This window comes from Bos javanicus, chromosome 28, assembly GCF_032452875.1.
Source record: "Bos javanicus breed banteng chromosome 28, ARS-OSU_banteng_1.0, whole genome shotgun sequence".
Lineage (NCBI taxonomy): Eukaryota > Metazoa > Chordata > Mammalia > Artiodactyla > Bovidae > Bos > Bos javanicus.
Genome location: NC_083895.1, coordinates 27,304,415 through 27,375,927, shown reverse-complemented (window position 1 = coordinate 27,375,927; position 71,513 = coordinate 27,304,415). Strand labels below are relative to the sequence as shown.

Here is a 71,513-nt window from a genome sequence, read left to right as displayed (position 1 = left end):
TGCCCCTGCTCTCAGAGGCTGCAGGGAAAAGGCTGGAAACCACCCTCCAAGGTCAATGCCCCCCTCTGCCCATTTCACCAGCCCCAGCCACTCCCAAACCACCCTCACCACATCTTCCAGATCTTTATGCAGCCGTACTATGCATGTCTTTACGTGGACACACTTTTACTTAAATTTCTTTATTGAAAATGCCACCACAATACGTAGAATACCAGTACCACGTGTCATAAATAAAAGGTAGCCAATAAAAATATACCATTAAAATGGAACAGAGCTATAAAAGTCTGGAAACTTTTCCCACTAAGCCCAGGCCTGCTCCCTAGTAACGGGGAAGCCAGCCCGTGTTCTGGGCATGAGAACACATTGGCACCTAGAGGAGACTTTCTTCTTGGCATAAAAGGATTGGAAGAGAATTGGAAAGAGAATCCCTCTCTTACTGTGACTTTGTGCTTAATGTCTGACACTAGCTAAACGCGTCTCAAGGGAATGAAGTGGGGATCACCCGATCCTTTGGGAATGTTGGACTAGAGGCTCCCTCTGCCTCTTGCGTAACACGATGTGCACACAAGGCTCTCTGAGCGCACCCTCAAGGCACCGGTGTGGAGCTCCTCCCCACGTGCCTGCTCTCACACCGAGGCCCCGCAGCTCCCTCTCCCACACACCTGCCCCCCAGCAGCCCCTGGAGGTCACCGCTGACTCAGGTGGGACACCAGGTAGACGAGGCCCACCAGCAGGAGCCCGCGCACGCCGAGCATCATGAGCAGGAACAGCAGCAGGATGGAGGTCACCGGCTCCACGGCGTGGTTGCCCAGATGCCACTGTGGGAAGCCCATATTCACCAGCTGCCGGTTGAGGTCATTGAAGGGGGACTGAGCGGCACCCAGCCTGGCGCCTGCCTGCTGCTGGCGGGGGCCGGGACCCCCCAGGGAGGCACCGTGGCCCCTATTGAGAAAGCTCTGTGAGGTGAAGACAGAGAGAGACGAATGAATCCAGAGAAAGCTTCCCTGGAGTTGAGGCACTGGAGGCAGGAGGATGCCTGCCCTCCCCTAAGACCACCTGGGGCCACACCCTCCTTTCTCAGCAATTCCCAAATGCTACTCATACGAAGCCCAACCACTGAGTCACAAGCTCTCAGAGCATAGAAAATGCCAATCCATGTTCCCTACATCACGTGAGAGAGAGTAGAGGAAGGAGGCAACAGGGTAAGACTACAGGGTGTGGCTTCTGGGAGGACATTTTCAACCTCCTCCTTCCTTCTTTTCAACTCCTCATCATGCGGCCATGGGCTCATCTTCTCCACTTATTCTCCAGCTTCTCTCTCATCCAACAGACTCTAAAAGATGCTGGCTCCAGTAGGGGTTGCTGACCAGATTAAGGGAGAGAGCTCTTGGGTTTGAAGTCTGGGAAGGCTGCCTGGAGGAAGGAGAGCTGGGGAGGCAGGAGGCTGAGAAATAAATCTACTGGGGTTTTCCCCAAGCCTTAAACCCCCAGGCTGCCCATCCCTGCTCTCTATAAACAGGGCTTCAGTAGAAAAGGTTAATCACCAGCAAGGGAGCCTCTGGGAGCGAAGAAGTAACTGGTACATTGGACAGGAGACCAGCTGCTCTCACCCACAGGGCTGGGTGCCTACCTGTCGAGGAGTACTACTGCGTGGCTGGGTAGTATTCCTCACGCGGGGGTCATCATCCTGCACAATTTCCCCATTGGCCAAGATCCGAACCATCCTTCCAGGCTGCACCTTTCCCCAGGCCTCAAAACACCTGAAGGAAAACATTCACCAAAGAGATGCTTGCTTTCAGTGGGAAAAACTGCAATTCTGGGTGCTCACATTGGTGCCCCAGGCTGAGCAGATGGTGTGTCTAGCTAATAAAAAGAAGAGAAACAAACACTAGCTGTTTGAAAGAGCCCACTAGGAAAACTATCAAAAGGACCCTTGGAGGGACTTCCCTGGCAGCCCAGTGGTTAAGACTCCTCACCCCAGTGTAGGGGCACGTGTAAGTTCCCAGTTGCTGCAGGGCCAAAAAAAAAAAAAAAAAGATCCTTGGAGAAGGAAGTTTTATTATTAATCACCACCGCCAGCAACAAAGGAGATGACAACTCTTGCTCATCAAGTCCACCAAGGCTCATCTCACTCACACCTCCCAACAATCTTCTAGGGCTGCTACAGCTAGCGACCCAGAGGGGCTTACCTCGCTCACCTAGGACCACCCATACATGGGCAGCAGAGAAAGAGCATGAAACCAAGAACTCTGGCCCAAGGTCCCTCTCTGTTACTAAGTGTGGAGTTCAGTGTCTCCATTTCCCTTCCGTTAAGCAATGGTCCAGTGTGCTGTTCTTCGGGGAGATGCTAGGGACTCAGGCCTTCTGCCCGCAGGAGACAGGGCCCACTTCAGAGCTGCTTTCCTGCAAAGGGCTTACCCTCAGCTGCCCCTCACCTCTCAGGTAACACCAGGAGGGCGGGGCCAGCCTTCCCGAAATACAGGACGGGGGTGCTGCTGCGGATCTGGGAGGGGAAGGGAGAAAAGGAGGGGGAAGGGCCCCAAGGGAGTCCATGGCTGGAGGTGGGGGTCCTTCCACGCTTCTCCCCGAATCTGGGTCAAGGCCATTATTTTTCAGAATATGAGCCACAGTTTTCGTCTAAATTTTCAAAAGCACTCGTGACACACACGCCAAAAGGGGTTAAGAGCCCTTTTCCCTTGCCCAAGGCATGGACAGGCGGATCCCCTTTTCGAAGCCTGCTGGCCCCAAATAACCAAGAGGGTCCAAGGTCCTCCGCAGCCCCTTTGTGCCTTGCCATCCCGCCCCGCTGGGTGGGCTGAGGGTGCGGTGGGCCCTTCCAGCACTAAGGGAGGTGGGGGTGGGGAACGGGGGTGGCAGGGCGCGCTGCCGGGGTGGGAGGGGCCGCTGCCCGGGCCGCCGAGCCCGACTCCGAGACCAGGCCCAGGGGAAGGGAGGAGTGCACCCTCGCTCCCCCGCGCCCAGGGTCTCGGACACTCACCTGCGGGCGCGGCTCCCGGGCCTCGGTGGCGTCCACTCCCCGCGGCTCCCAGGCCGCTTCCTCCCACCTGACCTCACAGGAAGCGCGCGCCGCAGCCGCACTGCCCCGCAGGTGGCGCGGCAGCTCCCTCTGTAGGCCTCTGGGGGAACTGCAGCTGCCGGGACCCAGGCGGCGCAAGAAGCGGGAGGAGGGAGGCACACCCGGCAGAAGTGGAACTGAGAGAGGACCCGGTGCACCTCAGGGCTGGGAGAGAGGGAGTGCAGAGGAAGAAGGAAAGCAAAGGGAAGGGAGAAGAGGAGGAGGAAAAACTAGGATGTGGGGGAGCCTCTGACCTGGCTGGCACAGGCTCAGCCCGCCGCTATGAGTTGCTGAGCCTTTAAGTAGGACCCACCCCTTTAAGTAGGACCCACCCCTGCCCTCAAGGAAGTCCAACCCCACTTCCAGTGCGGAACTTCTGGAAGTGAAACGCAAAGGAAAAAGTGAAGTGAAAGTCGCTTAGTCGTGTCCGACTCTTTGCGATCCCATGGACTATACGCTCCATGGAATTCTCCAGACCAGAATACTGGAGGGGGTAGCCTTTCCCTTTTCCAGGGGATCTTCCCAACCCAGGGATCGAACCCAGGTCTTCCGTATTACGGGGGATTCTTTACCAGTTGAGGCACAAAGGAAGCCTAAGAATATTGGAGTGGGTAGCCTATCCCGTCTACAGCAGATCTTCCCAATCCAGGAATCAAACCGGGGTCTCGAATTGCAGGCGGATTCTTTACCAACTGAGTTATCAGGGAAGCCCTGACAAAGGAGAAAAGAGAAAATATATCTATCTGAATGCAGAGCTCCAAAGAACAGCAAGGAGAGATAAGAAAGCCTTCCTCGGTAATCAATGCAAAAAAATAGAGGAAAACAATAGAATAGGAAAGATTAGAGATCTCTTCAAGAAAATTAGAGATACCAAGGGAACATTTCATATAAAGATGGGCACCATAAAGGACCGAAATGGTATGGACCTAACAGAAGCAGAAGATATTAAGAAGAGGTGGCAAGAATACACAGATCAGATCAGATCAGATCAGTCGCTCAGTCGTGTCTGACTCTTTGCGACCCCATGAATCGCAGCACGCCAGGCCTCCCTGTCCATCACCAACTCCCAGAGTTCACTCATACTCACGTCCATCGAGTCAGTGATGCCATCGAACCATCTCATCCTCTGTGGTCCTCTTCCCCTTCTGCCCCCAATCCCTCCCAGCGTCAGAGTCTTTTCCAATGAGTCAGCTCTTCGCATAAGGTGGCTAAAGTACTGGAGTTTCAGCTTTAGCATCATTCCCTCCAAAGAAATCCCAGGGCTGATCTCCTTCAGAATGGACTGGTTGGATCTCCTTGCAGTCCAAGGGACTCTCAAGAGTCTTCTCCAACACCACAGTTCAAAAGCATCAATTCTTTGGTGCTCAGCCTTCTTCACAGTCCAACTCTCACATCCATACATGACCACAGGAAAAACCATAGCCTTGACTAGCCGGACCTTTGTTGGCAAATTAATGTCTCTGCTTTTGAATATGCTATCTAAGTTGGTCATAACTTTCCTTCCAAGGAGTAAGTGTCTTTTAATTTCATGGCTGCAGTCACCATTTGTAGTGATTTTGGAGCCCAGAAAAATAAAGTCTGACACTGTTTCCACTGTTGCCCCAACTTAAGTGGTGGGACCGGATGCCATGATCTTCGTTTTCTGAATGTTGAGCTTTAAGCCAACTTCTTCACTCTCCACCTTCACTTTCATCAAGAGGCTTTTTAGTTCCTCTTCACTTTCTGCCATAAGGGTGGTGTCATCTGCATATCTGAGATTATAAGAACTGTACAAAAAAGATCATCATGACCCAGATAACCACGATGGTGTGATCACTCACCTAGAGCCAGACAACCTGGAGTGTGAAGTCAAGTGGGCCTTAGGAAGCATCACTACAGACAAATCTAGTGGAGGTGATGAAATTCCAGCTGAGCTATTTAAAATCCTAAAAGATGGTGCAGTTAAAGTGCTGTACCCAATATGCCAGCAAATTTGGAAAACTCAGCAGTGGCCACACAACTGGAAAAGATCAGTTTTCATTCCAATCCCAAAGAAGGGCAATGCCAATGAATGTTCAAACTACCACACAATTGCACTCATCTCACATGCTAGCAAAGTAATGCTCAGAATTCTTCAACAGTACATGAACGGAGAACTTCCAGATGTTGAAGCTGGATTTAGAAAAGGCAGAGGAATCAGAGATCAAATTGCCAACGTCTGATGGATCATAGCGAGTTCCAGAAAAAGCAAAAGAGTTCCAGAAAAACATCATTTCTGCTTCATTGACTGTGCTAAACCTTTTGACTGTGGATCATAACAAACTGTGGAAAATTCATAAAGAGTGGGAATACCAGACCACCTTACCTGCCTCCTGAGACATCTGTATGCAGGTCAAGAAGCAACAGTTAGAACCGGACATGGAACAACAGACTGGTTCAAAATTGGGAAAGGAGTATGACAAGGCTGTATATTGTCACTTTGCTTATATAATTTATATGCAGATGGACTGGATGAAGCACAAGCTGGAATCAAGATTGCTGGGAGAATTATCAATAACTTCAGATATGCTGATGACACCACCCTTATGGCAGAAAGCAAAGAGGAAGTAAAGAGCCTCTTGATGAAGGTGAAAGAGGAGAGTGAAAAGGCTGCTTAAAACTCAACATTTAAAAAAACTGAGATCATGGCATCTGGTCCCATCAGTTCATGGCAAGTAGCTGGGTAAACAGTGACAGACTTTATTTTCTTGGGCTCCAAAATCACTACAGATGGTGACTACAGCCATGAAATTAAAAGATGCTTGCTTCTTGGAAGAAAAACCGACAAACCTGGACGGTATATTAAAAAGCAGAGACATCACTTTGCTGACAAAGATTCATCTAGTCAAAGCTATGGTTTTTCCCCATAGTCATGTATATCCATGGTCCAAGAGTTGGACCATAAGGAAAGCTGAGCACTGAAAAATTGATGCTTTTGAACTCTGGTGTTGGAGAAGACTCTTGAGAGTCATTTGGACAACAAGAAGGTCAAACCAGTGAATCATAAAAGAAATCAACCCTGAATATTCATTGGAAGGACTGATGCTGAAGCTGAAGCTCCAATACTGGCCACCTGATGTGAAGAACTGACTCATTAGAAAAGACCCTGATGCTGAGAAAGATCGAAGGCAGGAGGAGAAGGGGACAACAGAGGATGAGATAGTTGGATGACATCACTGACTCAATGGACAAGAGTTTGAGCAAGCTCTGTAAGTTGGTGATGAACAGGGAAGCCTGGTGTGCTGCAATCCCAGGGGTCACAAAGAGTCGGACATGACTGAGCAACTGAACTGAATGGCCCTGCCCTCAAGGAACTCCAACCCCACTTCCAGTGTGGAACTCCCCAGTGGGGAAGACAAGGCATGAAACGCAGGACAAGTGCAACTAACTGTAATGTGAAGGAAGAAGGCAGGCTTCCTAGAGGAGGTGGTCTTTGAACTGGAACCAGAACGGTAGATAGGATCTTACCTGCCGGGCAAATAGGGAAGGGAACCTGGCAACCTCTGCCTCTTTCCCAATGTTTTCAATCCCTGCCCAGCCTAAGCTTCTCCCAGTGGACCTGTTCACCAGTGGGAGGCAGTGAACTCTGCAGTCCACAAGGTGAGTCAGACTCTGGCAAGCTACTGAACTGCTCAGTTGCCTTATCTGCAAAATGGGGCTAATCAGAGCAGTTGCCTTCAGTATTGCTGTGAAGATTAAGAAGGGTTTAATTAAGGTTAGTTAAGAAGATTAAGAATTGAGAGTCTCTGGCACATGGCAAGTGTTATAACCATTTGTTGTGATTATCAATCAGTAGACGTTTCTGGGAGCAGATGTATATAGTGTTAGTCATTCAGTCTTCTCTGACTCTTTATGAACCCCATGAACTGTAGCCCTCCAGGTTCCTCTGTCCATGGAGTTCTCCAGGCAAGAATACTGGAGTGGGTTGCCATTTCTGGGAGCAGATATATATAAGGACATATATAAGGACCTAGATGCTCATTGGCCCCTAGGTGGAGTAAGAGAAAGATTGAGACTTAGACCTTGCTTCAAGGGCTCATCGTCTGTCAATATGGTTTAATTATTTGATTATGAAAACTTATCACGGGACTTCCTGATAGTCCAGTGCTTAAGATTTCACCTTCCAATGCAGGAGGTGAGGGTTCGACCCCTGGTCAGGTAGCTAGGACCCTACATGCCTCATGGCTAAAAAACCAAACAAAACAGAAGCAATATTGTAACAAATTCAATAAAGACTTTAAAAATCTTTAAGAAAAAAGAAAACTTAGTAAAAAATGTTGAGCAGGCCCCCCAATATCTGTATATTATTTGTGTATTATTTATTTGTTTATAAGTTATACATGTGTGCTGTGAGAGCAGATTGGTATTATTGATAAAATGTGGATGCTAGAGCCAACCTGGATTGGAATCTTGGCACAGCTGCTTTCTGATGGTGTGATGGGCCAGTTACTCAACCTTTCTGGCCTCAGTTCCTTCGTCTGTAAAATGCATATAGTAACAGTACTCATTTTATCAAGCTTTTGTGAAGCATTCAGTGCTTGGTGTAAAGTGCTTAGATGAGAGCCTGGCCACAGTAAGTTCTCAGTAGTCACTGTCATCGCTACTGCTCCACTACATTAAGTCAATTGTAAAGCATGTACATTAGAAAAGAATGATATTTCTTTTTTTTTTTCTTTAAATTTTATTTAAAATAAAACAAGATTTTCCCCCCCTCTTCCCACTGCAATTATGAAATTATTTTGTTGAGTGTACTTTATTAAATGTCCATTTTAACTGTATACCCAGACTCCTTAGTAGACCCTTCCACACACACAGAGGGCATGCCTGTTAGGAGCTATTCTCTGGGAGCCTGTTGTGTTTCTGCCCTTTCTATGAGCACGGCAATGCCACCTTTTGTCTTGGACTTTTCCAGTCTATACTGTATCATGCACAGCCTTGAAAGACAAAGGTAGTGTGGTATTTGCCTAAGCAGAATGTATGTATGTTTGTTGTCCACTCTAACTAAGATGATGTCCTCTTGGGGGCAGATGCTGGGCAGGTTTCATATGTGGCCTTTCATAAAAGATTGGGGTTTCCTGAGCTTGGGACTCCTTTACTTTTTTTTTTTTTTGTAGCTGCAACCATAGATGGTGTTTTTATTCCAGCAAATTTTAGAAACTATCACAGTATATCTGTATCTATAATATAAAATGATGAGATTATTAAATAGAATAATAATCAATCTATGATATTAACATATTTGAATACAGCTCTTCTAGCTCTGAAACCAGCCTCTTCTGTCTCCCTTGTTTCCTAGCTCTTTGTTTTTTTTTTTTTTAATTTTTTCTTTATTTCTCATGTGTTCCCCATCCTGAACCCTCATTCAATATTTGAAATATTGAATGATATTTCAAATAAATATAAACTGAAATCCTAATACTTTCTTCCTACACTTTTAATGCAGGTGGATATAGCACATACATGGAAGGGGTGATCCCAAGGCAAGGTGCCCGATTGTCAGAGGTGGTCTGTGGATCTCAAAACTGTCTGCACATTGGAATTATCTGGGGTGTTTAAAAACAATCCTGATGCCTGAGTGCCACCTCAGAGATGACAATGCCATTGATATGGGATAGAACCTGAACATGAAGAGGTTTTTTTTGGGGGGGTGGGGGGGATGCTGCACTGCATGGCATGTGGGATTTTAGTTCCCTGAACACGGATCAAGCCTGTGCCCCCTGCAGTGGAAGTACCGTCTTAAGCACTGGGCCACCAGGGAAGTCCTGAAGAGGTTTTAAGAAACAAATTTCAGCTGATTCTAGAGAACAACCAGGGCAGAGAACCACTACCTTTCATAAGTAGAGCTGCATAAGTGAGGTGACTGAGGTCACTGAGGTGACTCAGTGGTGAAGAATCTGCCTACCAAAGCAGGAGCCTCAGGAGATGTGGGTTCGATCCTTGGGTCAGGAAAATCCCCTGGAAGAGGAAATGGTAACCCACTCCAATATTCTTGCCTGGACAATCCCATCGATAGAGGAGCCTGGTGGGCTACAGTCCTTGGGAGTCACAAAAGAGTCAGACATGACTGACTGACCACGCAGGCACACTTAACCCAGAAGCCCCAGGAAGGGAGAAACCTCTGTGGGCTGGGGGGAAACAGGAAATAAGAGATGGTTCTAGGAAGGCTTGAGCTGGTACAACAGCTGCCAAGGAGATAGAGTCCAGCTGGAGATAATGGTGAGAGCCCAGAGGAGGAAGTCCCTTTAGTGAGGGGAGCTCTAGAGCAGCTTTAGAAGGCAGTCGTGTTTGACTGCACTTGGAAAAGCCCTGTCGTTACCAATGAAAGTAGCTTCAGGACTGTGAGTCACCTTTCCTACCTCTCCACTTCCTTCGGGTGTCTCCTGTGCTCGGGAACCTGCAGTGGTTCCGTATTATCTGCTCCAGTGAGAACCAACTCATTGACAGGCTCCAATAACACTCCAAATCTGGCCCCAGTACACTATTACCAAACCCCTCCCTCAGCTCCGCCTGCCCAGTCTCTTCACTCTCCCTGATATACATCACCCCAAGTCATGCTTTGCTTGGGCCTATCTGTCCAAATGCCCTCCCCGCCTAATCTAAATCCCACCCCCATCCCCCAATTTTAATGCCAGCGATACAAACATCAGTTCCAATTGTTCCATGGGATAATAATAATCTCTAAGTGTGCAGAGTCCCTACCCCTTTCAAATACTTTTCCAGAGACCACATCATCTTTTTTGATTATGAAATAGGAAAAGTGTATGTTATCATTCCCCTTTTGCTGATTAAAAAAAAAATAAAAACAATTGAGACTCAGATTCTAGATGACCAACCCAAGGTCAGTGGCAGAGCCAGGGTTCAAATGAACAGATTCTCCCAGCTCTGGACCCACCAACCATCAAACAGCCTCCCCCTGCTCTGTCCCATCTCTGCTTCCCTTTTACTTTGTGCTCCCCCATCGGATGCTGTTAGCACAAGACTGGCCCCAGGTCGTGGCTTACTCCCAGCAGGTGCCTGGTAAAAATGTGCTCTTGGCTTGTCTGGTCTTTGCAAAGTTACTATTACACACTGAAGTTTGACAAGCACTACTTTAGACCAGTGGCTTTTCAAACTCTTTATACATTTTATATCACAACCTAGTAGCCACACACACACACATACACACATGCGTGAGAAACAGAAGTTTCAAAAATAGTAGTGTATTGCTCATCCTGTTTGTGACACCTGTTGTCTTACTGTTTACACTGTTTGCTGAACCCAGGGTAGGCAAGGTGCAAGCTAAGAGGTTGGAAGAAGATACCAGGAACCACAGGGACTGCGTACATGTTTATTCTCTCCTGGCTGGCATGGCGGCCATAACACAGCCTCTCTCCTGGCTGACGCAGCAGCCATAGCAGCAGCCATAACATAACCTCATACAACATAAGCATGAGGCCGATCAGCTGTAGCACTGATGCAGCCGCAGCCAGGGCCTTCATGGTAAGTTCATACAGTCATACCGCACAAAGTAGCCAGTGACCAACCAAGTGAGTACCTGGTGAAGTGCACTTGCAGTGCTATGACTGATCTCAGCTGTTACACAATCATGCAAAATCATTGTTTACAAAACAGAGGACAAGAGGGCGTGAGAGTGTGGGGCAAGAGAGCCTGACTGGTGCCATCTTGTTAATTTCCCCACAAGCAATATCCTTGCTATATGAGCTGCTGCTCCTCCTGCTGCTGCTAAGTCGCTTCAGTCGGGTCTGACTCTGTGCTACCCCGTAGACAGCAGCCCACTAGGCTCCTCTGTCCCTGGGATTCTCCAGGCAAGAACACTGGAGTGGGTTGCCATTTCCTTCTCCAACGCGTGAAAGTGAAAAGTGAAAGTGAAGTCGCTCAGCCGGGTCCGACTCTTAGCGACCCCATGGACTGCAGCCTACCAGGCTCCTCCGTCCATGGGATTTTCCAGGCAAGAGTACTGGAGTGGGTTGCCGTTGCCTTCTCTGATATGAGCTACACAGCCACATGTTCTATTCTGTAGGAAAGAAAATACTAATCAAGACCTCACTTGATTTCTCTATCCACTAATACAATGGTTCTCAAACCTCCTTGCATATTAGAATCACCAAAGGGAACTTTCATAATCTGTGGGTGCCCAAACCAATTGAATCAGAACCTCTAGGAGGTAAAGCCTAGGCATCTCCATTCTAGGTGACTGAACAGGCACTCAAGGTTGTGGACGCCGGTGTGTGGTTTTTAAAACACTGTGGTAGATGCTCCTTTGCCAGATGGCTACCCCTAAACTTAAAGCTTCTTCAGATACAAAGCAGCAAATTCCACTTCGCTATGGCTCAGCAGATAAAGAATCCGCCTGCAATGCACAGGAGATGTGAGTTCAATCCCTGGGTCAAGAAGATCCCCTGGAGAAGGAAATGCAACCCACTTCAGTATTCTTGCCTGTAAAACCCCATGGACAGAGGAGCCTGGTGGGCTACCATCCAAAGGATCACAAAGAGTCGGACACGACTAAGCATGCAGGCACAGCAACAAAGATAAACTTGTATAACAGCTCAAGCTCCAGATAGAAACATTGGCCAGGGTACATCATCATAATTACAGTCACTTGCCTCCTTTGAATATCCAAATGCTGACAATAAAGACCAACACTGAGTCCCCAGTACAGTACCAGTCCTCAAGGAGACCCTCTGGCTACTTGGTGACAAGTTGATCTCATTGGGCCCCTTCCAGCCTGGAAGTGCTGAAGATCCCTTCTGGCAGGGATGAAAACACACTCCAGGAGTGTGTATGCCTTTCTGGCCTAAAGGGCCTCAGTTAACACCATATGTCTTGTATGTGTGTTCAATCACTCGGTCATGTTCAACTCTTTGCAACCCCACAGACTGTAGACCACCAAGCTCCTCTGTCCATGGAATTTTCCAGGGAATAATACTGGAGCAGGTTGCCATTTCCTAGTCTAGAGGATCTTCCTGACCCAGGGATCAAACCCATATCTCCTGCGTCTCCTGCATTGGCAGGCAGATTCTTCACCACTGGGCCACCTGGGAAGCCCCATACATCTTACAGAGTGTTTAATCTACAAGTATGGAATCCCATATTACACTGCATTAGACCAAGAGGTTCTATTTTTTACAGCAAAACAGGTGCAGATCATGCTCATGACCATGGAACCCACTGGTTATATTACTTGCGTCACCAGAAGGAAACTACTGGCCGGATTGAAAATTACAATAGCCCACTGAACGCACAGTCAAGTGCCAGCTCAGAGGCGGTTCTCTGCAAAGAGGTGCCATTCTCAAAGATACATTCTGTACCTTTAATCAAAGACCTTTACAAGCTGTTGTTCCTCCAGTTAGAAATGCATTAAGAAGCCAAGGAACAGAAGCAGCAGTAACTGATGCCAGAAAACACAGCAAGAGTCCTGTTAAACCGAGAGTGCAACCTGAGTACTTCGGGTTCTTGTGTCTGGAGACTCGCAGGCATGAGTCACTGTCTTGGCAGGAGTAACTGGTCCTGGTCACCAGGGGGAGGTAGGACTGCTCTTACAAAATGGGGACAGAGGACCATGTATGACACCTAGGTGACCCACTTGGATGCCTCTGGGTTCTCCTTTTTCCCAGTGTAATGGTTAAGGGCCCTGGAGAAGGAAATGGCAACCCACTCCAGTACTCTTGCCTGGGAAATCCCATGGACAGAGGATCCTGGTGGTCTATAGTTCATGGAGTCGCAAAAAAGTCAAACACGACTGAGCGACTAAACAACAATAATGGTTAAGGACAGGTGCAGCAAGTCTGTCCTGAAAAGAGCATATGGCCAGAAGCCCAGAGCCCTCAGGAATGAGGGTCTGGGTCATAACACCAGGTGAATCACTGAAATTACCAGAGGTGCTAGCTGAGGGGTAGAGGAGTGACCATTTGCAGCTACAACAGCAGTGACTATAGTTTGTCCCACTAGTATTTCTCAGGAAGACCCACCAGAATACTGAGAAAGGAGATCTGAGTGGTACAAGGATTAGACTGTGGGAGACATGAGGATTGCTGGCCAGACCCTCTCCAAGGAAGGACTTTGCCAATTCCTGGGGGAAGCATCAGGGCAGGCTTCAGTTGCTTCATAGATTGCTTCACTACAGAGACACATCACCTAAGGTCAAGTCCTTCCAGAGGCTGCCCACATTCAATGACTGATGGAGATAGGAGATATCCACGAGCCATTTCAGCTCCATAGTTCCTCTTGAGGTTGACTGAGGCTTTCAGGTTCTTTTGGAGAAATAGATCCATTTTGTCAAAGTTGTCAAATTTGTTTATAGAGTTGTTTGTGGTGTTTCCTTATTATCTTTTTAGTGTCTGCAGGCTCAGCAGACACTAAAAAACTAATTTTTCCTTCCTGATACTGGTAATTGTGTCATCCCTCTTTTTTCCATTTCATTCTTGCTTGGAGATCTGACAATTTTATTGTTCTATTCAAATAATAAATTTGAAATTTATTGATTTTCTCTATTGTCTTTCTGTTTCCAATCTCACTGATTTCTGCTCTTTATTGTTTCCTTCCTTCTGCTTGCTTTGGGTTTGTTTTGCTCTTCTCTTTCTAAGCTCTTGAGGTAGAAGCTTAGATTATTTGTTTTAGATTTAACCAATTTTCTACAGTAAACATTTACTGCTATCAATTTTCCTGTAAGCACTTTTTAGCTGTGTACCCCAAATTTTGATATGTTGTGTTTTGACCCATGGATTATTTGAAAGAGTGTTATTTAGTATTTAGGTATTTGGAAATATCCCTGTTATTGCTCTGTTGTTCATTTCATGTTTAATTCCACTGTGGTCAGAGATCATACTCTGATGAGTTCAATTTTTTAGATTTTTTTGAGGTTTGTCTTGTGGTCCAAAGAAACTCTTTTTTTTTTTTTCCCACCACCGTGGTTAGAAGTTGGCAGCAAGGGAAAGCGGAGGGAAGGATGAGAAACAAGTGGGGAGTTGTGTCATTATAAAATATAGTCCCCCCAACACTGGGGTGTCTCGGGGGAACTTGGTCTGCTTCAAGCCAAGAAGAATCAGATCAAAAGTGCTTTGAGCTAAACAGGAAGAGAATTTGCAGAAGAACGGATCCATGTATATGCACAACTGAATTACTTTGCTGTAGATCTGAAACTAACACATTGTTAATCAACTATAATATAAATGAAAAGTTTTTTTTTTTTCTTAAGTGGTTTGGGAAGGCCAGAACTGTGAGGGATAGAGAAGGAAGGAAGGTCCAGGGGGTGGGGTTGTTGTTGTTGTTGTTGTTCAGTCGCTAAGTCATGTCGAACTCTTTGTGACCGCAAGGACTGAAGAACGCCAGGCTTCCCTGTCCTTCTCTGTCTCCATGAGTTGGCTCAAACTCATGTCCATTGAGTTGGTGATGAATGAAAACCATCTCATTCAACCATCTCATCCTCTCTTGCCCGCTTCTCCTCCAGAGGGTGGGCTGGGAAGAGCTATTTGGCAACTGGGGTGAAGGGATTGTACTCCCCCTGCTGGGAACCCTCCGGCCCTTCTGGTCTGGCAGGAAGGGGCAGACTGCAACTCCCTGGGGCTGCCAAATGATCTAGGCACAGAGCTGGAGGGGGCTGACAAAGGCTCACCCTCCAGAGAGATGATGGTGCTGCCCGCGCCCCTGCCCTGCAACCTCTCAGAGAAGCTATCTTGGTGAATGTTCCACAGGTGATTGAACAGAATGTGTACTCTGCTGCTCCTAGGTGAAACATTCCACAAATCTCAATCATACTAGATATGTTGACTGATGGTGTTTTTGAACCCTTGTATTTGCTTGCTAATTTCCTGTCTAGCTGCTCTATCAATGATTGAGAGGGGTACTGAAGTTTCTAAATGTAATTGTGGATTTGTCTACTTCTCTCAGTTCTCGGTTTTGTCTCATATATTTAGGAGCTCTGTTATTTGGTGCATAAGTGTCTAGGTTTGTTTTATCTTATTAGCAGATTGACTATTTTAACATATATAATGTCCTTGTCTGTCTCTGGTAATTTTTCTTTCCCTGAAGTCTATTTAACCCTGCTTTCTTTTCTTTAATATTTACATGGTATCTCCTTTCCCATAATTTTACTTTCAGCTTGCCTATATTTCTATATTTTATTATTGATGGCATGTTTTTTAATCCACTTTGCCAATATGCCTTATATTTGGGGTATTTAGACCATTTACATTTAATGTAATTATTGATATGTCAGATCTTAAGTCTGTTTTCATTTTCTTTCTGTTCTGTTTTCATATATCTGTTTTTGTTTTCCTGGCTTCCTGTGGGCTACTTAGCATTTTTTAGAATTCCATTTTCATTTTTCTATAGTATTTTTAGCATATCTGTTTACATAGCTTATTTGGTGGTTACTCTAAGAAATATGGGCATCCCTTGTGACTCAGAGGTAAAGAATCCCCCTGCAATGCAGGAGACGCAGACTTGCAGGAGATGTAGGTTCAATCCTTGGGTCAGGAAGATACCGTAGAGAAGGAAATGGCAACCCACTCCAGTATTCTTGCCTGGGAAATCCATATACATAACGTATCACAGTCTTCTAGTGACATCATTTTACTAGTTTGAGTGATGTCTGTAAGAACTTACTTTCTTTTACATCCATTTACCCTCTCAATTATAATGTAATTGTCTTAAATATTTACTGAACATATATATATAGAACCACATCAGACAGTGTTATTTTAGTTTCAAATGGTCAAACATAATTTAGAAAAATTAAGAGGAGAAGGAAAGCTTGATTTATTTACCCATCTTTTTGCTTACCATGTTATACGCATTCCGTGCTGGGGAGTCAGAGAAACAGCGATCAAGAGTGAAATGAAGGGCTGACATCAAGACCCACAGTGGCACAAGTGTGAGGAGATCTTCAGGTTTCACCTGCATAAAACTGATCAAAGCCTGCATGAAATAGTACTGAAGCAATAGCTTGAGAAAGAAGCTGAATGAAAAGAATTTGCAGAGGTACAGAAAAGATACTTATCACACACCCAGAAGGAAAATAAAGGAGGGCTGTGCAACCCAGAAGAAAGCTGCTCACTCAGGGTAAGTGATCATTAATACTTCTCCAGCTTCTCTAACTTGACAGACTACCCTGACTCACAACTCCTCAGGCTGCCTGAGTTGGCTCCTGCAGTGCTGCCAAGCCTTTCCAGGTCATGAACTACAGCACTGTAGACCTTCCTTTAAAACAAAATAAACCATGCTAGAAGAAAAAAAAGACAATATTGGATAAAATAAGCCAGAAACAAAATGAATCTTACTGTATGGTTTCAATTATATAAAGATCAAAAGAAGGTAAAAGTGAATTCTATTGTTTAGGGATGCATACTTGGGTGATAAAAGTACCAAAAAAAAAAAAAAAGCAAAGAAATCATTATGAAAACTTAGTGGTAGGCTCTAGAGGAGAGGGAGGCATTGCACCTGGCAGGGGCAGGATATAAGGAGCTGGCAATGTTCAATTTCTTGACCTGATTGATGGTTTCATGAAGGTTCACTTTATAATAATTTGTTAAACTGCAAAGAGAAGAGGAAGGAGCAGAAGTAAGGAAGGAGTCAGTTTATCCAGGTCATGGTCAAATGGATCTATTCTTTCATCAGAGGCAGCTTAGGTATGGATTAATGTATGGCCTCCGGTGTCAGTGGACTTAGATTTGAATTATCTGGTTTTGCTACCTACTTGGTGTGTGACCTTGTGCAATTTGCCTACCTTCTCTGTGCCTCAACTATACCATCTGTAAAAATAAGGATAATAATATTACCTAATATGAAGATTAATAGCTCTCAAGCATGCAGTAAACTGGGCATGAACATTGTTAAATAAGCAAAAAGTTGTACAGTCATTCAACATCAAAATTCTTCATGGACCTCTGCTGTGTTGGGCCCTTGAATAAGCCTTCACAGGCTCATGATCTTGGTTGGGTCCAAGAACTGGAGCTCTACCTTAGAGTCCCTGAGGCCACCTCCCACTAGAATCCAGATCAGATTGCTGGTCTGGGCCAGGCTGAGCCCGAGAGTTAGCCAGGGAGTCCCAGGTTGGGACAGCCCTTCAGGGACAAGAAGCCAGGCAGGCTCTCACTGGCCTCCAGCTTCCACAGCTGGGCTGGGCATGGGGGCTTCTGGTGCCAGAACCAGCAACCTCTTCTACTCCAGGGCTCAGAAGAGTGTAGAGAGCTCAGACTGTGAGAAGAGACAAGCAGGGTGAGTAGAGGAGCCAGGAGGGTCATGGATGCCTTTCATCCCTTCCACAGACGGAGCAGCAGAAACAGAAGTGTGGGGGTGGGGTGAGCAAAAAAGAACCAAAAGCAGAGAATGAGGCCAGCCCAGCCAAGCGCTTTTTGTGGGGTCTTAATTAAGCCCCATTGTTCCTTTCAGGGTGGAACATATGTTCAGGGCCTGCCTGAGGTTTGGGATTGAAATTTCAATGGTACTGGGCCCTATGGCCTTCTGGGGAGGGGAGCCAGGATAGGATGGGTGGGGGGAATTGAGGGGGACCATCTCCAAGCTCTGCAAGAACTGAGAGTATCTCCCAGAGTCATCTTCCACCATTTCCAGAGCAGGAAATAAAACAACCAGAAGGGGTGGCAGAGCCCCCACCCCAGTGTGGGGAAATGCCCATGGGGTAAGAAAGCTTTGTCACTCGAGTGGGCTGTGACCCTCTGTGGGACTGTTTCCCAATATGTGCCATCCAGGTGAGGCTGTCTAGGACAGGAAAAGGTCACCAGTATCTGCCACTGCCACAAGCAGGACCTGCCACCCCCCCATCCTCCCTGACTTCCCATCCCCCAACCCACCCCATCCCAGCAGCCAGACAGCCAAGGGTGAAGGACTGAGCTCAAGGTCAGACTCCCATCTGACCACTCATTCTGCTGCTCGCCAACTAGTCACCTTGCACAAGTGCCTTCAACTCTCTGGATCTGCTTTTTCATCTGTAAAATGGGGATAACTCCCATCCTCTATGTTTGCAATGGGAATTCATGAGGATGAACCTTGTCAGGCCCTTAGCATGTAGTGCCTCATGCACACTTACTCTTATCTGCAAACCCTCATCACTACATGTGACCTTCCTCTCCTGTAGCCCTGACACAAGCCTGGGCGCACACTCAGAGGAGAGTGATGAAATAATAAAAAAGACAAAGACATTGCTGAAGGTGTAGAAGAGGTCTGTGAAGAATTTTTAAGAGACTTTTAAGCATTTCATCTACATTCTGGCATGTCAAGCCAAGTTAAGAGACCTCAGGAAAACCATGTTGAGTTTGACATCTGTTCCTTGGAGTTTGAAGGATGCAGGAACTGTTGTCCAACTCATATATGAAAAGTCTAAAGAAATAAGTCGGGCTGCAACTGCCCTGGGATAGCTGAGGGGAGGAAAGCAGAAAGTGGATAGGCAAAGCCTCCATTATTTCCTCCGGGTCATATGTGGAACCTGAAGAAGGAAGCCAGGCTGAGTCACCTTGAGAATGTGAAGGACTAGGTGACTCCCCAGAAACCAAGGAGCAGAGCAGGGGTCTTATACAGAAATAGCAAATGGAGACAATGCTTGTGCCAAGGGACTGGAGGTGAGAAACTCTGAGTGAGAGAGACGGTCTCCAGGAACCCTGGAAGCTACTTCTAAAGTGTGATGATTATGCATTTGGAAAGAGCCACAGCCACAGAGCAGTGACAGTTATAGCAGTCAAGCAAGAACTTTCCTGATTCTTCTCACTCTGGGGTTAAAAACCAGCAGCTAGGGAGGTGGCAGGAGAAGAAAGAGAAGACAGAAGTTGATCCCATCTCCCAAAAGCACACTTGTCCCCCTGCAGGGCTCCCAATATGCTATAGGTCCAAGATGAGGGAGGAGACAAGCCTTAAATAAAGTTGGAGTTTTTATAATACACTGGACTAGACACTGTAAGATTTGGGAAAAGATGCTGTTCATTACCTGTTAGTGACAGGAGAAGCCCTGAGAACAGCCACAGATTTCACCCAAGAGCAATGAAGAATAAGATGGGAAAGCCAGTTTTAAAGGGCTGGGGTGAAACAACATATACAGCGGCTTTCTTTTCGAATCCTAACAAGTCGGAAAGTAAAAGGGAAAGTCACTCAGTCGTGTCTGATTCTTTGTGACCCCAAGGATTATACAGTCCATGGAATTCTTCAGGCCAGAATACTGGAGTGGGTAGCTGTTGCCTTCTCCAGGGGATCTTCCCAACCCAAGGATCAAACCCAGGTCTCCTGCACTGCAGGTGGACCTTAACCATCTGAGCCACCTGGGAAGCCCCCTAACAAGTCTAGCCCATTCAAAATCCAGTTGCAGATACACACGTATGGAATGATAATTGCCAAGCAAGGTACAGAACAATGTAGAATGGTGTCTTCTACCTAAGAAAAGAGAAAATATAAATACAAACATGTAAGTAAATGAAATAAATTTCCTTATATATTTAACAGTGGAAGGATAAAATAAAACTAATAAAAATGGTTTCCAATAAGAGGAAGGAGACAAGATTGAAAATTAGATTTTGCTGAAAGTAAAACCCAACTGTGTTGGCACCCTGATCTCAGACTTCCAGTCTGCAGAACTCTGAGAAATCAATGCTTGTTCATCAAGCCATCTCATCTCTGGTGTGTTAGTTATAAAAGACAAAACCGACTAAGACAGTTGCGTAACTTAAAATTACTAAATCATCATTGATGAAGCTCAGTATCTTATGCAATAATGAGTTTTCACTTTCAGGTTAGTATATGATGATGATTTAATGTTCTGTCTCTATGAGCCCTTTTTTGTCTTTTAGGCAATCGATCACACAGGGAGAGTTACTATTTGTCACACGTCATAATCACGTTGATGTAACTTAAGGCTTAAGGTCACCAAGTATGGGACCTCCCTGGTGGTCCAGTGGTTAAGAATCCACCTTCCAATGCAGAGGACATGGTTCGATCCCTGATCAGGAAACTAAGACCCCACATGCAGTGGTAACTAAGCCCTCACACCACAACTAGAGAGCCCTCGTGCTGCAACTAGAGAAGCCTGTGTGTCCCACAAACAGCCTGCACACCACAGTGAGGATCCAGTGCAGCAAAAAAAAAAAAAATTGTTTTAATAAAAAAAAATTTTAATCACCAGGTTAAAGTTACTACACACATATTCTTTGCTTCTAACTCTTTATACCATGAGTCCATATTCCTGTCCTTCTCCAGAGTCTGACATAAATTGTCTTCAGGACTTTCTTAGAGTCCTGGATTGTGACTTTCAACTGTATCCTGGACATTTTGGCTATTTTGCCTGTAAAAGATCTTTGAGAGTTCACCTGTTGCTTTACCTGCCCGGCATGTGTTCTCCCATCTTTTGATATCAGCAGCCCAGTTCCTTCTGAAGGAATGGGCCCTTCTTCACTGTTGGTACATTTAATTCAGATAGAGCTAATCCCACTCCCAGCTCCAAAGGTGATCGTACGGACCAGACCTGGCCCGACCATGTATTCTATCCTGCCAGCTATGAGTCCACACTGATATAAATAAATGATTGAAAAACAAATAGCAAGAGAAGACAAATTTCCCATACAGAAGAACTCCAAGTCATGTGTAAATATTCACTCCTCCAGAAATGGGAGGTTCTTTCTCCCTGTCGTAAGTGTGGACTGCACTTAGTGACTTGCGTCCAGAAAACATGGTGTGCAAAGAAAAAAAAGTAACTACAATGGAGAAATCTAACAAACACTATCTCACCCAAATAATCATGATTAATACTTTTAATGATAAACCATGCTGCTAATAAGCATGCACTCTTGCTGTGATGTAATAAAAATGGAGATAGGAGCAGAAAAAGTCAGGGCAATTAGTCAATCTAAAACACAGAGGGAAAACATATTGAAAAAAATTAAACAAAATCTCAGAGACCTGCAAGATAATAACAAGTCACCTAACATGCATATGAGTCAAGTCCCAGAAGAGAGTAAACTTGAGACAGAAAAAATCATTTGAGGAAATAGCAACCCAAAATTTCCCAAATCTGATGAAGAATATTGACTTTCAGATTGAAGAAGCTCAGCAAACTGCAGGTAGGGTAAATATGAAGAAAAACACATGTAGGCACATCATAGTCAAACAAAGTGAAAACCAAAGATAAAGTGAAAAATCCTAAAAGCAATTAGAGAAGACACATTATGTATAGAAAGTCAATGCTATGAATGTCATGTAACTTTCCACCAGAGAAAAAGACACCAAAAAACAATAAAATGACATCTTAGAATGATGAACCAGAAAGATAAAATGTCAGTTGTGGAATTCCCCAGAGGTCCAGTGGTTAGCACTCCATGCTTCCACTTCAAGGGGCATAGTTTCATCCCTGGTTGGTGAACGAAGATCCTGCAAGCCAAGCGTCAAGGAAAAAAGCAGTCAACCAAAAATTCTATAGCCACCAAAAACATCCTTCTAGCTAAGAGTGAAATAAAGACATTATCAGTTCAGTTCAGTTCAGTAGGTCAGTTGTGTCCGACTCTTTACGACTCCATGAACCGCAGCACACCAGGCCTCCCTGTCCATCACCAACTCCCGGAGTCCACCCAAATCCATGTCCATTGAGTCGGTGATGCCATCCAACCATCTCATCCTCTGTCATCCCCTTCTCCTCCTGCCCTCAGTCTTTCCCAGCATCAGGGTCTTTTCCAATGAGTCAGCTCTTTGCATCAGCTTCAACATCAGTTTCAGCTTCAACATCAGTCCTACCAATGAACACCCAGGACTGATCTCCTTTAGGATGGACTGGTTGGATCTCTTTGCAGTCCAAGGGACTCTCAAGAGTCTTCTCCAACACCACAGTTCAAAACATCAATTCTTTGGTGCTCAGCTTTCTTTATAGTCCAACTCTCACATCCATACATGACCACTGGAAAAACCATAGCCTTGACTAGACGGACCTTTGTTGACAAAGTAATGTCTCTGCTTTTCAATATGCTGTCTAGGTTGGTCATAACTTTCCTTCCAAGAGGTAAGTGTCTTTTAATTTCATGGCTGCAATCACCATCTGCAGTGATTTTGGAGCCCAGAAAAATAAAGTCTGACTCTGTTTCCACTATTTCCCCATCTATTTCCCATGAAGTGATGGGACCAGATGCCATGATCTTAGTTTTCTGAATGTTGAGCTTTAAGCCAACTTTTTCACTCTCCTTTTTACTTTCATCAAGAGGCTCTTTAGTTCTTCATTTTCTGCTATAAGGGTGGTGTCATCTGCATATCTGAGGTTATTGATATTTCTTCCGGCAATCTTGATTCCAGCTTGTGCTTCCTCCAGCACAGCATTTCTCATGATGTACTCTGCATATAAGTTAAATAAGCAGAGTGACAATATACAGCCTTGACGTTATCAGATAAATCAAATCAGAGATAATATGTCTCCAGTGACCTGGGCTGTAAGAAATGCTAAAAGGAGTTTCTTCAAACTGAAGGGAAATGTTACCTAATGATAACTCAGGCCTATAGGAAGAAGTGAAGAGAAACAAAAATGATGAACAATAAAAAGCTATGCTAGTACTTCCTTGGTGGCACAGTGAATAAGAATCCACCTGCTGATGCAGGGGATATGGCTTTGATTCTTGGTCCAGGAAGGTTCCACATGCTGTGGAGCAACTGAGCCCATGTGCCACAACTACTGAGGCTGCTCTCTAGAGCCCATGAGCTACAATTACTGAAATAGAAAAAATAGTCTGTTCTTTGAAGAGAGTAATAAAGTTCATAAATCCCTAGCTAGACTCATCAAGAAGAAAGAGAAAGAACAAAGTACCAGTATCAGGAATGAAGTGGGTGGAATTATTAGACATCCTACAGACTTCAAAAGAATAATGAGGAAATATTGTGAATACATTTTAAGAATAAAATATCAATCTTAAACTCTTTTGTAAAATAGAAAAGGAAGGAGAACTTCTGTATCGTTCAGGGTCAAATCAGGAGACAGAAACCACATGGTAATTCAAACGGTAAATTGAAGTTTAATATAAAACGCGGTAACAAGAAGCAGAGGGATAAGGAGAAATTGTCTAGTAAGACTGACAGAGGACCCTAGAGAATACAGGAATAGTGAACATAATGAGTAGCCACTATTCCTTAGGGGCTGAGCTCTGGCTATCATAAAGATCCCCCTCCCTGGGCTGAGGTCCAGACTTCATTGAAGAGGCTATGGCATGGCTTACTGGATGGTGGAGGGGTTGCTAAGGGGCCTGAGGTGCCATCGACTTGATGGGAACCTACCTTCTGGGATGCAGAAGCATGTCATCCACAGCAAGGCGCTGTGCTTTGGAACTTGCTACAGAGTTGCTGGGAGGGGCCTCACCAGTAGCACTCCACCGCCAAGCCACCTGGAGAGGTACCCAAGAAGGCTGCTGGCTGCCATGTGCGGCAGGAACAGGGAGGTGGAGGAGCCACCATGCTGATGCACCTAAGTACTGGGGGCTCAAGCTGCAGGAAGAAGAGAACATGATTTACTCCTCTGGCATCATTCTAGCATTCTCTACTGACAACATGCTGACTGAGGAGAAATATTCACATGACCATCTCCTTGATCACAGAGCAGGCAAAGAAGAATGGATTTGGAATTGAAAAGCCATAGTTTGATAACTGGCACAGCCTGCCAATTCATTTTTGTGTGGCCAGGAAAACTCTGATAACAATACTGAAAAAATCTACACAAGAAAATTATAGACCGATGTCCTTCCTGAACACACGGGTTAAAATCCTTAACAAAACATTAGCAAATCAATTACAGTGTATAAAAAGGATAACATATCATGACCAAATAAATTTTGTCTCAGTATTGCAAGGCTGGTTTCACATTTTTAAAAATCAATAATATAATTCACCACATTAAAGAATAAAAGAAAGTATACAATCATCTTGATGGATGCACAAAAAGCATTTGACAAAGTCCAACAGTCATTCATGATTTAAACTTTAAGTGAACTAGAAATAAAAGAGACCTTCCTCAACCTGATAGAGGCCATTGACAAAAACCTACCAAATAGCATCATGCATAGTGGTGAATTGATGCTTTTGAACTGTGGTGTTGGAGAAGACTCTTGAGAGTCCCTTGGACTGCAAAGAGATCCAACCAGTCCATTCTGAAGGAGATCAGCCCTGGGATTTCTTTGGAAGGAATGATGCTAAAGCTGAAACTCCAGTACTTTGGCCACCTCATGCGAAGAGCTGACTCATTGGAAAAGACTCTGATGCTGGGAGGGATTGGGGGCAGGAGGAAAAGGGGACAACAGAGGATGAGATGGCTGGATGGCATCACCGACTGGATGGACGTGAGTTTGAGTAAACTCCGGGAGTTGGTGATGGACAGGGAGGCCTGGTGTGCTGCAATTCATGGGCTCGCAAAGAGTTGGACACAACTGAGTGACTGATCTGATCTGATCTGATAGTGGTGAAAGACTAGAGCCATGGAAGAGAAGTTAAAAAAATTTTAATTGGTATATTTGCCACTGGAGATACTGCCTTAGATAGATAGGAAAGGTGAGAAACAGTCTAGTTTCTCTTCTTCCCACTCTTTAATCTCCCACTAGTGTCTCCAATTGGCTGATCCCAGACAGAAATCAGTTCTGCTGAGAGTCCAGGAAACATAACCCATAGGAGCCAGGGAATGACAAAGGGGATTACAGGGAAAGCAGGGACAATTTCAGAGATGTTGCCACCTGCTGGGAAATCACCATATCTCGTGGCAGAAGAGGGTGAGCTCGGCCCTGTATGGCTAGGGCCACCCGTGTTAGTTGTATCCTTCTGTCTTGGCTCACCTCCTGCTGCTAGTCTGGAGCTCTTCCTCCTCACACAGCCACCTGTTGAGTCGCTAAGTGTACCCAAGTCTGATATACTTGGCAACCCAGCCCCACCTCACCCCATACCCTCTCCATCCTGCCTGACACTGAGGTCACCCAGTCAGTCACTGTACCATGTGAGTCTGTCTGAGCTCTGGGTCAGCCAGGCTCACCTGAATTTTCTGGCCAAGTCCTGTAATAACCCCTGTGTTGCCAGTAGAACTTATGATTTGAGCTGTCTTCCCAGCCTGGAGACAAATCATCTCTGGCCTCTCAGCAGTCTCGCCACACTCTGTTCACACTCTATTAGGGCCCTGACCATTCCCTCTGATAAAGGACTTTTGCACTGGTAACACTATGGTGACTTGCCTTTGGAGGAACTCCTCCTTCCCATTCTGAATCCATTTGATTCAGATGAACTGGACCCCTCATTTCCCCTCCCCACCCTCATACCCAGTATTCCAGGGATAAAGCGGGGCCCTGGGCTAAACCAGTCAGAGCATTTCATTCCTCTTGTCCCAGTCAGAGCTAATGAGACTTATAATACTAATTTGAGTTGTGAAGGAAGCAGATATATTTGGCAAGACGTATCCTGGGGCACGATTGTGGCTTAGCTGGTAAAGAATCCACCTGCATGCGGAAGACCTGAGTTTGATCCCTGGGTTAGGAAGATCCCCAGGAGAAGGGAAAGGCTACTCGGTACCCAGTATTCTACCCAAGAATACTCCAGTATTCTTGCCTGGAGGATTCCATGAACTGTATAGTCCATGGGGTCGCAAAGAGTCGGACACGACTGAGCAACTTTCACTTCACTTCACTTCACTTTTATCCTGGGCCGGTTAAGAATGCTTCTTTATAGGCTTATTCTGACAGTCCCTAAAGCATATCTTTGACTCACCCATTAATCTGACCATTTTCTCTATGACTTGCCCACAAATAGGAGAGGACCTCCAGAGCCCAAGCAGGGCAAGTCTGTGGGGTGTAGGACTATTTCTCCTGACACCCTACTCCTTCTCCAGTAATGCCAGGCCTGGGGAGAGCTTGAGATGACAGCTAACTGGCAGCTTTCAAATCATCCTTGCCTACCGGGCAGGTCAATTGTGTTTCTATTTCCCAGCTTCCTCTATTTTCTGCTCTGCTGTGCTAGAATTGACTATGCAAGCCACATACCTGCTTTACCTGCCAGCTTCTTGAAGGTTTGACCACAGGGAACACTAGAGGGAGATGGGGAGACAAAAAGAGGTGAGAATTCCCTATTTGCTGGAGTTTCCTATCAGCATTGCCCCAGGAATGGCCCTGACAATAGAAACTGATTCTAGGCAAGAAATTTCCAGCTTCCTCTGGCAATCTCAGCATCCCTGTGGTGTGATAAACCCCATGTCGCCAGCAGAGCTTATGATTTGAGTTGCCTTTCCAGCCTGGAGACGAATCAGCTCTGGCTTCTCTGTGTTACTCTTGTCACACTCTCACCACTCTCCCTTAGCTTATCAGTATCAGCACCAGCCAACACCTTCCTCAGAGCCCTGGCTTCATGGAACCTCCGCTCTAAACTTGTATATTCTAACCCACAGTCCTAGAGGCAGTACCTGCTTCCTGTAGTTATTACTCTGCGTTCTTGGTGCAACTTTTTTGCTTTTTTCCCTTCAGGTAATTTTTGCTTCCAACATGCACTTGATCAATTTCCTATATTAAATTCCCTCAGTTGAGGTACCTAGTGTACAGTTTCTCTAACAGGACTTTGAGAGATTCATCTGGTAGAAGAGTAGTCAACAAACTTTTTTGTAAAGGGCCAGTTAGTAAATATTTTAGGTGCTGTGGGCCATAAAATCTCTGTTGTGACTACTGAACTCTGCTGTTGTATAACCTAAAATCAATGAGCATAGCTATGCTTCAACAAAACTTTATTTAGAAAAGCAGGTGGCTAACTGTAGTTTGCTAGCCCTTGTGTCAAACCAAGAGTTCAATCAGGAAGCAAATTCTTAAACAATCTACATCATGCAGATGGTTCCGGATGATGGGATTCAGTCTCTAACTTTGGGCAAGTCATAGTCTGCTCTTGAACTTTGGGGTCATTTATAAGATGAGGTGGTTGAGCTATTAAAAGATTACCCTTATGATCCCTTCTAACTCTAGAAGTTCAGTGGTTCTGTTACTATCTCCAAAACACTAAATCTGCAAAGCAATGTCTCTAGTCAGCTTCCCCAGGAAGCAGGCTCTGAGATGGAGATTACTATGCGGGGAGTCTGCATGAGAGTTCCCTTAGAACCAATGCCTGTGGAGGGGAAAGGAAGAAAACAAAGTTGGCAAGAGGGTGACATTGGGCTGTGATATGTTCTTAACAAAGGTCTCATTCCAGCCAACAAAGCTCTGAATCTGGGATGGTCCTTAAGGTTTTCCCAAGTTGGGGCAGGTAATGGGGATGGCTGTCTATACCCTACTCTGACCAGTCATCAGATGCAGGCTGCTGCAAGACACGAACATGACGTTAGCTACGGCAACTCTATTAACCTGGGGCAGTCTTTGAAGACGGCTGCCTGACAAAGGCAGTCCTAGTATCTAGAAGAGTAAGCTCGTTGTTGAAGAGCAATCTGGATGAAGCACCAGTGTAGCATTCACTACAGTCCACCCCCTCATGCTGCTCAGATCTCAGATTAATTTCTTTGTATAAATTCTGAGTGCAACTTCTCTAGAATTACATAAAGTTTTTATTTACTAGGGGAAAACTCAGAAAATGAAGGCTATGTATCTGATCTGGGGTTGCTATGTATCTGATTCCAGGCAACAACTGATATAACTTGTAACAACAATGCTGTCAAAACAATAACTGTGATGTATCTGACCCCAGGCTACAGCTGATAGCACAACTATCCATTTCTATCCATTCTAGATTTCCTTCTGCCATAGACAGCATCTCTGCTGGGCTCAGTAGCTTACCTGATGGCACGATTTGCCCCTCATCCCTGAGAGGTCTGAGCCCTTATTACCATGCCCCACTTGGGCTATGGCTGCTACACTTGTCCATCTACCACCAAGATTCGTCCAAGTGTATCATCCAGATAGACTCCCTGCCTCCACTTTCAATAACAGTCTACATCATTCTGGGGGTTGAAATAAATTACTTCTGCCAAAATGATGACTCATCTTCCTGCTTCAAGGAACTTGATATGCCGAGGCTGCAAACTAAATTTGCAGTTCCATGCACTCATGCTCTATCTCCTATTGGAGCACTGTCCCTTTGTGTTCATAGGGTCTGCATACTCAAAATGGTGGGGCCAGAAAGCTAAATTCCCCAAGAGTCATGAGTGTGACAGAAAGCAGGACTACTCCTGCTTCTCCTTTCTCAACCCCTGGACTCATGTTTCCACCCTACTGAGTACACAGCACCATATAGTGTCGATTTAGAATGTAGACTATGTCTGCCAGAGAAGACATACAGATGGCCAACCGACACATGAAAAGATGCGCAGCATCACTCAGTTCAGTTCAGTTGCTCAGTCACGTCCAACTCTTTGTGATCCCGTGGACTGCAGCACACCAGTCTTTCCCGTCCATCACCAACTCCTGGAGCTTGCTAAAACTCGACATCACTAATAATCAGGGAAATGCAAATCAAAACCACAGAGAGATATCACCCCACTTCTGTCAGAATGGCTATCATCAAAAAGACAACAAACAGCAAGTGTTGGTGAGAATATGAAGGAAAGGGAACCCTCATGCCCTGTTGGTACAGATGGTAAGTTGGTGCAACCATTATGGAAAACAGTAGAGAGGTTCTTCAAAAAATAAAAAATCAAACTGACACATGATCCAGCAATTTCACTTTTGGGTATTTATCCAAAGAAAACAAAACCACTAATTCAATAAGACAAATGCACACCAGTATTCACTGTAGCATTATTTACAATAGCCAAGATATGGAAGCAACCTAAATGTCTGCTAATAGATGAATGGATCAAGAAGATATAAATACAGATGTAGATATATATATATACACATACACAATGGAATATTATTCAGCCATAAAAAATAAAAATTTTCAGTTTGTTACAGTGTGGATGGATAGAGGTTACTATGCTAAGTGAAATAAGTCAGACAGAAAGATAGAAATAAGTGAAACCTAAAAAAATTAAGGTTCATAGACACAGACAATAAATGGGTGGTTTCCAGAGGCAAGCAGGATAGAAAGGGTTGAAATAGGTGGAGGGGATTAAGAGGTTAAAACCTCCAGTTATAAAATAAATAAGCCACAGGAATGTCATATACAACATAAGGAATATGGTCAGTAATACTGTAATAATTTTGTATAGAGACAGATGGTTACTAGACTTACTGTGGTGATCACTTCATAATATATGCAAATGTCAAATCACTGTGTAGTATACCTGAAACTAACATAATGTACATCAACTATATTTCAACAAGCAAACAAAACTGTATAATATGTTCTGGAGGATGGTATTCTATCGTTGATGACTCAGGGGTGCCTTCAGGAGCCCATTCCAATACTCTGTTAAGCCAGCAGCTTCTCAGAGGTGCCACACGTGAAATAACCAGTGGATGCCATGATCCTGTGTCCAACCCCTCACCTTCTTTTCTATGACATAAGCCCCTCGATCATACACAAAGAAACGTGGGTATCCTAAGACAGGAGATTTATGTTGGAGCTGGAATGCCAGGAAAGACCTCTAGAAAAGTAGAAAGAACCTTTTCTCCTAAGATATGGCTCTGAAAATACTGCATATTTTAATATTTCAGAACATCACCCTTTGCCTTCTCTTAGTCTTTTTCGCTTGTCCTTTGTCTCCAGACTTTCTCTCATGTCCTCATGGCATTTCCCAGGGTGTGAAATATGGACCATCAAAGACTGGTTCAGGACCCGGGAGCTAGCACCCAGTAACCTTCAATAAAGCATTGCCCTTGCTATGAGCTGGACACTACTCTAAGTGCTAGACATTTATTATCTCATTTAAAACAGCCTTGGATGTGAGCACTATGATTGCATCCAGTTTTAGATAAAATAATCAAAGTCAGAGAAATTAAGTAACTAGTCCAACATTACAAAGAGATTCAGACCCATCCATAGCATGGATTCAAAACTACCTAGCTTCAGAGTCTACTTCAGAGTCTATTCTTGATCGCTCTCGATACCTCCTCTTCATAGATAAGTGAGCAGTCTACAGAGAGCTGTCTACAGTTCCACAGAGCTGGAGTTAGAACCTGGAGCCCAGGACTCCTCCCCAGCCTTGGTTCCCGTACCTTTGCCTGCAGTGACCTCATCAAATGCTTATAAGTTAGTCATCTGTGGCCTCACCCCAACTCTGGCTTTGTATCAATATCACCTGGAGGACTTGCTAAATGTTCAGACTTCTGGGCTACCAGAGGGCCTGATTTGGTGTAGTAGGCACAGAAAGGTTCTGTAATTCCTAATCTGGGTGCCTGCTATCTCCCCACTGGACCCTGAGCTCTGGAGACAAGACTGGATTTATTCCCAGTGCTGTATATGCTAAATGCCTTAAAGACCGTCATTTTGTTTCACCAGAACTTTATTCAAGCTCTTTATTCACACAAAGAGGTTTTGTGACTTGCCCCAAATCTCTCAGCAACTTTCAGACAGCTAATTTTTAATGTTTGGGGAATTGGGCCAAGTCTCCTTGGTGACCCGATGAAACTCTGAATCTGCCCAGAAGGATGCGTGCATACACAGAACATTGCCTACCAACTTCTAGGTTTCACAATCCTTGGGAACCCCTAGTCTGGGGGAATGGACACCACATTAAGGCTCTCTGCTGCTGCTACTGCTGCTAAGTTGCCTCAGTCGTGTCCAACTCTGTGCAACCCCATAGACGGCAGCCCACCAGGCTCCCCCGTCCCTGGGATTCTCCAGGCAAGAACACTGGAGTGGGTTGCCATTTCCTTCTCCAATGCATGAAAGTGAAAAGTGAAAGTGAAGTCGCTCAGTCGTGTCCGACTCTTAGCGACCCCATGGACTGCAGCCCACCAGGCTCCTCCGTCCATGGGATTTTCCAGGCGAGAGTACTGAAGTGGGTTGCCTATTGCAGCCCGAAGAGGAAAAGTTTGTCCTTTCCAATAACTAAGTGTGATAAAGATTGTTGTTAATAGATTTCCAACTTACAACTAGGCATACAGTCAAACAGATTTCAGACAACATTTCCCAACCTCCCTTGCAGCTACACAGAGGCTTGGGATTAAGCACTAGCTGATCGAAACTGAAACAGAAGTAATATACACAACTTCTAGGTTGGGTCCTTAAACGGAACATGTGTCTCCCCTTCTCTACTTCCATCACCTCCACAGCCTTGGCTCCACCACCTGTATCAGAGTTTACAACAGCACCGTGAGTCTGATCAGCCTCTTCCACTCCTTCCATAGTCTGTCAACCTTTGGCTGCTGCCCAGATGTCTAGGTCTCACATAATGTTCACCTGTCTGAGCCCCTCAAGCTGGTTTCTATTGGAGACCTACCATTTACAACATGGCTGCTAAATTCTCAACATGACACAGCCCCTGTCCTCAGGGAGCTCATCCTCTATTTCAGGAGACACAGGACAAGGACCTCCATATACCAGGCAAAGAAGGACGGGTCCCAAATGAGAACAACACAGAGCAAGGAGGGCTCTGGGACTTGATCATGGTATAGTGGAAAGTGACTTGGGTTCTGACGTGCCTACACTTGCAATGTGACCTTGGACAAGACACATTTCCTTTCTGAGCTTCAGTTCCCAATCATGTGTCGACTTAGTGCTGGGGACCACATACTAGTGAAGGTCTTTCTCAGCCTAACCCTCTGGTTCTTGATATTTCTCACAACACCTAGCACATCATGGGTTTGTGCTGTAATTCTTCAGGATGGACCTGTTATTACTTCCAATTCACTCAGGTTAAGAACTATAGTAATAAATTCCACCCATGATCTTGAAAGGCTCCTGTGGCAAGTGGCTCCTCAAGTGTGTTCTACAAAACTGAACATCACAGCGGTGAAGCCATGGGGATGGACAGGGTCTCCTGGGGTCACCCAGTCCATTCCCCTGCCTCTAAGCAGACTGCATAATCATTCTAGCCCAGAGAAAGGGAGGTCTTTACAGAGAGGATTCTACTTCATCTGAAGAGGATTCTCGCTTTGTTTATCCACTAGGGAAGACATAGCCTAAACCTAACCTAACCTAGGTCATAAATAACCTAAATCCCTGTTTGTTTTTTCAATTCAAACCTTCTCCTAAGTCTAACCTCAGTGACTGTGGGGAACAGCTGGCCACTAACCTCCCATAATGGCCTTTCATAACATTTATGGGACAAAGGTAAGTGAAGTCGTTCAGTCGTGTCCGACTCTTTGCAACCCCATGGACTGTAGCCTATCAGGCTCCTCCGTCCATGGGATTTTCCAGGCAATAGTGCTGGAGTGGATTGCCATTTCCTTCTCCAGGGGATCTTCGCGACCCAGAAATCGAATCTGGGTCTCCCGCATTGCAGGCAGACGCTTTACCATCTGAGCCACCAGGGAAGGTTATGCCTAATTGACTGGGGCCATCTTGGTGTCTGGGCAATTGCACTGACAGGAATTTGATTTGAAGTTTCCTGTGTAGACTTGAAGCTCTGCATAGGAGTCTCCCTTCTATACTTACATCTGCAAAGTGTACCCACCTACCAAATAGGGTCACATGCCAGGGACCTCCAAGCCCACTATGGTTTCTGCTGGACAAGAGTGAATGCACAAACCACCAGCTCATTGATCAGCCTGCACCCCCTTCCTTGATAGTTGTTCTGCAAAAGCCTAACTACGGGGGGGGGGATTAAAACCAGCTCATAAGTGGGGTCCACAGTGTAAGGGAGAGCTGGGATGGATGAGATACAGCCTTGGGGTCAGAAGACCTAGATTCTTATTCAGAGTCCACAGTACAGACTGGGTGCCCTTGGGTGAGTCATGTCAGCTCTCTGAAGCCTCAATTTCTTCCTACAGAGATTGGGACTAAGATCTCTGACCATGTGGCCTCACTGGTATGCTGAGCAATAATAATGGGTGATAAAGTGCCCATCAAATGTAAACCTGTGTCATAACTGTTGATGACACTGTTATACACATTGCTTAACACAGCAGGCTTCAAAGCTGCTTAACACAGCAGGCTTCAAAGTGGTTTGCCTGAACAGGGGAGCATGAGGAGAATCACATATTAGAACATCTAGATATATGTATTTTTATTTCTTGGATGCAAATTTCTTTGAAGGTATGTTTAACAACATACATATTACATTATATTCATAAAGACTGAGCACACACTATGTGGTAATGTTGATCACTTTACATGAATCCAATCATTTAAGCCCAATGACCTAGGTACTTTCTTATTATGCCCATTTCATAGGTGTGGAAATGAAGGTGGCTCCCAGAGGCCGAGTCAGCTCACCAAAGGTACACAGCTACTAGGTGCAGAAATCCAAAATGGAACACAGCATGTCTGGCTCAAATCACATTTTCTTTTCCACTGCTTATACTGTCTAGTACAGAAAGACAGCTATCATTTATAATAAATTATATTGGCATATGCTTTATTTTGTACATAATATGTGAAGAATTATAAGTAGCTAACATATTTTGAAGTGTGTGCCTAAAATAATTTTCTGATAGTGCCATGTTATTAAAAAAAAACACAATTGGGGCCCATCTGCTTTATGATCTAAACAAGGGGGAATATGAAGCTTATTGCCTTCTCAGCAGGGCTGAGGCTGCAGTCAGGCTAAGTGAGGTGCCTTGGGCACACAAATTAAGAAGGCCTGCCCTCTCAAGATCCTACAAGCCTGGTCCCACCTCCACAGTGCTGCTGGGGAGCTAAGGGAGGCTCCTGGAAGCCACAGGAAGACAAAGACAAGAGAGAAGGGAAAGCTTGCCTTCTTTATTGTTCCCAAGCCCTTCCACTCCTGTGTCCCCAATCCCCTGGCTGAGACCTGCCCACCTCCAAAGGGCTCCATGGGGTGGCAGAATGAAGTCCCTGGAGTCTGAGCAGTGGGCAGGGGCCAGGAGGGTGACTAAATGAAGGATCCCTGCCAGCTGGCTGGAGGGGACACAGGGAAGAGGAGTTCTAGACTCTATGACCTTGAGCTTCAGGAGCAAAACAGGGACAAGAAAAATCCCTTCTTGGCACCCCAACAGGTTGAGTGAGAAAGTAATCTGTTGCCTTCAAGGTTCTATATGAACACAAATGTTATTAAGGACTTTGTGGAAAACTGCACTGTATTACATTCTGTTGCTTCTCCATGGAGTTAATCTAAAATTAATCCTTGACCCTCCCCACCTTCTACCCTATCCCTTTTCCAGGCTGCCTTCCTGACCTGACATCTGAAGAAGGGGTGAGTATCTCATCTATGGTGACCTAAAGAAGCGATGTGCCCTCATCCCCACCTCAGCAGTTCTGACACCCTAAGATTCCCACTCCTTAGACAGAATCCCCATAGGGTTGGGGTGGGTGGGTAGGGGAACAGAGAGACCAGCAGGCAGAGGGCTCCCCTGCCAGTGCAAGCCCTGGCTTCTACGAAGGAGACTTCTACCAAAGGAGACTACCCCCTGCCGTGGGCCAGGGAATATCAGAAATGTCAGAACCACATACAGTCCAAAAAAAAAAAAAAAGGCACAGAAAATAAAGACAATTTGTGAAAGACTGAGGGAGGTGATCACTATCTTTCAAAATGAGCAGAGTTCATCCAAGCTCACAATGAGGGTGGGTTGTTCCTGTTCAGTCCCTAAGTCATGTCCAGCTCTTTGCAACCCCATGAACTCAGCATGCCAGGCTTCCCTGTCCTTCACTATCTCCCAGAGTTTGCTCAAACTCATGTCCGTTGAGTCCATGAGGGTGGGAAGAGAATGTTTTTCTCCAAAAACAAGCCTGGAGAGGTTAAGGGGCTTAAGAGCCATACACCCCCCACCCAGCTTCCCAGTTCCATCTTGGCATTGGAAGAAATGAAGGTCTGAAAGCCTGGTATCATCAGGTATGCCTGAGTGTCCTGAGACACCCAAAGACTGCCTGTGCCCTGAAAATTGAAAGATGGAAGAACAGAAGAGAGCTCCCACACCCCTTGGTGCCTGTCTTTCCCCACAACTTTTGGGGAGTTATCCACCCAGAAATTCAGAGCCAGGAACCAGTGTGGGTGTGGAGGCAGGAGAGATGCACTCTTTCTGGCTTTCCTTCACTCACAGCCCAAGGCCCCCCTGCTATCCAAGACTTCTAAATTTTGCAAAACTTAAAAATTACAAAGTATTTCCTCCACAACTTCTTTCTTTAATAGAGGGAAAACTGCAGTCCGAGTGAAATAATTCGCTCAGGGTGGCACAGGGCTATTGGCAGAGACAGGCCCCCTCTCCCAACCCAGTGCTCATCTCATCTTGCTCTGAGAGCGCGCCCCCCATGGAGAAGAGGAGCGGGCAGGCAAAGGGTACCCAACGGACTCCTCCAGTCTCAGTGCGCCTCAGGTGGATGTTCACTCCCTGGAATCCCGGGAGGACGGAGGCGTCTGCCCCACTCAGGAGTTTAGAAACCCAGAGGTCATGCGAGGGCCAGAGGTCCAGCCCTCAGGGCTTCTCCCAAGGGCAGCCTTTGCGTCTGAGCTCTGCTTCCAACCTTGCACTCTCCCAGTGCCTCGCAGTGCGTCACCGCGCCAAAGGGCTAGCGAGAAATTAGAAGTGCCTGGAGGTGGCCTCACGGCCCCCCGGCGGTTCCCGTTTCTTCCTTTCTGGGGAGGGAAAATCACACAGCCCTGTTTGTTTCCCCAGCCGAGGCGGGCGCAGAGCCTGGCATATGGACACGTCGCGCTCCGCATCTGTGTCATCCGTCGCGTTTTCTGTGGATGGCTGCGTGTGTGTGTGTGTGTGTGTGTGTGTGTGTGAGGCCCAGGCGCTGGGAACAAACGTGCATCTGTTAAATTTGACAATAAAGTCCTACAGCGGAGCTGCCAAGATTGGGACGGGGGTGGGGGCGGAAGGCAAAGAGGGTGGGTGAGAGCTGGAGTCTCAAAACGCTATGCCAAAGCGCCTGGCCCAGGTATTATGTCGGGACAAGGTAAGGGGAGCAGCTGCTCCTTCTCTCGGGGTGTGTATGGGAGCGAGGGTGCATGCGTCCCTGTGAAGAGTACACACCGATCTGCTCAACATATGTCGCCACAAATCACAGTATCTCTCCCTCCTCCCACCCCCCACTCCCTCCTGACCGAGGGCAAAACAGAGAGAGGCGCTGAGAAGAGGCGCCGCTTCAACAGGTGTCTTGGTGCGCAATGCACCTTTTCACGCATTCACTGTCTCTGTCGGCGGCGGAGATAATGTAGACACTTTGTTTCCAAGCCCTGCTTGCGAGCTACGGATGCCTGGCGGGGGAGGCGGCCCTAGGCAGGGAGGGGGATCTGCACATAAAGACCTCGGATGCTCCTGAGGTCCCAGCCCTCTCTTCTCTTTGTTTGAGGACTCCCTGGGCCGGAGCTCCCTCGTGCGCCCTGGGGGGTGGCATATGGCGCCCTCTCACCTACCCAAGAAAAAGAACTGGCTCGCCATTCAAGAGCGCACGAGGTCCCAGAGCTGGGGAGGGGGAATCTCTGGGGGAATAGCTTGTCTCCCAACGCGAAGGAGGAGTCCTCCTTATCTTTCCCCACCCCACCTCCGCCATCCTCTCAGCTGGTGCAGCAGCCGTTGGGTGGGGAGCAGCGCGCAGAGCTGCACCAGCCTGCGGAAGCGCCCCAGCTCCCGGCAGACGAAATATGGGGCTGGTGAGCCCCTGGAGACCATATGCTTTCAATAAAAGAAGACAAATAGGACCGAGATAGGCCTTGCAGCCAACCTGTTATAAATGGGTGGCAATTGGGCCAATGTACACGGGGGAAGGCCCGGGGGGAGGCCTGCTCCGTGCCAAATCCATGTGTCAGCTTCTGGGACAGGTGCGCCCAGGGGCCAGGGGCCAGGTCTCCCCCCTCTGGGTTTATCACGGCAAAGGTAATATTGTGCTAACTATGAGTAAACAGTCATTGTGAAAACGAGGGAGAGTTTATCAGAGGCAAACTAGTTGGGGGGTGGCTTAACAATAAAGTTGCCAGCCTTGGGAGCAGGTGACGGCTGGCTGCGGGACTCCCGCAGTAGATGTTTTCCAAAGCACTCCACTTTACAATCTCTTGTAATTATTTATTAAACGAAATCTATTTATTATTATTTTAGCAAACACTGGAGACAGGTGGGGCTTTCTTTTCGTCGTCTCCTTTTGTTTGAAGGGCTGTTTGAAGTGGCCAGTCTCGGCCTGGGCAGCCCGCTCGCCAGATTTTTGTCTTCCCCTCTTTCAGCGTCGAGGCGAAGGCGAGAGAAAGAAGCCCCCTCCTCTGGCAAGTCATTAGCTATTCAGCCTCTTGTGGCCCCCTTCCCTTCCTCTCTTTTCTCAAAGCGCCCCCAGGCACTGCTAAAATTCCCCCCGCCGACAGGAAGGCGGCAGGGCGGACCGCTGCCTTCCTTCTTTTCCATTCTGCCCGCGGTGTCCAGGCGTCAGGCTGTCGCCTCGTTCCTGGACCGCCTCAGCATGCAGGGGGGCTTAGGTCTCAGAGAGTCGAAGGGCGCGGGGTTCCCAAAGGTCTTAGAGGCGGTGGTCCGCCGGGGGCTTCAGGAACAAGCTCTGCTGCCGGCTGGAAGAGTCCTTTCACAAATAGCGCCAGCGCGCACTGAGTTGTCACAGCCTGCGCCTCCGCCGCCAAAAGGACAGGAATTAACTTTGGAGAGGGGCCTGTGCGTCCGCTCCCGCTGAAAGGGAGGACGTGGATCCTTGATCTCTAATCCCCCAGGACTCCTCGACCTCAGGCCCCGCCCTCTTGACCAGTAGAAGAGCTGCAGAGAGTTCTCCGCACGGAAATCGCTGACCGCGGCCGCTGCGCGCAGCTCCTCGCCCTGACTGTTTTGCGCAAAGCCGAAGTGGTGGCGGTCCGCAAGCCGTGGAGAGCCCTGACTCGGAGTGGTGCCGGGGAAGCTAGATAAGAATTCTCAACGGGTGCCAGAATTCTCTCCCTGTCAAGAAAGTATCCAAATAACCCCAAAATCTTCCAAGCGGAAAGCTTGCCCCGCGGCCCTCATCACTACCCATGAGCCGCTTGAGGCAAGACTGAGCTAAGGGTGAGACCTGCCTTGGGTTATCATCTGAGAGCCTCTGCGGGATGAGAGCCCTAGTAGTGGGCTACTTTCAGGCCTCCAGCGACCCATAGTGGTGTTCTGATCCCTTATGGCCAGGGCACACTCCCCGGAGCCAGGCTAGGTCCCCTAGCCCCAGGGAAGCACACTTTGGGTTTCCTCTCTCAGTCCCTAATTTGCAGGATAGAAATCAAGCAAGGCAGGCATAGAGGGTGAGAAAGTAGAGAGGTAGAACATGACTGGACACTGGCTCCCACTGGCACTGGGAGATGGGGCCACTGTCCTTATCTACTCTGACCATGTCATTCCTTCTATCTTTGACATTTTGGGATGTCTAGTTCTGCCTTGGAAAAGTATCTGTTTTCCCCCCAATCAAAGAGAGGCAACAAAGAGGTGCAAGGGAAAATCTAGTATTAGGAGTCTTAGGACCTGCGTTCTATGTATGTGATTCTGCTAGAACTTGCTGTGTGATCTTGAGTAAGTCACTTCCCCTTTCTGAGCCTTGACTTTCCATCTGTAAAATGGGCTTCAGTTTCTCATTCTTATAATTAGAAGACAAATCTGGAGCAAATTGTGACCCAAGGGAGGAGCAGCAGCAAAATGTGAAACTCGGGAGTCTCTGAAGGGTCCCTTTGTTGGTCTGGAGCCTGGCCCCGAGCTTCAGTTCGCAGGCAACAAGCAAAGGCGCCTCTGCCAACAGCCCCCCACCTGAGATCCTGAGGACAGCACCTTCATCTCCACACAGTCCTGGAGCTCCCTCTCCCTGGCTCCCAAGCACATCCACCCTCTCTCTGCCTCAGAGGTAATTCCGCCCTCCAAGCAGAGTGAGCAAGTAAGGAGAGGCTGGCTGTCACTAGGGTAGATATGCAGACTCACCTCATTCCCTCAGTTTCCCTGCAGGATCCTACCTCCTCTACCAGCTTTGGGGGCTCAGCTCAGGGTATCTGGACCTCCTAGAAAGTAATGCCTTCTGGGCCTGCAGAGACTGAATCCAGACACCAGTTTCCCCAGCTTCTTAGGAGCAGTGTGGAGGCCCTGCTGGTGGAGGGGGGGGGGGGGGTGCGGGGGGCGGGGTGCAGGAGTGGCAGCGGATGGCTGAGGGCTCTGGGCCTGCAATGGGCAGATCATTAAAGGTCAGAGAGAGGCTGGGTTAGCTTGAGGGCGTCCTCCCCCAGGTCACACTTACCTTGAAGCAGAAGACCACAGAGTGTCCAAGGCAGGGGACAAAAAGGATGAGTAGGGAAAGAAAGGAGGGATGATGTGTTCAGGCTCACTTTGGAAAGCTTTCCAGATGGCACTAACCAGAGTTGTGAAGAGTCCCTGCCCTGTGCTCACTGCCTGACCTCTGCCAAGGGGACAGGACCAGCTAGTGCAGACAGCCCCCGCCCATCTGTGATTGGATAGGAGGACTAAGAGAGAAAGAGTTGATCTGCTTCTGCAAGCACCGGCACTCCAGGGGCATTTAAAAGACACAGGGGCTTGCAGTGAACTCCTGGCCATCTCCTGACCCATTCTCTTCTGAGCTCTCCCTTTACATGCCCCATTGGATCCCTAGAGTACTGTCTGGAATTGTTTGTGGTGGAATGCCTCCTAGAGGTCCCACCATAGACATTCGCTGCCTCTGGGGCACGAAGATAATGTCTTAGATTTCTGAATGGTGAGGGGATAAGGGGAGAGGTTCTAAGCACCTACATCTAAGGAGTGTGGGCAGTGTCATCTCAAAGCCTGAGGGACGGCACTCAGCATCCCCAGAAGGTGAAGGTTTCTAAGTGTCAGGGAGGTAGGCAGGATCTCTCTCTGTGGTTGCCCCCGCCCCTCCCAAAGTGGAGTGTCAGTGAAACACCCCCTCTGAGTATTTGCTAACCTGACCCAAAGTGGAGGAGAGGAGAATGGCACTAGGAATAGTGGACACTCCTTTAAACTGATAGTATTCCTGGCTCCTTGTCCTTGCAGAGTGATTTGGAGCAAGCTGCCTCCTTTCTGAACCTGTTTCCCCTTGTATAACTCACGGGACGGACCCACCCGACTGACTTCCCAAAGCCCCCTTCAGGATACCAAGAAAAGGTCTGGACAGATGCCAAGGAAAACCAGAATAGGAGCAAAGCGATTTGAGGCTGCCAGACTCGAGCTAGACAAGACCCTTCTCACTGGGCGAGGCTCTTTGAGGAACCGAGAGTTGCTGGGACAGAGCCCGCGGGGAGAGAGCAAACAGAGCGGCGTTCCCCTCCCCCGACCCCAGCCCTTTGTCCGGAATCCAGCTGTGCCCCTTGAAGGGCGGAGCGGGCTCGCGTGGCGCGGCCCCCTGGCCCGAACGCTGATTGGACGGCGGCGCGGGCAGCAGCAGGGCAGGCACGCTCCTGTCCCAGGGCGCAGCAGATAAAGCGTGCCCAGGGGCACACGACTTTCGGCTCAGAAAATCCGCAGGGTCTCGCGGCTGCGCCAAGAGAGAGCGAGAGAAGCCCAGGACCCTCCTTTACACGTATCTTCTCTGGGGCCAGAGAAACTTTCGAGCGGCAGAGCCTGCTTCTCAACTGAACTTGCAGACGGAAAAGCCAGTTCAGCTCACCGTTGCTCTCACTGCCCACCACTCTCTACCCCTTTGCGCCCTACAACAAGGTAACACCTGGAGCCACAGAGCGATGGGAGGAGGGGAAAGCGGGTCCTCTGGCCGGCAGGAGGTGGCTTTCTCTAGCATTTTCTCCCACCTGGCCCCAGGATTGGGAGTGACCGACCCACTCTTACCCTTACCTCTTACCCCGCCACAGGATGGCGCCTCATCCCTCGTGTGCGCCCCCTGTCCAAGTGACCCACGAGACGGAGCAGCGCTTCCCGGGAGCCTCGGACGACGCAGTGACCTGCGTCGCATCCACTCCACCCAGCCCCACTCGCGTGCTGGAGAACTTCACCGAGACGGAAGGGGGCGCCTGCCGAGGGGCCTCGAGGAAGCTCCGGGCGCGGCGCGGGGGGCGCAGTCGCCCCAAGAGTGAGTTGGCTCTGAGCAAGCAGCGACGGAGCCGGCGCAAGAAGGCCAACGACCGCGAGCGCAATCGGATGCATAACCTCAACTCTGCGCTGGACGCGCTGCGCGGCGTCTTGCCCACCTTTCCGGACGACGCGAAGCTCACCAAGATCGAGACGCTGCGCTTCGCCCACAATTATATCTGGGCGCTGACGCAGACGCTGCGCATAGCGGACCACAGCCTCTACGGGCTGGAGCCGCTGGCGCCGCCCTGCGAGGAGCTGGCCAGCCCAGACAGCGGTTCCCCGGGAGACTGGGGCTCCCTCTATTCCCCGGTCTCCCAGGCGGGAAGCCTGAGCCCCGCCGCCTCGCTGGAGGACCGACCTGGGCTGCAGGCGCCTGTTTCTCCGGCCTGCCTGCACCCTGGCGCTCTGGCCTTTTCAGACTTTCTATGAAGGGTCCTGTCCGCCGCTGGGCAGTGGGTCCTGGGAGAAAGGGCAGGGGCGGAGGCTGTCGGAGATGCGCGGAGGCGGCTCTCAAACCTACTTGTTCCTCCTGCCTCTGGCTCACTGACCCCTGAGGGCCAGAGTGGCAGGCCGGGTTCAATGCCTTGGTCTTCTGCGCTACACCCTCTGCTGCTGCCCGCGCCAGTGGGCACGGCATACCCCGCGCATTTTAAGTCCTCTCCCCGTGGCCACCCCAAAATCTCCTGCAAAAAAACATGAGCGTGGTAGCACTACACAGCAGGAGACACCCACTGTCTCCCCGCCCCTACCCTCACTGATGTCTGTCTGCCGGTCTCTTACCACTCTTCCCCCAATACTACTTCATCCAATATTTGGTCTCTCAGAGCTCGCTCTTGTTCCCCAGGTTGTGTTCTTCAAAATTGCCTCTGACCTCCTCTAGTCCCTGTCAAGTCCCGGGGGTTTGGGCCTTTCTACTCTGCCTTAATCCATGAAGGCGATGCTCTGCCTTCCCCTTGTGCACTTTTCCCGGAGCCATTGCCCTCGCAGGGGCAGGAGGCAAGGCGACCAACTGGGGCAGCGCCTCTACCACCACCCTGCAAACTGGAGCGCCCTTGTCTTAAAAAAAAAAAAAAAAATCAGCTTGTAAATGATGTAATGTCTCTTGAAATGAATTGTTGTCTGGTAAATTATATGGCCTCTCCCCTGTTTTATGTTTGTATTTATTGATGAGATTTCACAGTGGGAAAAGTCTTTATTTTGTACATAAGATTATTTAGGGACTGGTGAATGAGATTTTGAACCAATAAAAAACGATTCTCAAGAAGCCTGAGTAAGGTCACTTGATTGTGTGGAGGGGAGGGCCCAGCCCCTGTGACTGGGGTTGGGGGAGCGGGCCCTGTCTAAGGAGAGGGAGGAGATACTTTCTGGGGGTCTAGGGCCCCTGCTGAGGCCTGACCTGAGAAACTATGGTTGCTAGGCTGAAGGCCAGGCAGATTGCAAGTCAGCTATACACACTTGGAAAGGAAGAACTGGAAGACTTAAAAATCATTGGCTCAGCCTCCTTGTTTTATTTATGGAGCAGTGACTTGTCTAATTCCAAAAAGTGGTTTAGGAGTAAGATAAGCCTGCAACTAGGGCTACTCACATGGTGCTGGCCCTTTCTGTTATGCCACTAGCTTGATTTGGAGTAACTGTTTTTTTTTTTTTTTTTTTTTTGCCAAAGGGAGGGAATAATAACCCTACAACCCTGCAACAGGGTCAGAAACACTGGTAGGCTGAGCATCCTAGGAATAGTCCCTGAGTGCTTAGAGACCAAGAACAATGTCAGAGCTCATTTTACATTTCTGGTGCTGGGGACAAGACCTTGTGACTTGTGATCCCCAGTGGCACGGAGCAGAGAAGGTGGAGGGTCTGGCTGTAGTTTCTGACACCTCCCAACAACCAGTAGCTTTGTTTGAACAAATTCTTATTCTTTTTGAGAAAGTATTCAAGGTTTCCAGCCATGTGTTCTCTATTACTTCCAAGGTAGAGTAGGGCTGATGCACAGTGACACTGAAAGTCCCCAAAGCACTGCTGGAGCAGCTCTATATTAGCTTCCAAGATGTTCCAGGATGTCCAGGAAGCAGGTTTAAGCTCCAAGAACCCACAGAGGGTAGGCACCCTACCCTATGAATTGAACCGCAGAGGCCTCCTTGGATTAGCCCATGGTACCCAGGGAAGAAGCAGGCCAACACCAATGGGGTGCACATGTCAGAGGCAGGGACCAGGAGTCATAGAGTAGGTTGCTTTCCAGTGTTAGAGCACAAAGGTGGTGGCTTTGCAGGGGTTAATGTCTTTTGCATCTATCTCTTATGCACTGCACCCGCTACCCAATGCTTCAAATTGAACTTTTCCTCTCCTCTATTCCTGGGTCCCTAAAGATAGCTTGAAGGAGATATGTCTTAGTTATCAGGGGCTGGATTGGGGGGCGGGAAGGGGGACTCTGCAAACAAATGAACAAAGGTATAGTTTCATTTCATGGCTTTAATCTGGGAGGAGAAGATTAATGGGTTATTGATGACTTCTGCAGCAGCCAATTTTCCACCTGCGGCACCGCCCAGGGCAGGTGTCAGCAGCTCCAAGTTGCACAGACCAAGGCAGGGTCTGCCGCTTACTGGGCACTAAGGGGGGGGCAGTGGGGTGGGGGGAGAGATGGGCAGACATAAAAATCAGGAAGGTCCATCTCTGTCCTCCTGGGACAGTAGCAAGTGTACAGACAAAATCACTCAAGGGTGAAAAAACGTTGGAGCTAAGTGGAGGTAGGAGCCACAGGAAGGACAGTGGGACTGTTCTCTGTGGCTGGATTAGGAAGCTTGCCAGAGAACACTGTATACTGGGCCAGGACTAAACATTTGGAGAGGAGGTCCTCAAGCAGGAAAATCCTTCTTCCTGTGAAAGGCTGTGGGGAGCAGTGTTCAAATAGGCAGGGGATTCCTTTGGTGTGAACAACTTTCAGAAGCAGAAAATATTAACCCTGTGTTCTGGGTGGAGGCACCCACTGCCCAGCCCCTCTCCTGCTTGTGAGGGTGCTCATTAAGAAGCTATTAGTCACTCACAATCTAGAATGGTGGGATAGGGAAGGAGATGGGAGGGAGATTCAGGAGGGAGGGGACATGGGTGTACCTATGGCTGATTCTTGTTGATGTCTGACAGAAAACCACAAATTCTGTAGCAATTATCCTTCAGTTAAATAAATTAAGTGGGAAATAAATAAATAAGAAGCTATTAGTTACCCAATGCACATAGACTGGTCCTCCAACCTACAAAATTTTTTAAAAGTACTATTTAACCAGCTTGGATGGTCACCTTGGGTAGGGGCAGGATTTGAACCCCCAGAGCTGTCAGCTGAACTCTCCAAGTCAGGAGGAGGTGGTTTAGGGCTCCTTCCCAAGGATGAGCTCCATCACAGTCAAAGAAATCATCTTGAGGTGGGAGACTTCATCATTTTTCCAAAGAGCCCCACATCAAGAAGGGTTTAGGAAACATTTCTGGGTGGCACACACAAGCCCAGCATCATCACCACCCTCATCCATCCCCAGGCATTTTGCATTCACCAGCTTTTAAAATCAGTCAGGCTGCTCTGGATCTCAGCTAGAAGGCCCCTACCACTATGCCTCAGCCACAGTGAGTGTGGAGCCTCCTGCGGTCTGAGGTCATTTCCTGTGCCCCAGCTACCTCAAACCCGGACAGGGTCCCATGTGCGGGCAGGAAAGATGCTCTGGTTGAAAGAGTCTTCCCCCCACTCCTGCCATTCTGCCTTTGTCTGAGCCCTGGCTTCCAGAAAAACAGCACATGAATCTTGCAGCCACCCCACCCCACCCCATCCCCACACACAGGCAGGTAGATTTATGGTGCCCTGCCTCCAACCCACCCCATCCCCAAGCCGGCAGTAGCTGGAGGACAAAGCCTCCCAGGGCCATTGGAATGCTAATGTCTGGGAGCCTGGCCGCTGGGCTGGCACAAAGGCAAGTGAGGCCAAGGGAGCACGTGACCCCACAGGCATACTCTGCTCCACCTCTCATCCACGGGCCACTCTGCCCAGCCGTGTGACCTTGAACGGGTCTCTGAGCCTCAGCTGATACACATGAGAAGCTGGAGAGAGTCTCTAACACCCTTTCACTGGGTTTCTGGGAACCTAAAAGAAGGCTGTGCTTGCGAAAGATGGAGTTATAGGCCCCTGCGACTGAAAGCAGTGGGAAAGAGATGTGTAGTCCCGTGGAACAGTGAAGAAGTGGGGGTTGGCTGAGAATGTGCTGCAGAATAAACACTGAGTATACTATAAGTACATTTTACATATATGTAATTAGTATTCTCTGTTGTGTTTCTTTTCCCGCTCCTCCCCTTTCACATATCTGCGGCCAGTGATCTAGAAGGGGGTGGGGCAGTGTAGGGACATTCACTAACCTGGCCTGCTTGCCCCACCTTTGGAAGGCCAAGAGCACAGGTAGTGGGAGATTTGGGGGCTGGACACTCATCTCAGTTCCTCCTACATTCAGTGAGGTGGTCAAGGCAGGATGGTGACACCCATGGAAATAGAGAGCCAAAATCTTGGAAGTAGGTGACTTGCCCAAAGCCCTGAGTCACTGATGGAGTTATTGGAGCAAACCAAAAGCATGACCTTGGCTCTAGGCTTAGTTTAGAGCCGTCTCCTCTGTGCCAACACAACCTATAGTAAGTTTGTGCTCTGGCTTGAACTGGGTCCTCTGTGTCTTGTAAGATCAAGAGCCTCTCTTATGCTTTGACTACCCACTGGAACGCTAGTGAGATTCACGGGCTGCTGTGTACCCCTCTGCTTCTGGGATCCTAGGACCAAAGCGGTCAGAGAGAGAGAGCATCTGCAAGGCTAACTTGGTGGGGTCTGAGGTCCTGGTGAAAAAAAAAAAAAAAAAAAGCGGCGTGCCCCTGACCATGGTGCTGAAATGACTGCGTTGGTTCAGAGCGAGAGGCACTCCTAGAAACATGGCCATTCTTCATAAGGAAAACTACCTATCTACTGCCTCTGCCCCTGTTTCCAGGCCCGAGTACCTAGGGAATCCCTGTGGACATATAGACCCAGAAAGCTGTTGGCTTCCTTGATGTGGTGGGGAAAGTGTGGACTCTGTTGCTACTAACTCACTGTGTGACCCCAGAAAAGCCCTTTTCTTAGCTAGTCCAAAACATTCTCCTTTATAAATGATGGAGTTAGAGTTGAGTTGCCAGATGAGGAGGTCTAAGAGGTCTGAAGTGGAACAACATTGGAAGTTTAGGATGCAGCAGCCCTAATTGAGAAAACTGGCTTGGAACTTTGCAAATAAATAGTTTTTTAAGACAATCTAGGTTAAGCAATAGCAAAGAGCCATTGTTTGCCTTTGATTGACAGGTGGAAAGGGGGTATTTTCTACATTTATTCTTTTTTAACTTTGTGCTTTCCTTATATAATAGCTTATATTTTGGTTATTTGCTGGCCTAGATAATTTCAGAAAGAATGAATTAAATTTTTAGGGTGGGTGAGTTTGGCATAAGATCTGAAGTTTTCAGCTATGAAAACAGGAAAATATATATGTATATATATAACATTTTAACTTGACTGTGGAAGACGGTTGCATGTTTCTAATTTGTAAGTGCTTCTATCTTTGTGATAAGATGCTTTAATGTGTTTCTTAAATATATATATTTTAAAAAGCGGTCTCATTCTTTGGGTTAAAATGAAGTTTTAGTTATTCCAAGAACAAAGGCACAAGGAAGTCCTCCAAACACACACACTAATGGCAGAGTAGTTAAGAATAATTCAGATCACACAGACACTAGTTCAAAGCCTGGTATTGCCACTAACTGGTGGTTTTCAATTATATCCCTTTGCCTCTCTAAGACCCATTGTCCTCACCTGCAGATTTGGGACAATAAATAGTAGCCATTTAATTGGGTTGATTAAATGTGCTTGCTTTTAGTGCATATTAAGCTGCCATAAATGGTTATTATAATAATAATAATTATTATTATAATCATCTTCATTTGTCTCAGATTCTTCTCATTCTCCCAAGGGTTTTTTTTGGCGGGGGTGGTGAGGGTAGGGAGGTTGCTTTTGTATGAATTTGAATTTCTTCTGCATTCCTGTGCAGTGCAAGTTGGCATAAAGGCCAAGGGCCACCCACCCCTTCCTTGTGACCCTCCCCAGATGTGATCTACTCTTCCTGTGCTCCAAGATTATATATCCAGACATTACTTGGGCACCCCAAATGAGACATGTCCAAAATAGAATTACTCTCCTCTAACTTCAAACTAATGTTGCCTCTTGTTCCTGATCTCACTAACTAGCATCATCCAGTCATACATACTTGAAATCTAGGGTTGGTTTTGGGCTTCCCTGGTGGCTCAGACAGTAAAGAATCCTCTTGCAATGTGGGAGGCCTGGGTTCGATCCCTGGGTTGGGAAGATCCCCTGGAGGGCATGGCAACCCACTCGAGTATTCTTGCCTGGAGAATCCTCATGGACACAATATCCTGGCGGGCTACAGTCCATGGGATCCCAAAGAGTTGGACACGACTGAGTGACTAAGCACAGGGTTGGTCTTGACCCTTCTCTCTTTCTACCCACAACCAGTTAATCCTTAAATCCTACTGACTTGTCCTTCCCACTATAATACTCCCTGATAGAGTAAGCCAGGGTGCTATGACAGACTCACTAATAATTCATCTGAGGTGAGCGTTCCATGTGGGTGGATAGCTCTGCTCTGTGACATCATTCAGGGACCTACATTCCTCCCATCTTCTTCCTCCCTCAGCTGCTGGGCCCTTGCCATCCATGGTTGAGGCTCATTGCCATGGGTTTGAGGCAGTGGGAATAGGAAATAAGTCATAGGGAACCTCACTCACAGTCTTAAAGGTTAGACTCAGAGGTATAATAGCATGTTTCATCTATGCTCATATTCCTCTAGGAATACATGATCATATTCCCTCAAGTTAACTGGACTAGGGGCTATGTGCCAGGAAGAAGTAAAGAAAGGGTGAGTGAGCAGTCTCCAGCAACAGTCTACAGGACTGTTGTCAGGATCAAGTTGGATTATATATGCTATTATTTCATCATTGTGAATCACTTAAGCTTACGACTACAGTCCTGCTGCAACAGCCTCTTTTTCACAATGCCTTGTTTGCCTTGGCATTTACCCTCCAGGAATACTGACCTGCTTGAAGTCTTCCCCTCACACACAGTCAGAACCCCTCCCACCCTTTTTCCCACCGTGCTGTCTCTGCCCAAACCCTCATTCCCCTCTTCCCAAATTTCCAGTGCGGATATCACCTTTTTCCAGAATCTTTCTCTGAACTATTTCTCCCTCATTGCTCCTGCTCCCATAATATCCTGTGCATATGAACATCCTTGAACTTTCCAGGTAGCATTTGTAATTATCTGTTCACTCATTTGTGCCCTCCTGACAAAAGGAAGTATCCTCCATGTCTCCAATGAGTACTTATTCTAACCATATGCCACATGTTTTTAGGATGAATTATTGAGTCAATAGGGCTTCCCTGGTGACTCACACAGTAAAGAATCTGCCTGCAATGCAGGAGACCCGGGTTTGATTACTGGGTCGGGAAGAACCCTGGAGAAGAGAATGGCTACCCACTCCAGTATTCTTTTTTAAAAAACTTATATTTATTTATTGAAAATAAATGTATCAATTTATTGACTGATGATTGCTTTACAATATTGGTTTGATTTCTGCCATATAACAACATGAGTTAGCCATAGGTGTACATATGTCCTCTTCCTCTTGAACCTCTCTCCCATCTCCCACCTTTTCCCACCCCTCTAGGTTGTTAAAGAGCCCCAGTTTGAGATCCCTGAGTCATACGGCAAATTTCCGTTGGCTATCTATTTTACATATGGTAGTGTATATGCTTCCTCGCAGGAGCCTGGTGGGCTACAATCCATGGGGTCAAAAAGAGTCAGACATGGCTAAGCAGTGAATATTTTCACTTTCACTTTCAATGAGTCAGTAAATTGACTGACTGAATGGAAGGTATTTCAATTATTTGTTTAGAAATTTCATTCCTTCTTCTGACTGGCTGCTATATAAAGGTCAATGAATATTTATTGAACAAGTGAATGAATAAATTAATTAGTTATATAGAGACCTGTTACCTCTCCTCCCTCATACCCTCCTCAGCACCAAAATAACCTGTCTTTGGCTGCCTATGGGTTCATTTCAGAAGATGCCACATGTGATTTGGTGAAATTGGGTTATCACAAGAGAACCATTGTTTTGGTGATCACCAGCAAATATTCCAATAGTCAGGTGTGGGTGATCTCTCCTGAGATAGTCCATTAGATCATGGGCCTGACATCTATCTAAATTCCAGCACTTCCTAATTCCATCAGTTGAGAAAGTTACTTAGCTTCTCTAAGCCTCCACATATAAAAATGTCTCTATGTATAAAAATGCAGAAAATCACATCTGCCTCACAGAGTTTCATGAGGATTCAGATGAGATGGCAGATATGTCCATACACTTCATGAGCCTGCCTGCAATTTGAAGCAGACCTCATTATAATACCCACCTTATCTCTATCTTATTCCTAGAGAAGACTAACTAAGAAGGCATGGACCAGGACTGAATTCCCATTAATCAGGGAGAAGTTATATGACTTGCCCATAACCTTGTTAATTATGGAGAGAAACTTACACCCCTGCTATTCTAACATCATCACCAGCTATACTACCTCTGTTGGACTAGTTATCTATTATTGCTGCATAACAAATTACCCAAAACTCTACTACTTAAAACAAGAAACATTTATTATGTGGGTCTTCTGTAGGTAAGAAATCCAGGTATACCTTAGACAGGTGACTCTGGCTCAAAGTGTCCCATGAGGCTGCAGTCAGGGTGTCAGCCAAGAATGTGGTCTTACCTGATGGTTTTGCAGGGGCCAGATCCACGTCCAAGCTCACTCATGTGACTGTTAGCAGGACTTAATTCCTCAAGAGCCATTGGACTGAGGGCCACAGTTCTTCAGTGACTTTGGACTAAAAGCCTTCCTCAGTTCCTTGCCACATGGCCCTCTCCATAGGTCAGCTCACAACATGGAAACTGGCTTCCTTCACTGCAAACAAACAAGAGGCAGGGGGACACTCAAGACAGAAGGCGTGGTCTTTTGTAAGCTAATCTTTTTGTAATCTAATCTCATTCCTTGGAAGAAAATCTATGACAAACCTAGATGGCCTATTACAGAGCTGAGATATCACTTTGCTGACAAAGGTCCATATTGTCAAAGCTGTGTTTTTTCCAGTAGTCATGTACGGATGTGAGAGTTGGACCACAAAGAATGCTGAGCACCTAAGAGCTGATGTTTTTGAACCGTGCTGCTGAAGGAGACTCTTGAGAGTCCCTTGGACAGCAAGGAGATCAAATCAGTCAATCCTAAAGGAAATCAATCATGAATATTCATTAGAAGGACTGATACTAAAACTGAAGCTCCAATACTTTGGCCACCTGATGCGAAGAACTAACTCATTGGAAAAGACCCTGATGCTGGGAAAGATTGAAGGCAGGAGGAGAAGGGGGCAACAGAGGGCGAGATGGTTGGATGGCATCACCAACTCAACAGACATGAGTTTGAGCAAGCTCCAGGAGATGGTGAAGGACAGGGAAGCCTGGAGTGCTGCAGTTCATGGGGTCACAAAGATACGGACATGACTTACTGATTGAACAACAAAAACAACAGTCTCACAAGTGACATCTCATCACCTCTGCCACATTCTATTCACTGCTGCTGCTGCTAAGTCGCTTCAGTCGTGTCCAACTCTGTGCGACCCCAGAGACAGCAGCCCAACAGGCTCCCCTGTCTCTGGGATTCTCCAGGCAAGAACACCAGAGTGGGTTGCCATCTCCTTCTCCAATGCATGAAAGTGAAAAGTGAAAGTGAAGTCGCTCAGTCGTGTCTGACTCCTAGCGACCCCATGGACTTCAGCCTACCAGGCTCCTCCGTCCATGGGATTTTCCAGGCAAGAGTACTGGAGTGGGGGTGCCATTGCCTTCTCTGATTCTATTCACTAGAAATGACTAAATCCAGCCAACAGCTAAGGGGAGGGCACTGCACAAGGGCATGGATATCAGGAGGCAGGGATCACAGGGGTCCATCTTAGGGGGTGCCCATCACAGAGGCAGTAGCAGAATCTTTGCTGCCTGCCCTCCACACCCCAGAGATAGGCAAACAGATGACAAGTGTGCATGCACACACTCACAGATATACACCTCCCTAGGACCAAATAGATCAGAATTCAGAAGAAAGCCTAGGTGATTTGATTCCAGGGGTTAAAGCAGATGCCTCCGTGTCCCCTAGTGCTGGGCCTGTTTCCAAGAAGGGCCGAGGAGGGGCACCACCAAGTGAGCACTGGAGCCACCCCAGCTGATCTCTGCCATTCATTTATGCTTTCACAGGCCTCCCCACCCCCACTCCCAGAGGCAGAGATTTAGGACGTCTGGAGCCTGGACACCATACCCACTGAAGGGAAATTTACTGCCTCTAGAGAACCAGGGCCTGACTTGAGGTCTTGAATGCATCTTTTTCCCCTTTGCCTCTGCTTTATTAGGTTAATCATTGCTTGAATTGGTTGCCATGGTTTGGGCAAACCCATGGTGACTCTATAATGAAGCCTGAAAGACTTGGATCCCATTTATCATCCTCAGTGTTTGGGAGGCCCAGAGCCTCATTTGCTTCCCCCAGGGTCTGAGTACCACCCTTCTGCTTGGGGCCCCTATGCTCCTTTTGAACGAGGAATGAACAGGTGGCGACTTGGAAGAGAAGAGGAGACCCGCACAGGTGGAGTGAACAGTGTACTGCCCATTCCCCACCATACACACACACACACACACACACACACACACACACACGCACGCACCCACGCACACACATTTTATTTTCCACTCCAGGATTCCTGACACAGACCAAACACAAAGGCATCTCTTCCATAATTTTTCTTTCTTGAAAGTGAGAGGCAAAGAATGATGTTCAGTTAGAAGGGGTCCATGGCTGTCCTTAAATGGGGGGGGAGGTTGTGTCTCAGCAGATCCAGGTTTCACACCCCTTAATCCATGGGCATAAATTGAGCATAACTGCAGTCCTGCAATGAGTTGGAAATAGATGGGACAAGGCCAGTGGGAAAATAGAGGCATACAGAGGTTTAGCAACATGTTCAAAGTCATCCAGTGATGATAAAGGCAAGGTAGAACCCAGGACCAGTGAAATGTATTATGAAGAAATTACAAATAGATGTGTATAATGAATTCTATGTATCCATCACCCAAATTCAACAGTCATTGACTCAAAGGCAGCTGTATTTCACTCACATAACTATTCACTTCACTCAGCACTACTTCTGTGCATTATTTTGAAGCAAACCTGAGACATCATACAATTTCAACATAAATCCTTCCCCAGTGTTAGATTTTGTTTGTTTTCTATTCAGTGTAAATGTAATAATAGAGTGTAGCAGCTGAGAGCTGCTCTGAAGGCAGATCCTCTAGGTTCAAATCCCACATCCGCTCTTTCCCAGCTGTGTGACCTTCAGCCAGTAACCTAATGTGTCTGAGCCTCAGTTTCCTCAACTATAAAAGGATGCAATGACACCTCAGAGGGTAACTGTCAGGATTAAATGAAATTATACAAGTGCTCAGCATCTGTGCCAGGTGCAGTGCAGATGGAGGCTTTTATTTTGTTTCCATATTTGCCACCACTGCACCATCAGCAATGGCTCTAGTCTGGCAGGAAGTCAGCTCTTGCCTTCCAACATCCAGTCTCTTGATGCTGTCTCCTGGCCTAGAGGCAAGAGGCTTGTCACTACCACTCTCTGCCTGGCACCAGACTCTGAGAACACAGACCTCAGCAGAGAGCTTGGTATCAGTGCTGACAGCCTCCAGTCTCTGCCACTCGCAACCCTGCTCAGCTCTGCACCACGGACCCCTGGACCAGCAAGACCAGGCCCCATCCCCCTTCTCTTCTTGTAACTTTAGGCTTTCTGACCTCTTGGCAGCTGGTCCCAATTATGAGCAGGTTATCAATACACCTACCTTAAAGTTGCATGTATATGTGTGTGCATGCATGTGCCCATGCCTCTGTGTGTGTGCACGTGTGTCTGAGTGTGTGATGTCCCTATGTGCAAACCAGCATGTTCTCATGCTTCTGTGCACTCAGCCTGTGAGAGAGACTCCACTAGGAGACTAAAACCTGCCCTCTTACATTTGTGGTGGATGGACAGAGACCAGATTAAAACTGGTCAAATAAAAGTATGAAGTCATGAGCATGGTACTGAGACCTCCTGGAGACGGTAGGGAGAAACTAAGGTTGGCCAAACGCATTAGATTGAGAACAGAAGAGAGAGGCAGGCGGGGGCTCCATGGAAGCTGCAGGAAGGGAAAGGGACGCAGCCTATCTAGTTTCACTGTATAGAGGAGGCCTGAGTCCTAATAATGGCCTCTCAGGTCAGGAATATCCCCTGGAGTAGGAAATGGCACTCCACTCCAGTATTCTTGGCTGGAAAATCCCATGGGCAAATGAGCCTGATGGGCTACAGTCCCTGGGGTTGCAAAGAATCGGACACAGCTGAGCACAATATAGGAAGTCCTGATAGCTGATCCGAGAAAGGTTATTTCAGGATATCAACCACTCCCCCAGCATCAAAGCTCCAAAGGGTTCTCTTGGGCTGAAAGGGCTCGCTCAAATTTCCCCTTTCCTGGGTGAGTGAGTGAAAGTCACTCAGTCGTGTCCGACTCTCTGCAACCCCATGGACTATACAGTCCATGGAATTCTCCAGGCCACAATACTGGAGTGGGTAGGCTTTCCCTTCTCCAGAGGATCTTCCCAACTCAGGGATTGAACCCAGGTCTCCTGCATTGCAGGCGGATTCTTTACCAGCTGAGCCACAAGAGAAACCCAAGAATACTGAAGTGGGTAGCCTAATCCCTTCTCCAGCGGATCTTACCGACCCAGGAATCGAACTAGGGTCTCCTGCATTGCAGGCAGATTCTTTACCAACTGAACTATCAGGAAGCCCTATCCCCTTTTCTGGATAGCAATAAATTTTTATTGAGCATTTACTATATCTAAGTACAGTTCTAATGCTTTCTGTTAACTAATCTATGAGATCAGATTTATCATTCCATTTTACAAATGATGAACTTGAGGCTGAGAGCAATTAACATGTTACATGTTACCCAGTGAGAGGTGGAGCTGGATTGAACCCAAGCTCTTTTGCCCTGGAGACAGCAGTGCTAACCACCGCTGTCTACACTGCACCACTGCAATGCTCTATTTTTCCTCTTTTTAAGTTTTGGTTTTGGACATTTTCAAATATGCACTAAATAGAACAGAATCCTGTGTCCTCACGCTCTGTCACTCAGCTCCCAGAGCCATCAAGTCATGATCAACTTTGTTTCATCTGTTCACCCTGCTCCCATCCACCCCAACCCTGCACACACACTTCTATTTTTATTTGAGTGAAATCTTTTAAAACACATCCCAGATATCTACCATCCCACTTGTAAGGACTTCCGTGTCCATGTCTAATAATAGAACATTAAAAAAACACTAAGTCAGTTTTTATACTTAATAAAATTAACAATTCTGTGATATGATCTAATATGGCCTGGTGGCTCAGTGGTAAAGAATCCTCCTGCCAATGCAAGAGATGTGGGTTCAATCCCTGAGTCAGAAAGATCCCTTGGAGAAGGAAATTGCAATCTACTCCAGTATTCTTACCTAGGAAATCCCATGGACACAGGAGCCTGGCGGGCTACAGTCCATGGGGTGTAAAGAGCTGGACACAACTTAGTGGCTAAACGACAACATGATCTAATATCCAGTCATATTCAAATGCTTCCAATCATCTTTTTAGACAAAGAACCTCCATCTTAGAATCTCCTCTCTCCCTGCTGAGCAGGTCAGCTGGGCAGTCAGCTGCAGGCCAGGACCAAGGCCATGACCAAGACTGGGCCAGCCCTGACTCCACACCTTAGTGGGACTGGCTTTGGACAAAACAGTTCCCTCCCTTACCTACCAGTCTCACCCCAAAGTGTGGTGACCAATCATGCTGGTTTGCCTAGGACTTTGCCAGTCTCAGAACTGCAAGTCTTGTCCCCACCAAACCCCAATGGTTGGTTCACCCCACAAGGAGCCTGAAACTCCGTGTCCTCCCAGCCCTCCCTCTCCCTCCTAGCTCCAGTGTGGTGTCACCCACCGAGAGCAGGGGGAGCCTGCCACTGAATTTCAAGAGCCCTCAAAATAACTAATTTATCAAAACCTTTGAGGGGGCCCAGGCGTGCCTGGGTCCAGGAAGAAGAAGGCCCAAAGCCCCCAGCAGCCAGCAGAGAATCAGTATCTTTTCACACCCAGGGGGCCAAATTCAGCAGTCTCCTCCCTCTGTCTTTTTCCCCTCTCCAGATCTAATGACAATCCAAAGAGTTCCTGATAGGGTTTTAAAAGATGCTCTTCATTCACCGTCCACCAAGCATGAAAATCTAGCTCATTTGTCTCCATTCTTCACCCTAAAGGCCTGGCCAGCTTCAGGCCTGCAGCCTCAAACTTGTCACTCACTTTTCAGTTTCTTTTGTTGGATTCGCCTTTATTTCATTCTTCTGTCTCCTCTGGGCACCCTCCTCACCCCCTCCTCACTTCATCCCTGTCCTTCCCCTCCGCCCTCCCCCAGCATTCCCCAGTTCCTCTGTCCACACACAAAAAGCAACAGATCAGTCTGGGAATTTCTTCACAGTCCCCGTGTCCCCTGCCCCCACCCCAGCCTCTTCTCATTGCTTCTAAAGAGTGGGAGGAAAAGTCAGCAGCAGCTAAAAAAGGACTCAGGTCCAGGAACAGAACTGCCTATTGCTCTGGCTGGAAATGGCCTCAGGGAGCCTTGAGATGGGATGTTGGCTTCACAGCTGTGGAAACCGAAGCCCTGAAAGGGGAAGAGACTGGCTCAAGGTCACAGGCAGAGTTAGTGGCAGATCAGGGTCCAGGGCTGAGTGTTCCAGCTTCGCAGCCTAGACTCACCATGCAGAATTAAGGCTACCCCTCCATGTCCAAGGTACTGAGTTTACTTTTCTTTTATGACTCAGCTTTCTGAGGAGGAGAGGGTCATAGCTCAAAGGCAGGCACCATGTCCAGTTCATCCCAGTGTCCCTTGGATGCTTAGCACATGGTAGGCATTCAGTGATGATGCTTTTAATGAAACTGACCTAAAGGAATGCAGGAGCCAGGCTGCTCCCTATTCTCTGGACCTCTTTATCAGTCACTTTTTGGGCTGCAGTTTTTTTGCCAGGCCCAGGATGTTCCCTGGACCCAGGGTGCTTCCTGGACCCGGGGAGAGGGGAGAGTACGTAAGAAGGGTTCTGTGTTTAGCAGTCAGACCCCCTTCCAGCCATTTCCCCTTCCAAGAATGATCAACACTGGGGGAAAGGAGAGGGGTGTACCCGCCCTTCTCTAGGGGCAGGACAAATAGGTCAGAATCATCAGAACCTCAGACAGGGAGAGAGGTAGAATGGGCATCACACCAGGGCAACATGCAACAGGAGGGAGTAAAAGAGAAGGAGGAGGGGAAAGAGAAGCAGGCGGGTTGACAGGGGCTCTGGCTCCATCAGCCCTCAGTGTGCCGTGTGCACGCCAGGCCCTGGGTGAGTTGTGGGAAGAGACAGCCACACGGGCCTCAGGGGGAGGGCCTGGTCAGGTGAAAGTCACACCCCCAGTGCAAGGCTTCTCCTCCCTGACCTGGTCACATCTCTTCCTCAAGGTTCCACCCCTGTGAATGGCACCACCATGAGCGCCCACCTCCCACACTAGAAACCTGGGTGCCCAGCCTCCCCCTGGCCCTGTGGATTTGCCTCAGCAATGTCCATGAAGCTGCCCTGGCTCTCCATCAGCTCTGGACTGCACTGTGCAGCCACACAGAGGCCCCTGCCTGCAGCCCGCCTGTCCCCTCTCCCTCTGGTCCAGCCCACAGGGCACAGCCTTGTCTTCTCACTGTAGCTCCTGTCATTCTCCCGGCACAGGAGAGGCGAGCTGCCCACCTCTCTTCCGTAGTGTCAACAGCGTGGCTTAGGAGTGGGCTCCCTGGCTTGCATGATAGACCTGCCACCTACAGCGTGGTGACCATAGGCAACCTCTTTAAGCCTTGATGTCATTTGTGAAATAGAAATAATTGTAATTCTTCTCTCATAGGATCTATAGTAGAATACAATATCCAACAAGTCTACACTATATACAATATAATCATATACAAAAGTAGGAGCCTGTATGAGACCATCAGTGAAGTTAGCTATGGTGACTGTCATGATTACTGCCCTTTGGTATTTAAAAATTTTTACCATGTTCATATATTACATCAATTATTTTAAAAATTGACCCATCCTTTCTTGCTGATGGAATTATCAAATGCCTGAAAATGGTCAAAATTCTTGGCCTTGTTATTCCACCTACAGAAATCATCAGAATCTGCATAAAAATGTATCAACAAAGGTATTTATAATACCATCTTTTAGAATGGCAAAAAGTTAGATATAAATATTCAGTTCAGTTCAGTTCAGTTCAGTTGCTCAGTAGTGTCTGACTCTTTGCGACCCCATGAATCGCAGCACGCCAGGCCTCCCTGTCCATCACCAACTCCCAGAGTTCACTCAGACTCACGTCCATCGAGTCAGTGATGCTGTCCAGCCATCTCATCCTCTGTCATCCCCTTCTCCTCCTGCCCCCAATCCCTCCCAGCATCAGAGTCTTTTCCAATAAGTCAACTCTTCACATGAGGTGGCCAAAGTACTGGAGTTTCAGCTTTAGTATCATTCCTTCCAAAGAAATCCCAGGGCTGATCTCCTTCAGAATGGACTGGTTGGATCTCCTTGCAGTCCAAGGGACTCTCAAGAGTCTTCTCCAACACCACAGTTCAAAAGCATCAATTCTTTGGTGCTCAGCTTTCTTCACAGTCCAACTCTCACATCCATACATGACCACTGGAAAAACCATAGCCTTGACTAGACGGACCTTTGTTGGCAAAGTAATGTTTCTGCTTTTGAATATGCTATCTAGGTTGGTCATAACTTTTCTTCCAAGGAGTAAGCGTCTTTTAATTTCGTGGCTGCAGTCACCAACCATAGATAAAAAATTATATAATTATATATTAGACATTATATTTTAAATATTATATTATTAGATATGTATCTAAAAGTTGAATACAAAAGAAATGTTTAGTCATAGAGGACAGATTAGATTATTGTATATTCTAAAACATATAGGGCTTCCCAGGTGGCACAGTAGAATCCACCTATCAATGCAGGAGATGTAGGAGATGTGGGTTTGATCCCTGGGTCAGGAATATCCCCTGGAGGAGAAAATGGCAACCCCCTCCAGTATTAATGCCTGAAAAATCTCTTGGACAGAGGAGCCTGGCAGGCTACAGTCTATAGGGTCACAAAGAGTCAGATACCGCTGAGCGACTGATCATGCCCAAGTACACAATATATATTGGATTGTTATATATATTCAAAGGGGTAACCATACCACATTGAAAATTATGTTGTAAAATAATGCTTCTTAATAGGGGAAATATTCATAATATATTGCTAAGTGGGAAAAACTGGAGTTTAAGCAAGATGCCAGGCAAGGCAACTTGCAAATTACTCCAATACAAAATATCTAGAAACCTGTGGCCTGGGGAGTCAGTTATCCAAGCTGAGAAGGATTATATGCAAAAGAAGAATAAATGGCATCCAAGGGAGGAGCCTTTCCTCTTGAGTGTGTGAGCTTTGAGTCTTGGACTTGGTGCCGTCAGGGTGATGCCAGAGGGAATGGTGAGCAGGGAGGCCTCATCCAGCGGGGTGGGGCAAAGACCCCATGGCACCAGCTGGGGGCTCTCAGAGGTACAGGCATTGGGATGAACACAAACTTGACGCTGTGGTGAGGTGGTCCAAACCCCGCTGGAGGAGGAGTCCCATGAGGATACCTGGAGGTGGTAGAGCTTTGAAGGAGGGAAGAACCTCAGGACAAAGAGGCAATGACAGACAGTGAAATGAGCATGGATGTGAGCCCAGTCACCTGGTTCAAATACCAGCTCAGTCACTCTTAAGAGCTGGTAGATGTCCTTCCATATATGTGCATATATATATATATGTATGTATATTACATGGGGAAAATGATATTCTACTTTTGTCATACTATGCTTGCTTCACTTAATATAGTACAAATATCTTTTGATCTCAGTAAAATATAGATCTACCTTGTTATTTGAATTGTTATGTTAATTGCTTCCATTTTCTTATCTATAAAAAAGCTAGTATCTGACTTGCCATGTTCTCAGGCTTAGAGGACTTTTAAATGAGAAAACTTGTGGGGCCACAGGTGTGCACTGGGGGAGGGGTCTGTGTGTGGGTCATGGCCATCTGCAGATTGGACTTCATTAGCGGTCCTGTCTAGGGGATGAAAGCTCCAAGGAACAGCATGGGCGAGGGAAGGTAGGGCAATGGTGGCAGGACAGAGCGGCCTTCCTGAGCCCCCATCCATCAGCGCTGACAAACCTGGCCCCCTGTGAGGGCTCCAGGCTCAGCTGCTGAGCAACGGCAGGTATGGAGCAGGAGCCCCTCCCTGGGCCCTTGGCACCCTCCTCTTAGGTCAACAGACAGAGTGGGCTCTGTCGGCCAGGTTGGGACAAGGAAGATTAATGGAGCAGGTGCGGGCTGGGGCGGGACAATCACCTGGCTACAGGGTGCCTCCTGGAGCCCGACCCAGGCCAAGAACCAAACCGGATGTCACTCAGCCTGGCTCAGACTTGATGCAGCGTAGCTGGCTCAGCTACGGTGCCCCTGCTGCCTACCCTGTCCCCATTTCCACCTGGCCTCATCTGGTCAGTCTCTAATGGGAGAAGCCTCAGAGAGGCTCCCGGCACCCAACCTGTGACACTCAGCTTTAAAATAAATGTTTCTCCTGTTTCTTCAATCTCCCAAGTAACTCCCTGAAGAAAAGTGTGGATTAGTAAAACATTATAAATCACCCATTAATCTCACCACCAAGAGATAACTCTGTCAACATTTGGTAGATATTATACCTGTCTTTATCCACACACAGACACCACACACACACACACACACACGTATATGAAGAGAGATCATTCTATACTTCTTTTCTTATGATCTTCTTTTTACACTTAATACATCATTGGCTCAGTGGTAAAGAATCTGCCTACCTATGCAGGAGACAGACGCAGGAGACTCAGGTTTGATCCCTGGGTTGGAAAGATTCCCCAGAGGAGGAAATGGCAACCCACTCCAGTATTCTTTCCTGGAGAATTCCCATGGACAGAGGAGCCTGGTGGGCTACAGTCCATGGGATTGAAAAGAGTTGGACCCAACTGAGTGACTAAGCACAGCATACATCTCATCATTTTAATTACTACATATATTCCAAGTATTCAGGCATAGTATCATAATTTTTAGTGTTTTTTGATGTAAACCACTTTTAAAACCTTTAGTGAATTTGTTACAATATTTTTTCTGTTTTCTGTTTTGTTTTATTGGCCAAGAGGCATGTAGGATTTTAGCTCCCCGACCAGGGATCAATGTGCACCCCCTACAGCAGAAGCAGAAGTCTTAACCACTGTACCACCAGGGAAGTCCCGAGCATAATCATATATTTAACGTCAGCTTCCTTACTGGACATTTAAGTTCTGTCCAAATTTTGTCCTTTATAAATAACACCAAGATGAACATTTTAATACATATATCTTTTTATTATTTCTTTAGGAAAATGTCCTAGAAGTAGATCTTATAAGTAGGTCAAAGCATGTATATTTTTAAAGGCTTTTGATACATACTGCTAAAGGGTTAGACTTGTGTTTATTGGAGCCTGTGGCCTGTCCATCCCACACTTGGGTGAGGGAGAGAGGTAGGATGGGGGTGCCCTGTGGACAGAGGTTGGAAATAAGGCCGACCAGCATGGACTCCACCCTCCAGGGGGCTGTCATCCAGGCTTCCACCTGGGAAAGAAGCTATTGAGTAGGCAGATAAGGAGCCCCATGGGCTTGGGAGGTGAGCACTGGGAGCAGCATAGAAGTAAGAGTAGAGAGGAGAAAATCTTCAGGGGAGATGAAGTCAGAGAAGGCTTCTCAGAGGGGGTGACATTTCTCCCAGCCTTGAAAGGAGAGAAGGATGCGTTTATTCAGCAGGAGTATTCAGGTAGGGGACAGGAGAAGTACAGCACATTTCTGCGGGAGGTGAGAGATGGAGGCAGCCAGAGCCTACCCTCAGCTGTAGACGCAATCCCCCACCATGTTATTTGACTCTTTGGGAGGGCAGAATCTTGCCCCACGGCCAGACCTGTTGTGACAGCCAAGGTCGCCTCCCACACTTAGCTTTGTCACCCTGAGCAACTCACTGAATGACTCTGCCTCTCAGTTTTCCCATCTGCAAATGGGGACGACAGTTATATCACTCTTACACAATAGCTGTGGGGACTGAGTGAGAGGCAGGGGGCAGGTCTTTGTAAGTTGTGGCTAGTCTAAGAGATTAATTTTTTAATTAAAAAATTATTAGAGTAGAGTTGATTTACAATGTTGTGTCAGTTTCTGCTGTACAGCAAAGTGAATCAGTGATACATAAACATATATCTACTGTTTTTGAGATTTTTTTCCCCATACAGGTTACTACAGAGGATTGAGTAGAGTTCCTTGTGCTATACAGTAGGCGCCTATTATCTATTTTATACGTAGTAGTGTGTATATGTTAAAGAGATTAATTTTTTAAATAGAGGTTGCTTTCTAGTTTTCTGTCCTAAAAGTTCTGGGTTCTAGGCTATTCAGTCTGCCTATATGACACAGAGGGGGCTTCCCCCGTGGCTCAGTGGTAAAGAATCCTCCTGTAATGCAGGAGCTGTAGGAGACACGGGTTCAATCCTTGGGTTAGGAAGATCCCCTGGAGAAGGGCATGGCAACCCATGCCAGTATTCTTGCCTGGAGAATCCTATGGACAGAGGAGCCCGGCAGGCAACAGTCCATAGGGTCCCAAAGAGTCGGACCCGACTGTAGCGAGTTAGCATGCACACACACATATGACACGGAGACTCAACAGATTAACCGAGAACTCCCAGGAGCAGCTCCCAGAGGCTAAAAGAAGGGAAAGAAAACGGACAATTATTGAGAGCCTATTAACTGCCGCTGCTACTGCACGTTCACACTCCTATCATTTATTGTATCTATATAGAATCCCTGAGATGTAGAGTTATTGGATAGTATTTGTCCCAGGTGACAGGTGAAGAAACTGAGGCTCGTAGTATTCAGTAACTGACTTTGGTGGGCACGGCTGGTGGGCAGCCAGGATTCAACTACAGGTCTGTCTGACCTTCCCAGAGCCCTTATTCCCTCCCTGGGCCAGGATGTCACCAGAGCTGAGATTACTTTTCAGCATCACTTATTAATAGGATAGGAGCCCTTTGGATTATAAGCAGGGTCTGCAGGACCGGGGAGTGTGGGGTCTGGGGCTGTGGAGATAGAAGGCAGGGACTCTCATAGGCTCTCCACCCCTCCTAACACCACCACTAGTCTCCTCTGCATGGGGCAGCCAGCTGGTGACCCGACCTTGTGCCTCTGACAATGATTTAACCACACTGGTGGGGGGTTGGGAGCAATCTATAAAGCTGTCAATGGGGGAAGGGCTTTAACTCCAGCCTCTTGGCTCAGCCACTGGTTGGGGGGTGGGAGCAAGAGGACCTAAGGAGAGCCCAGGCACCTCTGACTGCGCTTGTGTTTCCTGCATGGGTGTCCACTGTAGAACACCAGGACCTACAGAGCCCATAAAGTTCTGTGTCTTCTCCACTCTAGGTTCAGGTTCCAGGAGTGTAACATGGGGCAGTTCTGAAATACCCAATCGTCTCTTCTGTCCCATCTGGGCAGAGTCAAACTGGCCACAGAATATAGTAGAAATCACCCTGGTCTGGGAATCTAGAGACCAGGGTTCGCATCACAGCTTCCCCACCATCTCTGCAGAGGCCCCAGGACAAGTGTTGCCAGGCCAGCAGGCTGCAACGTGATGGAGATGGCCAAGGGGCACTGCAGGCCCCTGGAGAGGCCATGCACCCCTAAAAGAGCCAACGGCCACTTAACTCCAGCTTGTGACTCTCATGCAACAACAAAGACCTTTTCAAGAAAAGCTAGAAATTCAAACTATTATGTGAAGTCTTCCCAATGTCAGCAACTGCCTAGGAACAAAAAAATCAAATGAAAAGGAGAATGAGAAAAAAAAGAATGGAACACAGAAAAAGTCTACACGTAGCCTAGGCTGGAGTTTGTCATTTAAACGCAGACACCATAAAGACCAGAGGAGCCACTATTAGATACTGTCTGCTCCATGCTCAGTCATGTCTAACTCTTTGCGGCCCCATGTGACCCGCCAGGCTCCTCTGTCCATGGAATATACTGGCAAGAATACTGGAGTGGGTTGCCATTTCCTCCTCCAGGGGATCTTCCCAACCCAAGGATCAGACTCCTGTCTCCTGTGATTCCTGCATTGGCAGGCAGGTTCTTTACCACTGAGTCACTTGGGAAGCCCAGATACTGTCTAGAATAACCCTTTTTGTTTTAGATGGGGAAACTCAGGCCAGACTGGGGAGAGAGGCATAACCTGGTTAAGGTCATAGGGTGAGTTAGTGGCCCTGCTAGGCAAGAAATCCAGGTCTTCGGCTCCAAGTCTGTGCCACTATCATAACTGGCCTGGCTAGGAGGACCTGGGGAGGTGTTGGAGACTCTGAGCAGGAAGTGAGGGGAAGAAAACTGAGATGCTCCCTCCCTGTAGGCTCACTGAGGCCCCTCCAGTCCTCTGTGACTCCCGGAGTCCAGCACCAGGGGGCTCCTCGTCACCTTTTCCACTGCCGCTCCCTCCCTGTTCCATGCCAACTACACGAGGCAGGTGCAGAACAGATGGGGCACCCTTGATCTGTCAGGGAGTTGACTGATAAACCACTATCTGTGGTGTATAGCAGAGGAGTATCTCAATAAATACTGATTTCTAAACCAATTAAGGGGCTTCCCTGGTGGTGGTAGTGGTAAAGAATCCACCTGGAATGCAGGGGCCGCAGGAGACTTGGGTTCGATCCCTGGGTTGGGAAGATCCCCTGTAGGGGGGCATGGCAACGCACTCCAGTATTCTTGCTGGGAGAATCCCGTGGACAGAGGAGCCTGGGGTTAAGGTCCATAGGATCCCAAAGAGTTGGACATGACTGAAGCAACTTAGCACATACAAACCAATTAAGAAATTAGACCAAGCAAAACAGATGGAGACCAAATATCACATTTACTTCACATGAAGCAAATCCTGAAGAACAAGGCTCATGGCTACAGGTAAGTGAGCATCCTTGCGGAAACCTAGAACTAGTCAGACTCACCGACAAAGTCACAGACAAGTGTGCACCGTCACCAGCCTCCCCTACACACTGGGGCACAGCAGAAACATGTGTTCCTGGCAGGCAGTTTATACCCAGAGTAAAGGGCTGGGCCACACAAGTCTGACTCACAATCAGGTAACCCACTTGCCATTTCCTGGAGCAGAATGAGGGAAAGAGGGACTTCCCTGGTGATCCAGTAGTTAAAGGTCTGTCTGCCAATGCAGGGGACATGGGTTGGATCCCCAGGGAAGATTCCCCGTGCCTTGGGGCAATTAAGCCCTCAAGCCACAACTATCGAAGCTCACTTGCCTAGAGCCCATGCTCTGCAAAAAGAGAAGTCCATGCACTGCAGCTAAAGAGTAGCCCTCACTGCAACTAGAAAAAGCCTGAGTAGCAATGAAGACCCAGAACCATCAAAATTAATTAATTAATTAAAAAGAATTAGGGAGAGAGAGAGAAGAGAGGCCAGCTGTATTATGCTGATGGCACTCCCTACACACAGAAAGAAACATCAAGATTCCATTGTGTCTCTGTTTTGAAAGTGAAAGTGAAGTCACTCAGTCCCGTCCGACTCTTTGTGACCCCGTGGACTGGCTCCTCAGTCCACGGAATTTTCCAGGCAAGAGTACTGGAGTGGGTTGCCATTTCCTTGTCCAGGGGATCTTCCCGACCCAGGGATTGAACCTGGGTCTCCCGCATTGCAGGCAGACGCTTTACCGTCTGAGTCACCAGGGAAGCTGGTCTCTGTTTTGGGCTTAGTACTATTCTTGTTATTCTCCCAGTGTTTGCTCTGCAGTTTGTTATCACACATCACAGTCTGCCATCAAATTATATTATATTGTTTCATGTATAAGAACCTTAGAGCTGTACACTTCCATTCTGCATGCCATTGTTGCCATGCATTTTCTACATATATTATGAACCTCCAAATATTGCAGTTTTACTTTTACTTTATACAGTCAATTATCTTTTTTACCAGCCAACTACCTTTTTAAAAAATACTTTCTATTTACTCCAACGTTTATCATTTCTTGCTCTCTTCATTCCTTTGTGTAGATCCAAGTTTCTACCTGGTATCATTTTCCTTCTCCTGAAGAATTTTCTATAACCTTTCTTACATAGGTCTACTGGCAACAAATTCTATCCCCTTTCATTTGTATGAAAAAAAAAAAATCTTCATTTTGAAAACTGCTTTCCCTGGAAAGAGAATTCTAGATTTAATAGGGTTTTTTCTGTTCCTTTCAGCACTTCAAAGATGTTGTTGAATTCTCTTCTGATCTGCCTAGTTGCTAACGAGAAGTCTGTGTAGCTGTTATCTTTGTTCCTGGGTACATAACGTCTTTTTTTAATTTCTCTGACTGCTTTCAAGATCTTGCCTTTATTGCTGGTTTCAGCAATTTGATTATAATGTTCCTTGGTGTTTATCCTGCTTGGGGTTCATTGAGATTCTTTGGTCTGTGTATTTACAGCTTATCAAATTTGAAAAGATTTTGCCTGTTACTTCTTCAGATGTTTTTGCTGTTTCTACTTTTCTCCTTCTGGAACTACAGTTTCACGTGTGTCAGACTATGTGATATTGTCCCATAGGTCACTGAGACTCGATTTTTTTCTCAATGTTTTTCTCTCTTTGCTTCATTTTGAACAGTTTCTTAGGCTATGTCTTCAAGTATATAAATCTTCTCTTCTGCAGTGTCTAAATAATTGTTCATTCTGTCCAATGAAATTTTCATTTCAAATATTTTTCATTTCTGGGAATTCATTTGGGGCTTTTACTATTTACTTCCTCCTTATGATCATGTTTTCCTTTAAATCATTTAAACACAATAAGTACATTTTCAAGAATTATTTTAGTATCCTTAAATACTAACTCCATCATCTCTGTCATTTCTCAATACATTTCCATTTATTTAGTTTTCTTCCAGTTATGGGTAAAATTTTTCTGCATCTTTGCATTTCTATTCATTTTTGATTGAATGCTGCACAATGTAAGTTTGCTTTTGAGTACTGGATTTTGTTGTAATCCTTTAAAGAGGATTGCACTTCACTCTGGCATGCCATTAAAAGACCAGGATGAACTTTTAGAAACTTGTTTTTAAAGGTAAGACTAGAGTAGCTTTTCTTCTAGAGGTAGTTTAGTCCTACTATGAAATATGACTCTCCGGGCATCTGTCATCACATTTGTAAGATGCCTCATATATTCAACAATGCTGTGAATACTGTGCAGATTTGGGGGCTTTCTCTACACAGATCCCTCCTCTCCATTACTCTGCCCTGCAAATCCTGGCCACCTCAATTTCCTGAACTCTAGTCTCTGTCTCATCAATTCACAAGACCATCAGTCTCTGTTTAGTTTCCTTGTCTGTACACCACAGATCAGAATCACCTCCTGGCATAAGCCAGGTGCTTATGGGGCTCATTTCATTTGTTTCCCTTCTTTCAAGGATCATAATCCAGTGCTATCTGTTGTCTATTGTCTAAAAACTCTTGTATCATATGTTTTATCCAGTGTTCTAGGTAAGTCTGTCTCTGTTACTCCCTCATGGCTGGAAGAAACCTAGAAAGAAATATTAGGAGTGAGGAAATGTTCTACCATTAACAGTTCCTGTATAAGAATGAGCAAGAATGAGGACCTGGACCATTTTAGGCTCATACCTGGGCTAAGGAGTGTTCTATTTGATTATCTAGCTACCAGGCTGTGTGGTACAATGGAGAGAATCGTAGAGCAGGGATCTCATTCTGCCCCTCACTATCTGTAGCAGCATTTAAAATTTTATCTCCCCCACATCCTTTCCCTCCTTCTCCTGGTCACAGTACCCACCTTCCTTTGGAGAATTCCATGTGGTTCTGCTTGGGCTGCAATCATGCATGTTGCCCAGCTCTGCAGGAGACAGTGATGGGGATGTGATCCCTGCCCAGCTAGTCAGACCTCTGTATCCCTGTACCTTGGTTACTTATTCAGGGATGAGGACCTGACCCAAGTTGCACCAATCACACCCATCTTTAAGATATTTACATGGATTCTAGGAGTAAAAAGCTTTTTTCTAGAAGCATCACTGTCTGAATAGTGGTAAGCCTTCAGTTTTCTGCAGCCACATCCCACTCCTCTCCCCATTCTTAGAGTAAAGAAGATCAGGGAAGAAGGGGTCCTCGAAACATGAGTGACGTCTCTGCAGTCCCAGAGGCTGGCTCCACCTTTGTACTTTCTGTTTATATGAACCAGTCAATTCCCTTTTTTACTGGTTTGAGTGGGTTTTCTGTCACTTTCAACAACAACAACAAAATCTGCCTATTTACCTTCAATTTCTAGGTCTTGGTCCTGGTGTCTTCAAAGTGCACTGCATACACTCCAAGGGGGCATAGGATGATCCATCAGAGAGTGGGAAGGAAGCATAAGATCTCCTAATATGAGCAGGCATTTTTCCAGTGCAAAGACCTATATCTGCATGGCAGAATAGCATGTGGAATGGCATGAAGACTAGATTCCATACTCCATGAAGCCAAGACCGGGATCTGCTTCATCCTTATCTTCCCCCACCGTGAGCTTGTGGTCTGACTCATAGCTGACATCAAATAAATGGTTGCTGGTCTTACTACACTAACTATACAGGAGTTCATACAGCATGGTTCTGGGTTCCCGACATAACTCAAAGAGCAACTTTTACAATGTCTGGAGCCCTACTTGGCATGAACCTTGAATTCCAAATGAAACAGAACCTTCAGAGGGAAGAGTGATGGCATGTACATCACAATCCTGGAAAGGGCCTGGGAGAAGCTTCTGCTGGTGGCTCATGCCATTGTTGCCATGGAAAACTGATGGCTGACATCAGTGTCACACTCCCCGGGGATACTGGCCACCCAGCTGTACTGAAGTTTGCTGCTGCCACTGGGGCCACTCCGATTGCTGGCTGCTTCACTCCTGGAACCTTCACTACTCAGAACCAGGCAGCTTTCTGGGAGCTGTCTTTCACAGCTGGTTATTGGTTATTGATCCCTAGGCTGACTGCCAGCCTCTCACAGAGGCATCTTATAGTCACCTGCCCACTGTTACCCCATGTAATGAAGACACTCCCCTGTGCCATGAGGACACTGCTATCACATGCGCCAGCAAGGGAGCTCCCCCAGAGGGTCTGACGTGGTAGATACAGGCCCAGGAAGTTCTGCAGATGCCCGGCACCATCTGCATGCCCATGGGAGGCTGTGCACAATCTCTTACTTCCGCAGAGGTCCTGAACAGATGGGAGAGGAAGAGCAGACTGTGTTACAAGGAGGAATTTCAGGGTGAATGGACTGCTCCAGTTCCTGGACTCACTGCTATGTGTGCTTAGTCACTCAGTCATGTCCAACTCTTTGTGACCCCATGGACTGCAGCCCGCCAGGCTCCTGTGTCCATGGGGATTCTCCAGGCAAGAATACTAGAGTGGGTTGCCATGCCCTCCTCCGGAGGATCTTCCCAACCCAGGGATTGAACCCAGGCCTCCCGCATTGCAGGTGGATTCTTTACTGTTTGAGCCACCGGGGTAGCCCATTCTGAAGTTGCAGGTGGGTCTGAAGGCACAGGGCCCTGCCATGCCTATTCAGTTCCTAATGGAAGATAGAGCCCTCAGCCTGTAGCTCAAAATGGGTTTACAGCTCCCACTGCTCAGGCCACTGAATGGATAGGAACAACCACTGAGTGGTCTTAAGCTATACTTTCCCAGCCTCTTAAAGAGAAAATAAAACTAAGATTGATTAAAAATAAGTTTCTAAAATAAATAAATATTTGTTGGATAAACAAATGAATAGGGAAAAGACAGGAGTGTATAAATATGTGTTTATAGAAGGATTAGGATACATAGGCAAGCAAATTCAGAAGAGTGATAATATGCATCTTGGTGAGGCAGGGGCCCGGGAATCCCTTACCTGGGATTTTTCTATGCTAAAGAAAAAGGAGATTTCTATGATAAGGGATTCTCTTTGCTGGAGAAAGACTGAGCAGTGCCGCTCGTTCCAAGTCTTCTTCAATAGTCAGTATGAGATGATAGAGACCTAGGGAGTGAGGAAGGTGCTGACACAAGAGGAATTTAAGAGGTGGAACTACCTTGGTTACTGAGCAGGATGACAATGGGGTGTGGGAGAGGTTCTGGTCACAAAGGAGGGTGAGAGGTATCAAGAGAGAAGTGAATCAATGAGGACCCAGGAACTTCCACTTTGGGAGCCTGGGACAGAAGATTTCATGGTGAGAAGAAAGTTTGGAGGAAACACGAGTTCAGTTGTGGGTCTCTTGTGTTTTTGAGTTGAGATGTCCAGGTGGATGTATCTTATAGGTTGTGGGATTTATCAGTGATGGAAATAAATTTGGGAGTTCTCAGGAGAGAGATAAGATCAAAACAATAAGACTGGTTATAGATGAGAAGGTTAAGGAATGTACTCCAGGTACAGCCAGAGGATGGGACAAACCCTGCAAAATTACAGTACTACAGTCATCTGGGGAACCTGTATTTTCTAAATACAAACACACACACATCCATACCCACACACACACCCACACACAAAACCCTGGCAGCAGAGGCCCAGGCTGGACTCATTGGAAGATGCACACAGAATACTCAGAGTAGGGAAAGATTAGGGAGAGACTGGAGTCCTGAAAGCAAAGAAGTCTGAATATAAAAAGAAAGGACTTTCAACACAGTGAAATGCCACTGGAGGTGAAAAATAGAGACTAGAAATGGGTATATGGGAAGGAAATACAGAGTGAACTCTTCTATTTTCTAAATGGTGTTCTTAAGTCAGCCACCAGCCTCAACACCTCCTAGAGTATTGAAATGCCTGACACCATGCAGAATAACCGATTAGGAAGTGCTTTATCAGGTGTGATTACTGTCTTTTCCCTCTCTAAGCTTCTTTGACTACTTCAGCCTGTGCAGATCACCCCCTTCTTGAACCTCCCACTCTACCTCCCTCCCCAAGTATCTCATTGACTGGAGAATCCTCTGAAGACGTGACTCAGGCTTGCGTTCCCTTGCTAGCCTCCTCTCCTGCAGCATCCTGAAAGCAGGGCTGGCCCAAGGAGCAGGAGGAAGCAGGAAGCCCCCAAAGCCCACAGCGTCCCTGCCTGGTCAGTGGTGAGTAGTGGGGCTTAATCTTAGCCGGTCCCTAGTGAGCACTTTCTCAGTTTGCTTTAATTTCTCCAAGGTTTGGGGTGGCTGTGAGAGTGAGGGATGGGAGTTGGTGCTGTCCCACCCTTGGGCCTAAGCTCCCCTGGGACCAAAGCTCCCCTAAAAGCCTCCATTTGACAGAAGAAACAGATGATGTCCCTGGTTTGGAAAGGGCACTGGCAGAGGGGTCTCTATAATCCCAAGTACTGCCCCCCTCCAACCAGAGCTCCCAGGTCCCTGAGCCTCAGAAAGCTAATTTTCAGGCGTCTGGCCTGGAGAGTTCAATTCACTAGGGTAGGGAGAGTGGGGCCAGAAAGGACCACAGAGGGGCAAGCTGTGTGGCCTCAAGGCAGGACAGCCTTTCAAGGCTGATTTGCTCTGGCTGGCCCGGAGGAAGCAAATGATAATTTCCTTCCAAAGGGGGTCTGCGGTCCTTCCTGCCAAGTCCAAAGAGGAAAGCAGGAGACTGAACTTTCTTGTTGCCTTGGGACCACCATCATCTTCCCCCTCCCTTAGGCGGCTCACACTTTTAGGGACCCCAGTGGCCACCCCACAAAGCACAGAAAGCAAGTCTGTCCAGTAGAACAGTAGATCTCCACTTTGCCCCTAATCCCCACTAAGCAGTTGGGCAACCAAGGTTAAGGGCAACCAGACTGATGTTGCCATGCCTGCCACTCCAGGGCCAGGGCTGGAAGGGCCTAAAGGGGAGGTGTTCCTTTTCAGTTCTCGTAATCCTCCTGGGTTAGACCTAGGAGAAATCAGTATCTATTGCAAACACTTGCTAACACCCCACCCCTTTCCACTCCCACCCCACCCACTCCTTGATTATCTCAGCTTCCAGCCCCAAAGCCCTCAGTCACCCCAATACCTAGTTGAGGTTTAAAACATTGGTTATTGAATCATATTTCATTTTAGAATTATCTTCTACTTTTCCTATTTGCATTTAGGATAGAAACTTTTCTTTTTAAATCTAAACTTAAATAATAA

General features: G+C 47.1%; 2 protein-coding genes and 1 pseudogene across 3 annotated transcripts; 2 read left to right on the top strand and 1 right to left on the bottom strand.

Annotated features, from left to right (window-relative positions):
- Positions 1-163: 163 nt before the first annotated feature.
- Positions 164-3,146, bottom strand: FAM241B (family with sequence similarity 241 member B). Of its 2 annotated transcripts, XM_061405199.1 has the most exons (4): positions 2,999-3,146; positions 1,894-2,009; positions 1,631-1,760; positions 164-956 (listed from the first exon to the last, which is right to left on the bottom strand). In XM_061405199.1, exons 3-4 carry the CDS (start codon positions 1,721-1,723, stop codon positions 687-689), a joined length of 363 nt encoding a protein of 120 aa, XP_061261183.1. In that variant the 5' UTR covers positions 1,724-1,760; positions 1,894-2,009; positions 2,999-3,146; the 3' UTR covers positions 164-686. The 2 variants fall into 2 exon arrangements, with proteins under 2 accessions (XP_061261183.1, XP_061261182.1); XM_061405198.1 differs by lacking the exon at positions 1,894-2,009 and having other exon boundaries at positions 2,999-3,123.
- A 37,669-nt stretch (positions 3,147-40,815) lies between these two features.
- On the top strand, positions 40,816-42,265 carry NEUROG3 (neurogenin 3). The gene has a single exon (XM_061405197.1). It carries the CDS (start codon positions 40,816-40,818, stop codon positions 41,461-41,463), a length of 648 nt encoding a protein of 215 aa, XP_061261181.1. The 3' UTR covers positions 41,464-42,265.
- Positions 42,266-68,055: 25,790 nt separating this feature from the next.
- On the top strand, positions 68,056-69,083 carry LOC133240258 (small ribosomal subunit protein uS2B-like; annotated as a pseudogene).
- Positions 69,084-71,513: the final 2,430 nt, after the last annotated feature.

Coding starts and splice junctions, on each gene's coding strand:
- NEUROG3 (XM_061405197.1), top strand. CDS start 40,816: ATGGCGCCTCATCCCTCGTGTGCGCCCCCTGTCCAAGTGACCCACGAG.
- FAM241B (XM_061405199.1), bottom strand. CDS start 1,723: ATGGTTCGGATCTTGGCCAATGGGGAAATTGTGCAGGATGATGACCCC. Junction 957..1,630: donor GCAGTAGTACTCCTCGACAG/GTAGGCACCCAG, acceptor TTCACCTCACAG/AGCTTTCTCAATAGGGGCCA.